This window comes from Dama dama, chromosome 20, assembly GCF_033118175.1.
Source record: "Dama dama isolate Ldn47 chromosome 20, ASM3311817v1, whole genome shotgun sequence".
NCBI lineage: Eukaryota > Metazoa > Chordata > Mammalia > Artiodactyla > Cervidae > Dama > Dama dama.
Window position 1 is genome coordinate 14,642,672 of NC_083700.1, and position 67,776 is coordinate 14,710,447.

The 67,776-nt window shown below is 41.6% G+C and overlaps 1 protein-coding gene across 1 annotated transcript; it reads right to left on the reverse strand.

Annotated features, from left to right (window-relative positions):
• Positions 1–13,279: 13,279 nt before the first annotated feature.
• Positions 13,280–43,012, reverse strand: LOC133040590 (hepatic and glial cell adhesion molecule-like). Its single transcript, XM_061120477.1, has 5 exons — positions 42,961–43,012; positions 42,435–42,533; positions 35,288–35,665; positions 21,073–21,369; positions 13,280–19,606 (listed from the first exon to the last, which is right to left on the reverse strand). The coding sequence occupies exons 2-5, from the start codon at positions 42,505–42,507 to the stop codon at positions 19,524–19,526; spliced, it is 831 nt and encodes a 276-aa protein (XP_060976460.1). The 5' UTR covers positions 42,508–42,533; positions 42,961–43,012; the 3' UTR covers positions 13,280–19,523.
• Between the last annotated feature and the right edge of the window lie 24,764 nt (positions 43,013–67,776).

The window sequence follows — 67,776 nt, forward strand, 5'->3', positions numbered from 1 at the left end:
TCTTCCAGGCAAGAATACTGGAGTGGGTTGCCATTCCCTCCTCCAGGGGATCTGTCCAACCCACGGACAGAACCTGCGGCCTGTGTCTCGCATCTCCTGCTTTGGCAGGGGGGTTCTTCACCACTAGTGCCACCTGGGTCCCAGGGGTGCCTCTCACTGGCTCAGCTTGGGTCGCATGACCATTCTTAAACCAATCATTGAGATTCTAATTGTGTGAGACCTGCCCTGGAGCAAGGGAAATGAGATCAGCTCTACTTGAACCACAGAGAATATAAGCAGGCAAAGTGTAGGAGGAAGGGTAGGGTCCCAAAAGAAAATTAGGTGCCATTAACAGAAAGGGTAAATGATTGCTGAGAAGACCAGACTGGCAGCTGTCATCATCTCCATTTGTCCAGAAAGAGGTTGAAGAGGGCCATCAGATGGGCTGGCAAAGAGAAAGTGATTAAGCCTTTTGCCACTATTGATGCTATGCATGTGCTTAATGATAACAGATGAGATTCAGCGCCAGTGAGCAGCTGCAGAAAAGAGCCAGCAGGGTTGGGAGTGGAAGCCAAGCGGCAATCCATCTCACAGCCTATGAGTTCCCCCAAGTCTGTTTTACTACATGAAATGCCCAAACTGACTCAGGCATTTTTCAAGTTGCAAAACTTGCACTCATGCTCAGCAGATATATTTAAAACTGTTTTACAACCAACAGTTAAACAGAAGGAAATTAAGGGAGAAAAATCAAGGATACAGCTTCATGCATAAAACTCAACCATACAATTAACAGAGTCCATATTAATCACATGTCAGTTAGGCCTCAGTGGTTTGGTAGTTTTTCGTCGGCAGAAATAAGCCAATCCTGATAGGCAAAGATGGTTGATGTCAGTATAACTGAAAGACTTTAAACATAGGGCCCCTATCATTAATTAATCAAGTAATTACTCTCTTAATGCCATATTTGGTAATTAGGTTTTTAGCATTTTTCCCCCTTTAGCTCTAGCTCTTTATCATACCAACATTCCTTTATCTAGAGGTTCCAGTGGAAGATGAGATGTGTTTTTAATAATAATAAAAATGCTTGTATTTGTAGATCACTTTGTACTCTATAAAATCACTCACTAGAGTCTTCCAGCAACCTTTGCAGATAAGCAGGACAAATATTATTCTCCCAAATAACTGCCAGAGTGTCTGGCTTGGACTCAGACTTGCAAAATGCCAGCAGAATCCCATTCTCTTGCAGGTGGAGTAAGGCATTGTCTCATTCTGATGGCAGAGTCTTGGTTCCGGGGTGATGCACAGAACAGCATCACCCTTAGTACTTACAGTCCCCGAGGACATGAGTCAGCACCACACAACTCCAAAGGCATTGCATGTGCCTGGGCTTGAGAGGAACCACAATTCTCTTGAGGTGGAGAAAAGCAATCAAAGAGAAAACATGAATTCACAAGATAATATTTCACAAGATAATAAAAATGTGCTTTAATGTTGCTCCCACTCATATTGTGGTTAGGAATCCTTCATGAAATGCATTATCCCATTAGTCCTCAATCTCTGTAGATCAGAAGTACTGTCATCTCTACGATGGTGAGAAATCTTATAGGAAACAGACAAGGTCCTGCATTGCTGAGAGACCTCATAGCTTTTAGATTAATCTTTCTCAGGGCTGATAATACAATAAATGTATTCAGGAAGTGACTCTTTATTTTAATAAGAAAAATATTGGCTCCTTGAATTAATAATACTCATTAGCTTTTTGCATGACTTTGAGGTCCATTCTTGGAACTACTATCCTGAAAAATGATAATTATAAAAAGGTACCTGAATTTACTCTCTAAAGCATTCATTTATCCATTCATTTAGTCAATAAACTTTCAAGGACACGATGCCAAGTTCTATGGTGGTGCAGAGTATGTAAAGATGAAAAGTTATAGTCCCTCAATTCAGCGGCTAGCCATGCAAGTCAATCATTACAACAGTAACAACAAATAATGCCAGATGTTTCTGAGCACTTACCATAGTCCAGGCACTGTGCCAAGTGCCTTCTTTGTAGTTTTTAATCTTTCCCACAGCCAATGAGGTAGATATTATTAATAATACCATTTTACAGATGAGTAAACTGAGCCCTGAGAAGGGAAAAAGTAGAAGCAGTGACAGACTTTATTTTCTTGGGCTCCAAAATCACTGTGGATGGTGACTGCAGCCATGAAATTAAAAGATTCTTGCCACTTGGAAGAAAAGCTATGACAAACCTAGACAGGTATTAAAAAGAGACATCACTTTGCTGGCAAAGGTCTATCTAGTCAAAGCTATAGTTTTTCCAGTAGTCAGGTATGGATGTGAGAGTTGGTCCATTAAAAACATTGAGCATCAAAGAACTGATGTTTTTGAACTCTGGTGTTGGAGAAGACTCTTGAGAGTCCCTTGGACTGCAAGGAGATCCAACCAATCAATCCTAAAGGAAACCAACCCTGCATATTCATTGGAAGGACTGATGCTGAAGCTGAAGCTCCAATTCTTTGGCCACCTTTTGCAAAGAGCCACCTCACTGGAAAAGACTCCAATGCTGGGGAAAATTGAAGGCAAAAGGAGAAGGAGGCAGCAGAGGATGAGATGGTAAGGTATCACGATATGACTTTGAGCAAACTCCAGTACATAGTGTAGGACAGAAGAGCCTCACATGCTCCAGTCCATGGGGTCACAAAGAGTCAGATATGACTTAGAAACTTAACAACAACAACAAACTGAGGCTCCCATTATTTTAGTGACTTTTCCAGTTAGATATGGAGCTGAGAGCCAAGCTCAGGCAGTCTGACCCCATAACGCATTCTTTTAGCTCTGTAACTCATACTTCATATGCACTAGTCATAGCATATGTAGAAAGTTTGGTGGTTGCCCAAGGGAAGAGGCTGTACGATATCCATGAAGGAATTAGGTAAGCATCACAGGGGAGAGAGGACCTAGGCTGAGACCTAATGGACTTGTAATACTTGTTCAGGCTGAATAGCTTGTAAAGAGCATCCCAAGTAAGGGAAAGCATGCAGCAAGCACAAAGCAGGGAGAGAAGCCTGGTACATTCTATGATGGAGAGCTAGATCCCAGGAGCTTGGGCACTGAGCAAAGACTGGGGAGAATGGAAGGCAAGGCCAGTGAAGAAGGCAGGATCTGAATACCATGCCTTATTATGTAAGGTATCTATGAGCAGCAAGTGGCAATGGTGCTGGAGTGGCGAGCGGCCGAGAGGAGACACCCCATGTCCAAGGTAAGAGAAACCCCAGGAAGATGGTAGGCACTAAAAGAGGGGATCAGAGGGCAGACAGACTGAAACCACAATCACAGAAAACTAACCAATCTAATCACATGGACCACAGCCTTGTCTAACTCAATGAAACTAAGCCATGCCGTGTTGGGCCACCCAAGACAGACGGGTCATGGTGGAGAGTTCTGACAAAATGTGGTTCACTGGAGAAGGGAATGACAAACCACTTCAGTATTCTTGCCTTGAGAACCCCATGAACAGTATGAAAAGGCAAAAAGATAGGACACTGAAAGATGAGCTGCCCAGGTCGGTAGGTGCCCAGTATTCTACTGCAGATCAGTGGAGAAATAACTCCAGAAAGAATGAAGGGATGGAGCCAAAGCAAAAGTAACACCCAGCTGTGGATGCAACTGGTGATAGAAGCAAGGTCCAATGCTGTAAAGAGCAGTATTGCATAGGAACCTGGAATATTAGGTCCATGAATTGGAAGTGGTCAAACAGGAGATGGCAAAAGCGAACATTGACATTTTAGGAATCAGTGAACTAAAATGGACTGGAATGGGTGAATTTAACTCAAGTGACCATTATATCTACTACTGTGGGCAAGAATCCCTTAGAAGAAATGGAATAGCCATCAGAGTCAGCAAGAGAGTCTGACATGCAGTACTTGGAAAATATATGAAATATATATATAATATAATATAAAATATTTATATTTATATATAATATAATATAATATATTCTTCATATTTTTCATATACTTTCATATTCTTCATATTTTTCATATACTTTCATATTCTTCATATTTTCCATATTCTTCATATTTTTCATCTACTTTCATATTTTTCATATACTTTCATATTCTTCATATTTTTCATATACTTTCATATTCTTCATATACTTTAATATTCTTCATATTCTTCATATTTTTCATCTACTATCATATTCTTCATATTTTCCATATTCTTCATATATTTCATCCACTTTCATATTCTTCATATTTTTCATCTATGTTCATATTCTTCATATTCTTCATATTTTTCATATGTCATATTCTTCATATATTTCATATACTTTCATATTTTTCATATACTTTCATATTCTTCATATTTTTCATATACTTTCATATTCTTCATATTTTTCATCTACTTTCATATTCTTCATATTTTCCATATTCTTCATATATTTCATCCACTTTCATATTCATATTCTTCATCTACATTCATATTCTTCATATTTTTCATCTACTTTCATATTTTTCATCTACTTTCATATTCTTCATTTTTTGCATATTCTTCATATATTTCATATACTTTCATATTCTTCATATTTTTCATATACATTCATATTCTTCATAATTTTCATCTACTTTCATATTCTTCATAGTTTCCATATTCTTCATATATTTCATCCACTTTCATATTCTTCATATTTTTCATATATGTTCATTTTCTTCATATTTTCCATATTCTTCATATTTTTCATCTACGTTCATATTCTTCATATTTTTCATCTACGTTCATATTCTTCATATTTTTCGTCTCCTTTCATATTCTTCATATTTTCCATATTCTTCATATATTTCATCCACTTTCCAATTCGTCATATTTTTCATCTATGTTCATATTCTTCATATTTTTCATCTATGTTCATATTCTTCATATTTTTCATATTCTTCATATTTTTCATATATGTTCATTTTCTTCATATTTTCCATATTCTTCATATTTTTCATCTACGTTCATATTCTTCATATTTTTCATCTACGTTCATATTCTTCATATTTTTCGTCTACTTTCATATTCTTCATATTTTCCATATTCTTCATATATTTCATCCACTTTCATATTCATCATATTTTTCATCTATGTTCATATTCTTCATATTTTTCATCTACGTTCATATTCTTCATATTTTTCATAATCTTCATATTTTTCATATATGTCATATTCTTCATATATTTCATATAGTTTCATATTCTTCATATATTTCATATACTTTCATATTCTTCATATTTTTCATATACTTTCATATTCTTCATATACTTTCATATTCTTCATATTTTTCATATACTTTCATATTTTTCATATACTTTCATATTCTTCATATTTTTCATAGTCTTCATATTTTTTGTATACTTTCATATTCTTCATATTTTTCATCTACTTTCATATTCTTCATATTTTCCATATTCTTCATATATTTCTTCCACTTTCATATTTTTCATATACTTTCATATTCTTCATATACTTTCATATTCTTCATATTTTTCATATACTTTCATATTCTCCATATTTTTCCTATTCTTTATATTTTTCATAAACTTTCATATTCTTTATATATTTCATATACTTTCATATCTTCATATTTTTCATCTACTTTCATATTTTTCATATACTTTCATATACTTCATATTTTTCATATTTTTCATATACGTTCATATTCTCCATATTTTTCATATTCTTTATATTTTTATATACTTTCATATTCTTCATATTTTTCATATTCTTCATATATTTTCATATTCTTCATATTTTTCATATTTTTCATATACTTTCATATTCTTCATATTCTTCATATTTCTCATATACTTTCATATTCTTCATATACTTTCATATTCTTCATATATTTCATATACTTTCATATTCTTTCTATTTTTCATATTCTTTCATACTCTTCACATTCTTCATATTCTTCATATTTTTCATATACTTTCATATTCTTCATATTTTTCTTATTCTTCATATTTTTCATATACTTTCATATTCTTCATATACTTTCATATTCTTCATATTTTTCATATACTTTCATATTTTTCATATACTTTCATATTCTTCATATTTTTCATAGTCTTCATATTTTTTGTATACTTTCATATTCTTCATATTTTTCATCTACTTTCATATTCTTCATATTTTCCATATTCTTCATATATTTCTTCCACTTTCATATTTTTCATATACTTTCATATTCTTCATATACTTTCATATTCTTCATATTTTTCATATACTTTCATATTCTCCATATTTTTCCTATTCTTTATATTTTTCATAAACTTTCATATTCTTTATATATTTCATATACTTTCATATCTTCATATTTTTCATCTACTTTCATATTTTTCATATACTTTCATATACTTCATATTTTTCATCTACTTTCATATTTTTCATATACTTTCATATACTTCATATTTTTCATATTTTTCATATACTTTCATATTCTCCATATTTTTCATATTCTTTATATTTTTATATACTTTCATATTCTTCATATTTTTCATATTCTTCATATATTTTCATATTCTTCATATTTTTCATATTTTTCATATACTTTCATATTCTTCATATTCTTCATATTCTTCATATTTCTCATATACTTTCATATTCTTCATATACTTTCATATTCTTCATATATTTCATATACTTTCATATTCTTTCTATTTTTCATATTCTTTCATACTCTTCACATTCTTCATATTCTTCATATTTTTCATATACTTTCATATTCTTCATATTTTTCTTATTCTTCATATTTTTCATATACTTTCATATTCTTCATATATTTCATATTTTTATATTCTTCATGTTTTTTGTATATTTTCATATTCTTCACATATTTCATATTTTTCATATATTTTCATATTCTTCATATATTTCATATTTTTCATATATTTTCATATTCCTCATATATTTCATGTTTTTTCATATTTTCATATATTTTCATATATTTCACATTCTTCATATATTTCATATATTTTCATATTTTTCATATATTTTCATATTCTTCATATATTTCATAGTTTTGTATATTTTCATACTCTGCATATATTTCATGTATTTTCATATTCTTCATATATTTCATATATTTTCATATTTTTCTTATATTTTCATATATTTCATTTTTTTTTGTATTTTATGTACTCTTCTTTGGTTTACTTGCCAGCTTTATTGGAATGCATACTGGATAACTTTCTGAGAAATAATTTTTTCTAGGCCCTTGAATGTCTTAAAAAGTTTTCATTTATCCCTTCATTGTATCTTGGGTAGGTTGGGACTATAGGTTGAAAATTTTAATGTCTCTGAATTTTGACAACATCAGTCAAATTGCCTATTACCATCCACGGCTAATTAATGGGATGTTTGGGTGATCTGGTTTTACTCTGAAAAACAGCATTGCCACATCTAGCACGTAAAAATATAGGATATACAACTAAGTTTGCATTTCAGATAAACAAGGAAATTCTAGAAACATATTCTAAAAAATTACTTATTGTCTATTTGAACTTCAATGTTAAGAGTCTGTCCAAGGTCATCCAGCCAACTGACCAAAGCATCAGAATTAAAATCCTGGTCCTTCAACAGCTTGTTTTCTTGGGCACATGAGGTCTCTCCATTTTGCAACTGTTTTTGATTTCAGTGGGTCATGGGAGGATGAAGGTGGTCATTTCTGTATAACTGCATTTGTAAAGAGCTATAAGGTCCTCTTGGGCAGGGAAGGGATAAGGAGAATAAATACTTGATTAAGTTAACATTTTCCATTTGCCAGACACCAGGCTAAGTGCTTTACCTAAATAAGTTATTCAACCCTCATAGCAACATATGAAGCAGATTAAGTTATTATCTTTTCACAGACAAAGAAATTGTGGCTGGAAGAGATTTAATAATTCACCTGAAATCACACCAGCAAAAGCCAAATAAAAAAAGTGGGGGTTTTAACCAGTAGATTATCCCATCTCTCATATGCTATTTCACATCTTGAAAGATGATGCTGTGAAAGTGCTGCACTCAATATGCCAGCAAATTTGGAAAATTCAACAGTGTCCACAGGACTGGAAAAGGTCAATTTTCATTCCAATCCCAAAGAAAGGCAATGCCAAAGAATGCTCAAACTACTGCACAATTAGTGATATTTTTAAATATCACAATTAATTTTTTCTAGGTACAGTCACATTTTTGTCCTGTTTTATTTCCAGAAAATGCTGTGAGACAACTGAGAACATCAACTCCATTTGAGAATAGGGACAATGAAACATATTCTCTCTCTCTCCCCTGCTCCCACTTCTCTCTCATACACACACATACACACACCATTAGGGAGGAAAGCCCATTAGAATGGAAGTAACAGAGCCTAGATAGCTCGGTGGCCGAATTTGCCAGAGCTGCCAGGACCCTTAAGAGAAGAGATTCAGTCCTCTGCTGTTTTTAGCCAGCAGCACCTGGTGTCCAGGGTAAAGGAAATAAACCCATTCCATCAAAATGCCAGAATGTATGCCCACAAGCAGCTTTATCAGAAGACCAGATGAGACGACTCATAAATAATAACTAGGAAAACTATTTCCAAGTGGAACAAACTCTTAAAATAATAAACGCAGCTGATCTTGACCACTACTAGAATTCTTTCCTCTCCCCAGTGAACTACAATGAGTCTCTTGGCATCACAGGGCTCTGTGCTGAGATGAGAATTTGCAATTAGCTTTAAAAATAAAAGAGTAAGTACAAATTGGCCCCATATAGCCTTGATTCATAACATACCACTTAAAAGACAGTATCCATCAGTTACAAAAAAGAGTCTCTGTGTGAAGGTCAGCCTAGGTATGGTTTGTTTGTAATTTTTGTGCAAGAGCTGTGTCTTACTCATCGTTGCATCCCCAGCACCCAGCATAATGTCTGGCACATTGTTAGTATCCAATAAGTTTTGTTTAGTGATTAGTGAATATTAGCCAGGATATAATGATTCCATGTCTGCCACTTTGCTCCAGTTCTCTAAAACCAAGGAATATATTTAGGATTATGTTAGTCAAATATACTTAGTTGGATGAAGGTAACACTGGATTGACATCAAACAGCTCTAGCCTGAATTTCCAAGGGAATTGCCTCAACTTTTAACTTACATGGTTTGTAGCATTCTGATTTAACGGAAGCAATTCCATTATTAATGGGTGAGTTTCTAGATCAGCTTGTAAAATTCAGTCAGTAAGTTCAGTCGTTCAGTCATGTCCAGCTCTTTGCAGCACCATGGACTGCAGCACGCCAGGCCTCCCAGTCCATCACCGACTCCCAGAGCTTGCTCAAACTCATGCCCATAGAGTCGGTGATGCCATCCAACCATCTCATTCTCTGTCATCCCCTTCTCCTCTTGCCTTCAATTTTTCCCAGCAGCAGGGTCTTTTCAAATAAGTCAGTTCTTTGCATCAGGTGACCAAAGAATTGGAGTTTCAGCTTCAACATCACTCCTTCCAATGAATATTCAGGACTGATTTCCTTCAGGATGGACTGGTTGGATCTCCTTGCAGTCCAAGGGACTCTCAAGACTCTTCTCCAACACCACAGTTCAAAAGCATCAATTCTTTGGCACTCAGCTTTCATTATGGTCCAACTCTCACATCCATACATGACCACTGGAAAAACCATAGCTTTGACTACACGGACCTTTGTTGGCAAAGTAAGTCTCTGCTTTTTAATATACTGTCTAGGTTGGTCATAACTTCCCTCCCATGGAGTAAGCGTCTTTTAATTTCATGGCTGCAGTCACCATCTGCAGTGATTTTGGAGCCCCCAAAAATAAAGTCTCTCACTGTTTCCATTGTTCCCCCATCTACTTACTATGAAGTAATGGGACTGGATGCCATGATCTTAGTTTTTTTGATGTTGAGTTTTAAGCCTGCTTTTTTACTCTTCTCTTTCACTTTCATCAGGAGGCTCTTTAGTTTCTCTTCGCTTTCTGCCATAAGGGTGGTGCCATCTGCATATTTTGGGTTATTGATATTTCTTCTGGCAATCCTGATTCCAGCTTGTGCTTCATCCAGCCCAGCATTTCGCATGATGTACTCTGCATATAAGCTAAATAAGCAGGTGACAATATACAGCTTTGATGTACTCCTTGTAAAATTATTTTATCAGAATATAGAAAAATAATGGCATTCAATTATATTACAGACCTGTTTTTCCATTGTAATCATTCTTATTTGGCAATATTTATTTGAAGTTCCAGTCTAAGATGGCAGAAAGAGACTGTCTGCTGTTCAGATTCGGGAATCCCTTCTTAACTCTCCACTCTTTCTTACCTTCCGTTACCTGTATTCACCTACCCACTTTCATCCAAATAAAGCCTACTTCTCCTCCTGTTTTCTGAATCTCAGTGAGTAGCACTTGTCGTCTACCATTGACTAAAGTCTGACACTTTAGAGTCATCCTCCCTTAGTGTGTCCCCTCACTCGCATTACATAGATGCACATCCACACAGACATGTCTAGTGGGCTATCAGGTAGTGATGATTCTATCTCAGCCACTGCTTTAGTTCAGGACATTATCTTTCTCGACTACTTCATATGGTTTCTGGGTTCCAGAGAGAAGAAATCTGTAAATATGGTAAGTCTTCTTGCCATTTCCATGCATAGAAAATTTACCTGAATTAATAAGTTAGTACATATACTCAGATGAAGACAACACTGAGGTAATAAATAAGATTTTAGTAGTGGATAAACTCTCCAAAGAAGGACACAATCTTTCATCAGGACCTTGGAGAGAACCAGCAAAGGTCGCTGATAAATAGAACTAGGCAAGTTCTGTCAAAACCAGGATTATGAACGGGCAAATACTGGAAAGAAGTCAGCTTAGACTTTCCAGCCACAGGTTGACTTTCTGATCCTTAAATGCTTCATGTCCAGTCCTGTGACAGGCTTTTGCACCAGATGTTTCCCTTGATTGCAACCCTCTTCCCCCACATCTTTGCATTGCTGTCACCTTCTCACCATTCAGGTCTCAATCCAAATGACTGTGCAGCACAGCCTTTCCTCAATCACTCCTATCCCATTTCCCCATTTTACTTTCTTCATAACAATTATCACTGCTTGAAACTGTGTTATTTATTCATTTGTTTACATGACTATTGTCTCCCTAGGCTTCACAGAGAGTAAGCTTTGTGGGTGAATAGACCATGTCTATGTGATTAACTGTCATATATCTTTAGTGTTTAAAACATATCTGACACCTAGGAGGCAGTCTATAAATATTTGACAAATGAGAAAATGAAATAAGACAGGCAATTAGATTTGAAGTTTAGGAGACTAGTGAGGACCTTGAACTGAGAAGTTGGAGCTAATATCAGACACTAATTATTGAGTTTGAGAAATAGGATTCAAGATGCCATGTATAGATTTGTGTTCACATGACCCATGTAGGGCCAAACATCAAACACACTCATTGGGTGGCATGCATACCAATACTACATTTTAATTTCTAGAATAATTACTATAGTTTGAATAAAAGCAAGATAGCCCTTATTTTGATCTCATCATTCAATCATTCCGCTACTCAACTGATACACTACACTTTGTGCTGAGCACATGTTAAGCATCATCTTGGAAGGCAAACTCTCAACCTCTTTGTCTTTCCATTTGAACTTTCTGAAGACACCATCTAGACCAAAGATTTTCAGTTCTTAATGCCCACTATGCTTCAAAATCTATTCAGATTATTATTTTTTTTAAGTACAGATGGCTTGTATTTTGGGTAGGGGTCTCAGGCAATTGTGTTTTTGAAAGCTCTGTAGGTGATCTGAGGAATAGCCAGAGTTGTAAGCAATGAAAGGATTTGCATTGGCATCACTTAGAACAAAATGTTCATCTATATTAGTTTTCTATTACTACCTTTAGTGTCTAGACAGATCTAAGTATGGTTTATGGGTAATTTCAATAAAAACCCTGAAGCAGTCATTTGAACACAATAGAAAGTAAAAGATAAAGACATGAGAATAAATGTTTGAACTTATATATTAGTATTCTCTGGATGCTATAGTAGAAGATCACAGACTGAATGACTTACATAATATAAATATATTTTCTCATATTTCTGAAAGCTCACAGTCCAAGATCGAGGTGCAGTAAAAGCTGGTTTCTGGTGATGCCTCTCTCCTAGGCTTAAGGACAACACCTTCTCAGAGTGACTTCATATGACCTTTTCTCTGTCAAGGCAGAGAGAGAACTCTTTCTCTTCTCATAAGTTCTATCAAATTAGTCTCCTCCCTACAACCTCATTGAACCTTAACTAACTCCGTAAAGGCTATATCTCAAAGTCCAGTCATAGTAGGGTTTAGGAAATGGTAACCCACTCCAGTATTCTTGCCTGGATAATCCCATGGACGAAGGAGCCTGATAGGCTACAGTCCATGGGGTTGCAAAGAGTCGGACACAACTGAGCGACTTCACTTTCACTTTCAGGGCCTCAACATATGAATTTTGAGGGGACATAATTCAGTCTATAACAACTAGTTCACAGGATGATAAACTTCCTCTTGGGGTTATGTGGTTTTACTATTTCTAAGATCAGCTCTGGTAATGTCAATCCCATGCTCAAAAATTTAAATGAATGATGTTTTTCTATCAGGTATTTTGGAAAATACTATAATACAGAAAAAGAAACAGACCCAGAAGTTGACCACTATCAACATCTTCATATCAAGTTTTGTATTCCCTGGTGTCCCACATAAACGTATGTGAATATCTTTCTTTTTTTTTTATTTATTTTTATTATTTGGAGGCTAATTACTTTACAATATTGTAGTGGTTTTTGCCATACATTGACATGAATCAGCCATGGATTTACATGTGTTCCCCATCCCGATCCCCCCTCCCACTTCCTTCCCCACCCGATCCCTCTGGGTCTTCCCAGTGCACCAGCCCCAAGCACTTGTCTCATGCAGCCAAATTGGGCTGGTGCCAATAGGTGCTGTTAAACCCAGTCACCTATATGATGTAAATTATTAGAAAGACTATCTGAATGCTGTTTAAAAATAAACTTAAAGGGGTACAGAAACATGGAGACTGTTAGGCTACTAAACTACTCCAGGTAAATATTGGTGGCCATTTTGGATCAGACATGTGGTGAAACATAGTCATATTACCAATATAGATAGATGACAGATAAATAGATGATAGATTAGATATATTGAAAGATAGAAAAGATAACAGTATTTGCTGATAGAATGTGGGTTATGAGAAAATCAGTAAGATAACAGAAAAGTTATGTGGCAAAAAAATGGAAGTTTCAAGATGGCATTTATTGGGATTGGAAAACTGCATAAACATAGACATGCAAAGTTGGAGATGTCTATTATACATCTAAGTGGAGATGTCAGGTAAACAGTTGCATATTTATTGCACTCTCCAAAGTGGAGTGCCTTGGAGAAATCCAGACCAGAATTTTTGGAGCAGTCAATATGTTTAAAATCATGAGATGGTATGATATCTATATTGGTTTTCTATTACTGCCATAAAAAATAAATCACTACAAATATAGTTGCTTAACAGAAAACTATTATCTCACAGCTCTGAAAATCAGAAATCTGGAGTCTCATTCACATTAAATTGAGGTATTCACAAGCTAGAATACTTTCTAGAGTCTCAGCAGGAGAACCCATTTTCTGCTTGTTCGTTTTCTTAACTGACTCAAACTTTTCTATTGTGAGGTAATTTTTTTAACTAATTAATTTATTTTATTGGAGGAGAATTACTTTACAATATTGTGATGGGTTTTTCTATACGTCAACATAAATTGGCCCCATGTATACATATTCTTGTTATTGCCTGAATTCAGTTCTTGGCAGTTGTAAGACTGACATTTTCATTTTCATTTGGTTGTAGGCTTTCTTAGCTTCTAGAGACCACCACACGTTCTGAATTTCTGTCCCTCTTACTCCATCTTCAAAGACAGAAATAGCATGTCAAATTCTCATCTCATATCTCTCTGACTCACTTTCCTACCTCTTATGCTTCCACTTTTGTGAACTGCCATGATTAAAATATAACCATCTGGATAATTTAGAATCATATCCCAATCTCAAGGACTTTAACCTTGATCACATCTGTAAGGCATTTTTGCCTCGTAAGTTTACATAGTCACAGGTTCTGGGATTAGTACATGGCCATAACATAAGAAAACAATGAGTATGGATAGTGAAGAAAAATTACATGGATGGTCTGTGTCTGACCCCTGGGATATTCCAGAATTTAGAGATTGAAGAAATAAGAAACTAGTCAAGGCAACTAGGAAGCTACCACTGAGTGTGAGAGAAATGATTGTGATTGTTGATTGCAAGGTGATGCAGGGATTCAAGCAAAGACAGCTCCATTGCTGCTGAGATTGACGGGAGATGAAACAGGTTGTCTATGAGATTTAATGATAGTTTAATGAAGTTTCCTAGTGACTTGAACAAAAGCAGTTCTATTGGTGTGGGGGGAATAAAGCATGATAAGAGGGACTCAGAGAGAGAAATGAATTAATTCAAATAAGGTATACAAGTGGTTAACACACAATAAATGATGTTCAACCTTGTTATCATTATTGTTGTTGTTGTTGTTGTTCAGTCACCAAGTCATGCCCAGTTCATCGCAACCCCATGGATTGTAGCACTCTAGGTTTCCCTGTTCATCACCATCTACCAGACTTTGCCAATGTTCATGGCCAGTGAATTGGTGATGTCATTCAACCACATCATCCTCTGTCACCCTCTTCTCCTTCTACGTTCAATCTTTCTCAGCATCAGGGTCTTTTCCAAAGAGTCAGCTGCTCTCATCAGGTGTCCAAAGTATTGGAGCTTCAGCTACAGCATCAGTTCTTCCAGAGTGTATTCAGTGTTGATTTTCATTAAGATTGACTGGTTTGATCTCCTCGAGATCAAAGGATTCTCAAGAGCCTTATCCAGTACCACTGTTCAAAAACATCAATTCTTTGGTGCTCAGCCTTCTCTATGGTCAAAGTCTCACATCCATATATGAGAAACCATAGCTTTGGCTATATGGACCTATGTCACAAAGTGATGTCTCTGCTTTTTAAAACACTGTCTAGGCTTGTCACAGCTTTCCTGCCAAGAAGCAATTATCTACTAATTTCAATTATATTTAGGGAAATGATTCAAAAATGATGATTAGATATTACATCACACACACTAGAAAGGCTATAATCAAAAAATGTATAATAGTTATACACAGAAATTCTCCTATAATGCTTGTGGCAATGTGAAAATGGTGAAACTGCAGGTAGAATATAGTAATAAAGGAATGAGAGGAGGATGGACTACAAGAAGCATTTTGAAGAATAACCCAATGGAAGATGATTATTGGTTGGATGTCCTGAGAAATCTGTATGCAGGTCAAGAAGCAACAGTTAGAACTGGACACAGAACAACAGACTTGTTCCAAATCAGGAAAGGAGTATGCCAAGACTGTATACTGTCACCCTGCTTATTTAACTTATATGCAGAGTACATCATGCGAAATGCCAGGCTGGATGAAGCACAAGCTGGAATCACGATTACCGGGGGAAATATCAACAACCTCAATTATGCAGATGACACCACCCTTATGGCAGTAAGCAAAGAAGAGCTAAAGAGCCTCTTAATGAAAGTGAAAGAGGAGAGTGAAAACGTAGCTTAAAACTCAACATTCAGAAAACTAAGATCATGGCATCTGGTCCCATCACTTCATGCCAGATAGACAGGGAAACAATGGAAACAGTGAGAGACTTTATTTTATTGGGCTCCAAAATCACTGCAGATGGTGACTGCAGCCATGAAATCAAAAAACACTCACTCCTTGGAAGAAAAGCTATGTCCAACCTAGGCAGCATATTAAAAAGCAGAGACATGACTTTGCCAACAAAGGTCCGTCTAGTCAAAGCTATCGATTTTCCAGTAGTCATGCGTGGATGTCAGAGTTGGACTATAAAGAAAACTGAGCACCAAAGAATTGATGCTTTTGAACTGTGGTGTTGAATAAGACTCTTGAGAGTCCTCAGACTGCAAGGAGATCCAACAAGTCAATCCTAAAGGAAATCGGTACTGAATATCCATTGGAAGGACTGATGCTGAAGCTGAAACTCCAATACTTGGGCTATCTGATGTGGAGATCTGACTCATTCGAAAAGACCCTGATGCTGGGAAAGATTGAAGGAGGGAGGAGAAGGGGAGGACGGAGGATGAAATGGCTGGATGGCATCACCGACTAGATGGACATGAGTTTCAGCAAGCTCCAGGTGTTGGTGATAAGCAGGGAAGCCTGGTGTGCTGTTGTCCATGGGGTCACAAATAGTCAGACATGAATGAGTGACTGACCTGAACTGACTTGAACTGGATGCCTGGAATAATGGAGGAAAAAAGAGTCAAAATTAGTGAAAGTATAATTCTCTATAAATCCAAATCAGGCATGTTACTTTACTTGGGAAACATAAATGTATTGTTTAACATCTGTAAGTTTTATTTTTCCATCTGTTCGGTGGAAATTTCTGCCTCACAGTATCATTGAATGTTTAAATGAAAAACTTATGTAAAACCTATTGAGCAGACTGCTGAATAACAATGGAAGGGGAGCTACTTTGAAGACTGGGCTGCAGAAATCCAAAACACACCTTGTAAAGAGAGGAAGAACTCTTACAAGACCCAAGATTGAGAAGCATGTCCTCTCAGAATGTTTCCTCTAAACTGAGGTCATGGTCCCCCTCTCCAGGTCTCCCATGCACCAAGCCCCCTTTGTTCATTTAAGGGGTAATTCTTCTATTAGCAACAAGCTGATGCATAAACAGTGAACTCAGTCCATATTGCAGCAGCGGCATCAGAGGCTAGGTCCTTGCGAGAGGAACAAATGAAGAATATTCCCATCCAATATTCCAGGATTCAGTGACCATGTAGAGAAAGGATAAGATGTGAAAATTGGAATCACTCAGTGTTGGATTTAAGGCTTTCCTCTGTCACCAACCAGCTGGAAATAACAATTACTGTCTTGTAAAATATAGAACATGATAGCTACCCTAGAGCGTTCTTGTGAGAACTAGAAGAGGTAATATTTGCAGAGTGCCCAGGATAAAACTTAACCCATTATCAGCTCTGAAACTCCAGCTCAATCTCTTGCTGAGCTGTCATCACATGGGTCAAAGTAAAAGACCAGGGGCAGCTGGAGCTGAACCTGAATTGGAGAGGCAGGTGTCTGAAGGATGTCAGCATCAGGTGGAGGTGTCCCAGGATTCCCCTCTTTTTCAATGATCTTCGTGCTCGCAGGGTAGACACCGCTGAGAGGCAACTCTTCTTTCAGACACTGCTCACTGATACTCTGGGAATGAAAGGCAATGGATTCTAAAAGCAGATGAAGCATAAACCAGTTCCAAATTTGGAAAACTCAGCAGCGGCCATAGGAAAGATAAATTTTCACTCCAATCCCAAAGAAAGGCAATACCAAAGAATGTTCAAATTACTATACAGCCGTTCTCATTCCACATGCTAGCAAGGTAATACTCAAAGTCCTTCAAGTTAGGTATCAGCAGTATGTGAACCAAGAATGTCCAGATGTATAAGCTAGATTTAGAAAAGACAGGGAACCAGAGATCAAATTGCCAACATGTGTTGTACCATAGAATAAGCAAGGGGATTCCAGGAAAACATCTACTTTACTTCACTGACTACACTAAAGCCTTTGACTGTGTGGATCACAACAAATTGTGGTAAATTCTTAAAGAGATGGGAATACCAGATCACCCTACCTGACTCCTGAGAAACCTATATGCACATCAAGAAGAAACAGTTATAACCAGACATGGAACGACAGACTGGTTCCAAATTGGGAAAGGAGTACATCAAGGTTATATATCATCACCCTCTTATTTAAATTATATTCAGAGAACATCATGGGAAAACATGGGCTGGATGAATCACAAGCTGGAATCAACATTGCTGGGAGAAATATAAACAACTTCAAATATGTAGATGATAGCATTCTAATGGCAGAAAGTGAAGAGGAACTAGAGTCTCCTAATGAGAGTGAAAAAGCTGGATTAAAATTCAACATACAAAAAGTATGATCATGCAATCCAGTCCCATTACTTCATGGCAAATAGATTTGGAAAAGTGGAAACAGTGACAGATTTTATTTTCTTGGGCTCCAAAATCAGTGCAGATGGTGACTGCAGCCATGAAATTAAAAGATGCTTGCTTCTTGGAAGAAAAGCTATGACCAAACTAGACAGCATATTAAAAAGAAGAGACATCACTTTGACAGAAAGAACTGTATAGTCAAGATATGATTTTTCCAGTAGTTATGGATGGATGTGAGAGTTGGACCATAAAGAAGGCTGTGAAGTGAAGTGAAGTGACTCAGTAGTGTCCGACTCTTTGCGACCCCATGGACTGCAACCTCCCAGGCTCCTCTGTTCATGGGATTTTCCAGGCAAGAGTACTGGAGTGGGTTGCCATTTCCTATTCCAGGGGATCTTCCCAACCCAGGGATTGAACCCGGGTCTCCTGCATTGCAGGCAGACACTTTACCCTCTGACCCAAGAGAAGGCTGAGAGAGAACCAAAGAATTAATGCTTTCAAACTGTGGTGCTGGAGAAGACACTTGAGAGTCCCTTGGACTGCAAGATCAAACAAGTCAATCCTAAAAGAAATCAGTCCAGAGTATTCGTTGGAAGGACTGATGCAGAAGTTGAAGCTCCAATAATATGGCCACCTAATGGAAAAGCTGACTCTTTGAAAAGACCCTGATGCTAGGAAAGATTGAGGGCAAGAGGAGAAGGGGACAAAAGAGGGTGAGATGGTTGTATGACATCGCAACTCAATGGACATGACTTTGAACAATCTGCATGAGATAGTGAAGCATCGGGAAGCCTGGCATGCTACAGTCCATTGGGTTGCAAAGAGTAGGACACGACTTACAGACAAACAACAAACAACAAAGATCCCACATGGAGCCAATGCTGCTGACACGCACTGATTATGGGTGCCCCACAAGTTCCCAGTACTACAAAGGCCTCAGATGTAAATTTTCCTAGTTAATACTGTTGCTTGTTCAGAAACAGGCAGTGGGACAGAAGTAGCAGTGATTAGGTTTAATAAGCACAAGTGTAGGTGCAGAGGAAACTGGTAAAGCCCAGGATGATCACAGCTCCGGCCTCTCAACTGGTCCATGCCTTCTTGATACTCTTCTTAACTCTGCTCTGTCCCATTGCCATCATCATGGTTCCTCTGGTCCTCCTGCAATGCTTCTTCTGAGTCACACACATACACAGAGTGGAGCTTGAATCTCAGTCTCAAAAACCTGTGCCCAGTTCCATGATTATGACACAAATGTCATTATCACATCCACCAGCCCTTTTGCAGGGGGAAATCTCTGAGCAGCAAAGTGAAGAAAAAGGGTTTCAGTGGAAGAGAGGAGTTATCTGAGGACGAAAAAGAAGTGCAACTTGCCTCTTCCAGTATCCATGTTCCTTTCCCTCTTATACATTTTCCAAAAGCACAGTCAAGTTCCCAGGAAGAATAGCAGAACCACGATGGTCCATAGGATGCCTCCAAGGGAGTCAGCCATCATCTGTCTGTGTGAACCTGTTTCCTCACACAGAGAGAATGGAGAATGGTTAAGGGAAGACAGAATTTTAAATATCTATTGCCACAGGGAGATAGAGAGAAAACATATGGAGAAGTCTAAAGTCCTGGTTCAGAAGTTGAAGAGGTAAGAGTGCAGTAGGTTCATTCATAACTGAACTGAGAAAATACCACCTGGTACACATGTCTTCAGGATGGGCTGTCCAGAGGAGGTGATGCATAAACTGAGTCTTGAGGGAGGAGTAGGAGTTCCACAGATATTCAAGGTGGGTGGAGAATCAGAAAGGAGGAGCAACATGTTCAGGGAACGTTACTGTCAGATCATAAGCCCTGGGGGTTGCCATCATCCCACGCTGCAAGCTGGAGAAGGTCAGATCAGGAAGGAGCCAGATGAAGAGGAGAAGAGGGAGAAAGAACCTCCTTGCCAAGGGTCTGACTGAATGTTTATTTTATCTGACAGTCCAAGATGAGGCTGAGGGGAGGATTATAGGGGTTTAAGTGATGCTGACATATCAGATGCCTCCAGCAGGTCAGGTGTCCCTTGTGGAGGATGGGTTAGAAGGGCAAACTACACATATTCATTCATGATTCAATGAAACAGTGAATGTGAGCAAACATTGCCAGAATCTTTGCTTGGGACATGAATTCAAAGAAAACAAGACATGGTCTCTGCCCTCCAGGTATTCTAAGTTACACAGGAGACAAGTCCATAAACAGAATTGTTAACTCAGTGTGGGGTGGCCTTGGACCACTCCTTTATAAAGGTAAAGTCTATGCTGGAAGGTCACAGCACCTGCAAGGCCCCATACCAAATGAGATAGAGGTTCCTTTTCTTCAAACTTTGTTAAGAGCAGAACCATAACCAAGTACAGGACCCTGGGTAACCATATTGATCATCCCCCATGAAGCTGGCCTTAACTGAGAGACATCCCTCAACAGGAGGAAATAAGAAAGTGAAGGGCTCTTGACTTTGGAGGACTCATGGTAGATGAAAGAGCATTTCCAGAGGGTCGGAAGCTTGTGATAGCAAGACTCATTTCAGGGTCCTAGTTAAACAATCCAGTGTGAAATACGTAAGGAGAGTGATATGGGCAGAGAAGCATTTAAGCCCTGAATCATTCAGGGAGACACTGGAGGTCAAACCCTCAGATGGCACAGCTGACACAATCCAGTTCCCTTTTTCTAAGACTACACTGAACACACAGTGAATGATGAGTGATGTGGGGAGAGTTCCTGAAAGGCTGCTGTCTGGACCAACAATGGCAAGGGCTGGAGAGGGGAGCATGGATGTGCGAGAAATTTAAAAGCAGAAGCAAATTGGTTGTGCTTCCCAGGTTCCGGTATAGGTATCAGGTGACCCCGGTGGAAAGTGGTGCTAATAATAGACAGGGGAGAAAAGCCCAGAGCTCTCACCCAGAGTGCTTGAACTCCTGGAGTGCCCCTCCCCTCTGGCAGGATGCACTCACCATGGGAACAGACTTGTGCAAAGTCTACAGAGGCAGTTTTCTTCTCCACATGGTTGCTGACCACACAGATGAAGTTGGCACTGGACTGAATCAGGGACCTTTTCACAGTCAGTTCCCAGGTGTTGGGGGCTAGTTCCGGTGTCCCACTCCACTCCAGCTCCCTGGGAAGGCCCTTGCTTTCCCATGTCACACTCAGGTCTTCTCTGTTTCCTGGGGACTTACACTCCAGGGTGATATTGCACCAGCCTGGTGTGATGGATGATGACTTGACCAGGATCTCAGGAATGATCACGGGCTCTGGGCCAGGTGAGACAGAAGAATTGAGCATCACATGAGTGGAAAACATTACAGTTCACATTTTCTCATCCATTATCTCACTGAAGCTCTGGCAACCTCCCTCTCAGGATGCTGAATGCATTTTCCAGAAGAAACACTATTTTCCCAAAACCCAAATATACAGCAGTGACAATAAGAAAAGAAACAATTGAGGTAAGCCCTATGTGATCTTACTAGATTACCAAGCCTTAAAATGCTTCTATTAAAAAGAAAAGCTGTATGCTGGACCTCAGCTTCCAGGATTCATTGTGTATAAGAAATGGGATGTTTCCTTCCTTCCAGGGGAAGAAGGTGGTGAAGGAAGGACTTGACCTGGTCCAGGACCATTGCCCTGCTTCTCCTGTTCAGATGATGCCTAGGACTGCACAGCCCTTATGGAGCATTGACATATGGCCTGTGCTGGGAAGCCAAACTAGAGACATTTCTGAGAGATGCAGTGGTAGTGACCAGCAACTACAAGCCAAGTGTGGTTAGAACATGCTGCTAAACTTGAGGCGCACACCGGCAGAGAAGTCACTGACAGGTTTGTCATAGATATCATATGGGAAACACAAGCTATCAAAGTCACTCACGTAGCAAATATTTCCCTAAGCAGCAGAAACTCTAGGGGAAAAAAGAGTTGACTAATGAGGCTCTTAAGATGTATCACTGTGTAAATTTTCTCCTATATCTATTGAGGATTTGAGAGCTAGATTGGAGGGGTCTTTGTGAGCAATTATATCTCTGGCCTTTTCATACCAGAGTCTGAGCAAGCTCCGGGAGTTGGTGACGGACAGGGAAGCCTGGCATGCTGCAGTCCAGGGAGTGGAGAGGGTCAGACACGACTGAGTGGCTGAACTGAATTGATACCTCTGGCTGGTAAGAAGAGAGAGGACAGGGAGGACTAGCTACATATGGATTTCTGAATTGTGGTAGACGAATATTGCCCCAACCTCCAGAACCTCTGAATGTGTTAGGTTATTTGGCAAAGGGAAATGAAAGTAACAGATGAATTAAGGATATGTATTAACTGACCTTCAAATAGGGAGATTATTCCAGAATAACTGGTTGGAACCAAGGTAATTACAAGGGTCCTTACAAGAAGAAGAAGGAAGAAGAGGAGGGGGTCAGAGAGATCAATGTGAGAAGGAATTATCCCTCCATTGCTGGCTCTAAAGATGGACAAGTGTGACCGTGAGCAAAGAATGCAGGTAGACACTAAAAGGCACAAGGTGAAAGAAAATGTTTGTGCCTCTGGAACCTCCAGGAAGGCACTCAACCCTGACAGCACTGAGAAATGGAGCATTTCCTGCCATATCAGTAAACAAGGATGTCACAGCCATCAGTGACTCCAGCCCCCAAATATGAACTTCTGAGCTCAGAAGGGGCCCAGGAAGAACAGTGCCTGTTATCCTGCAGCCATCAGTCACTCCTCATGGTGATTGCTGAGGAGATGGGGTAAGGGGACAACCGGGGTATGAAAAAGCCCCAGAGAGCTGAGATGAATAAGAAAGAAGTGATTTTAGTAAGTCCAGACTTTTGCACCTTCCCACTCATAGAAAAGGGCTAAATTCCTTGAGATATCTGTTTTTCTTTAATTAAAAATTATCTTTGATGTTCAGACTACCTGCCCTTCTTGCAAACTTCTATATGACCTGACTCCACCCCCTGACTCCTCAGAGCAGTTCTCTCAGGGTTACTTGAGATGCTGTCTCTCAGGCTTGAAGTCCTAAAAATATCCACTGAATAAAACTTAATTCTCAATTTCTAGCTTGCAACCTTTTTTTTTTTAAATCAACTTGATTTAGCCCAGTGAGACCCCTCTTTGACTTCTGACCTCCAGAAAGATAAAATAATACTTTTGTGTTTTAAACCACTGACTTTATACCAATTTGTGATAGAAGCAATAGAAAATTAATACACAAATCAAATAAACTGAGTCCTAAAGAGAATAATAAATATTTTGACAAATAGTAATGAAGAACTATGGATGGAGGTTCATAACATTGTACAGGAGGTGGTGCTCATAATCATCCCCAAGAGGAAGAAATGCAAAAAGGCAAAGTGGTTATCTGAGGAGGCCTTACAAATGGCTGAGAAAACAAGACAAGTGAAAAACAAAGGAGGAAAAGCAAGATATATCCATCTGACTGAAGAGTTCCAAAGAATAGCAAGGAGAGATAAGAAAGCTTTCCTCAGTGATCAATGCAAAGAAATAGAGGAAAACAATAGAATGGGGAAGACTAGAGATCTCTTCAAGAAAATTAGAGATACCAAGAGAACTTATCATGTAAAGATGGGCACAGTAAAGGGCAGAAACTGTATGGACCTAACAGAAGGAGAAGATATTAAGTGCAGTGGCAAGAACACACAGAAGAGTTATGCAAAAAAGATCTTAATGACCCAGATAACCATGATGGTGTGATCACTCACCTAGAGTCAGACATCCTGGAGTATGAAGTCAAGTGGGACATAGGCAGCATCACTACAAACAAAGCTAGTGGAGGTGATGGCATTCTAGCTGAGCTATTTCAAATCCTAAAAGATGATGCTGTGGAAGTGCTGCACTCAATATACCAGCAAATTTGGAAAACTCAGCAGTGGCCATGTTGCAAAACTCCGACTGTTGAAACCAAGCACCACACTTGGAGGGTTGGAGAGCTCAACTTTTTTAAGCCAGCTGTCCCAGATGATCTAACGCTCTGAAGTTCTGGGAGCCCAAACTTAAGGTGAGCTTTACTCTTATAGGTTCAGTACACACAATTACACTTGGCACTGGTTGATTGGTTACCTGGTTGCTATGGGATATGGGCAGATACAGAGCCCGGAAGTTGCTATGGGTTATGTGCAGGGAATCACCAAACAGAAACTCACAGAAGCAGGAACAGAACATTTCCATACTTATCATAACATCTTATGGTAATAGTCGATTGCTAGGTCATCTTGTTCCTATCTTGGCACAGCAAGCACATTTTAGAGAAGCAGAACTAACATGAATTTATTTCTGAGTGTCAGTTTTAAAATTTCCTCTTCAGTCTCCCTTCTTGAAGCCCCTTAAATCTTATAAGGCATCAACTTCTTGATCTTCTTGGCCCAGGGGCTGATAACCTCTCAGGGCTAGGAGGTGTGCGGGGCCCTCCATCTGTGGCAGCTTCTGCTAGGCTGGAATCTGTCCTCCTGATTAATGGCAAAAGACATGATAAGAGGAGGCAGGTCCAAAGGAAGAATAGGACTATTCACACTAGAGTTTTGAATCCTCCTAGATAAGAAAAGCATCCCTCAAGTAGCTCTCCAGGATTCCATCTCTTCCAAGTCTGGACTGGGACATGAGCTATTTTAGTCATTTTCCTGGTTATTTCTTCTATGGCCTTGCCTTTATCATCTATCTGTAGACAACAGTTGCTAAGATTGAGTTTCCCACAGATGCCCCCTCTCTGTAGCCAGTAAGTAAACTAGAGCCAGGTGATTCTGATAGATAACATTATGCATCTTGGTTTGTTGTTCTGACAATAAGTTATGAAATTTGACCATTTCATTAGTAAAGATCTCAACCACTGCCTGGAGCCAGATAATTCTGTTATGCATGTAAATTGGGGTTTGGTAGCCTCAGGACCCATCTTCTGCCCAATTGGCTGGCCCCTTGTATAGGATTATGCATTCAGGAGGCCATTTGTCATCTTTCCAATTTCCAGTCTGTAGAGATCTGCACTTTTTGATGAGGCCTCTGTCTTTATAAACTGGGACTCCCAATGTGTCACCTTGGGCTAGAGGAAGTAGGAAAAAGGAAAGGTGGATAGTCCCCAATAAGCATGCCCCCTGGCCAGTTGGCTGGCAAAATTGAATATGCATTAGCTCCACAAATCCAATATAATAATCCTTCAGGAGTAGGCCAATGGCCTTCAGTGGACAAGTCATCCCGTCTGGTCTTTAAACTGGAGAAGCTTGCTAGAGGGTGAAGATTAGGCTCTGTATAGTTTGTGTTTCCCCACCAATCAGAGGTGTGAGTAGTTGCATTATAATATCTTTGGCCAAGACAAGTGAGGCTTTCTACTGGAACGTTGAATATTGAGCTCCACAGAGTCAGACAGTTCTTGCCAATTATGGAAGTCTTTAAATGCCAAATTCTGACCCTGGTTTTCTTGAATTCCCCTGAGCTATTGAAGGGTCTCTAGGGATCTGATTCTTTAGCTTTTCAGGGCCATCATTCTCCCATCTTAGTTACTCCCCACACATAGCAAGAAATAACAATTAAAGTCTGGGCTATGGTCTCTGCTGGAGCTAAGAACAGGTTTTTAGTTTTGACTGAAGTAGGACGGGGACCACTTTCTATCTCTTCATAAAAAGAATGGAAGAGCTTTTGTGTAGATGGCAGGAATGGAACAGAAACACTCTGGAAATCCAACACAGTTCCTGGGTCAGCACCTCTCCCATTGATATAAATACCATCTTGAGACCATTTTGTTCATTCTGAGTCCCTGGGGTTGAAGATAGTGAAACTTACAAGATTATACATCCCGAGTTCACAACCGGGGCCAACAGTTTCCTTTTGAAGGAGAGTTATCTTCTTTTATCTTTCCAGATTATCCATGTGACACACCTCCAGTAAGATCAGTAAGCCCAGCAATCACCATAGCAAGAGGAGTGGGTGGGTGCTAATTCACGCTTATATTTATCATTGAACGCATACTCTTTTTCCCGTGATAAGCCCCACATTTTATAGTATCCCAGGGGTTTCTGTTAATATCAGCACACACATCAGAGTGTACCAACACCAGAAGTTCTAAATTTGTAATTTGTGTCTGGTTAACCAGAAGCCTTCCTTCTTGGTGCCAAATCTCTACCAATCTTCCTTAAGGGGGAATCTGGGGGTCAAAACAGATATATTGACCTTCTTGTAAACAAATAGAATAGGTTGCCTTGTTGTGAACACAGGTTTCTTGGGCCTCTCCTTGGCAGGGGAAGTGCGTATGGTGAAGCACGGTCCAAGTGACCCCCTGACCTGATCTAGCCATATGAACACATGGAGTACGTGTGGGGCTGTTTTACTTTCTAATGCACTATAGCTCAGCAGGATATAAACTGCTATTATACAAAACATGTGATTCCACTTAATAATCCCATTACTTTTGGGGTAGATTGTAGCTAAAGCAATATCTCATGTTTGACCCACAGAAAGCATCAAGGCCAGTGGTGCAACCAGTCCCTACTTGGCAGGGTGTCATCATAACCCTGACTCTCAGATGTCCCTCATCAAATTCCTCAAGTTTCCACCATGTGTGGACCAGCCAGCCCTGGAGTGACTGGAGCAGGGTTGAAGATCTTGGGCAGGATTTGGGTGTCTAGGAAGGAAGACCCAAAGTGGCTTGTTGAGATGAGCCTCAGCAGTCCAGTTCTCTCACCCTTCTAGAGGTGCTGCTATCTTCACCCAGGGATGGTGAATCCACGGAGTGACACTTTTAACTAACAGCAGTAGGGGTGATCAGGACGACAGTTTGAGGGCCTGTCCAGACTGGCTGAAGTGTTTCCTCTTTCCAGTCTTTAACCCATACCTTGTCTCCTGGCTTATAGGAATGAACCCAACTGCCCAAAGGAACAGGAGTCCTTTCTAAGGTTTCTCAAGTGATATGGTGGAAGACTCTTCCCAGGGCCTGGAGGTGTCTGGACATCTTCAGGTCAGCTAGTTGTTGAGAGTCTCCCTTGAGCTTCCCTATCACTGGGGGTGGTCTCCCGTATTAGATCTCAAAGGGAGAATAGCCTGAGGACGTCAGGGTGCACTGGGCTCAGAGCAAGGCTGGGGTAGCATGACGACCCAAGGTAACTGGGTCTCCTGACAGAGCTTAACTAACGTAGTCTTGAGGGTCTGATTCATGTGCTCAACTTTCCCTGAGCTTTGTGGCCTGTAAGCAGTGGGGAGCTTCCATTTGACTCTCAGTGTCTTGAACAAAGTCTGGATTATCTCAGACACAAAGGCTGGCCCATTTTCATACCCTATGGAGAGAGGTAGCCCATACTTCAGGATTATCTCTCTTAGTAGGGCCTTGGCCACCTCGCATGCCATTTAGCATGCCTGGGATAGGCCTCAGCACATCCCGAGTAGGTGCAGACTACCACAAGTAAATATTTAGAGCATTGCAGGGCTTGACTTCAGGGAAGTCATTTTCTAAATCTTCAAAGGGCAGTGTCCCAAGTGTCTGAACCTCTGGGCTGGGTGTTGGTCCTTGGCTGGCATTGTCTCATGCCCAAGTCCCATACATAGCACTGATCTGGGGACACAGGGTCTGGAGCTTAGGAACAGAATAGTAGCAGCTCAGTAAACTTTCCAGTGCCCTTTTCCTTAAGTGAGTTGTCTCATGGTGCTGTTTCACCAGCTGGACTGGTATATTGCTGGGGACAAAGACCCTCCGGTCTTGAAGCTTCCACCAGCCCTCTTTTTCTTTTGTTCCTCCCTCATCTAAAGCCCATTGATCTTCTTCCTCAGTATATCTCAGGGATGGAGGCAATTTTGGTGCCAGGAGTACCTTAGAAACTGGCTCAGGGCCTACAGTGGGACTTTGTTGGGTTGCTGCCTTCTTGGTTTTCTGGTCGGCCAACCGATTCCCTTTGCTAACTGGATCAGTTCCCCTTTGATGGCCTTTGCAGCAGATAACTGCCACTTGGGAAGGGTTTCAAACTGCCTCTAACAGCTGAAAGATTTCTTCTTTGTTTGTGATCTCCTTTCCCCTGTTATCAGTAGTCCCCTTTCTTCATAAATGACTCCATGAACATGTAAAGCAGCAAAGGCGTACCTTGAGTCATTGTAGATATTGACTCACTTTCCTTCAGTGTGCCTTAGTGCCTAGATAAGTGCCCACAGCTCAGCCCGTTGGGCTGCCCACCCATGCGGGAAGCCTTTACTACGCTGTCTACTGTTGTTATTGCATAGCCTATCTGGTTTTGTCTGCCCTGACAAAACTGCTTCCATCAATGAACAGTTCCAGTTTTGGGTTTTAGAGGGGAACATCCATCAGGTTTGGCCTGCTCAAGTAAATTTCATCTATGACCTCTTCGCAGTTATGATCAGGGGTTCCCGCCTCCTTAGGTCAGAAGATAGTGGGATTCAGCATCTGCACAGTCTCGAGGTGGACCCGTGGGTTTTCACGGAGTAGTCCCTGATAGTGAGTCATCCTGGTGCTGGTGAGCCGCTCGTGCCCTTGGCTGTTCATCAGCGCAGTAACAGCATGGGGAAACTTTACATTTATATTTCGTACTAGTGTAAGCTTATCTCTTCTCTGACCAGAACTACAGTGGTAGCTAATGCCTGTAGACATGAAGGCCATCTCGTGGTCACAAGATCCAGTCGTTTGGACTGGTATGCGACCAGGCACTGCCATGGCCCAACTGTGTGAGGGCCCCCAGTGCAGTGTGATTTTTCTATGCATGAAGAGGTTAAAGTCCCATGAAATATCTAGCAGCTCTAATGATGGAGCACTGGTCAAAAGTCTCTTTATCTCCCTGAAGGCTTTTTCTTGTTTAGGCCCCCACTCTAGGGGGTCCTTACCAGACCTTGCTATGGTTTCGTAAAATGATTTGGCAATTTCAGAAAAACGCAGTATCCAGATCCATTAAAATCAGCAACCCCAAGGAACTCACAAACATTTCTTGGTGCTTTGCCGAGGTACTGAGAAGATAGTTTATTTCCTCTCATGCCCAAGTGCCTGGTGGCCTCTAGAGATGACAAACCCAAGGTACTGACCTCCTGTCTGCAGATAGGAGCCTTTTTCCGTGACATCTTGTACCCCGTGGTGGACAGTAGAGCCAGCAGGGCTTTGGTGACTTTCCAGCAGTCCCTTTTCATTTGACTGGCTAGCAACAGGTCATCCATGTACTAGAGTAGGGTGCAGTTCAAAGTTTCTCTGGGGAAGGCGGCAAGAGTCACAGCCAGGACTTCACCAAACAGGGTAGGTGAGTTCTTGATGCCTTGCAGCAGTTGCGTCCAAGTCAGCTGTGTCTGTCTCCTGGTGTGTGGGTCTTCCCAGTCAAAAGCAAAGAAGGGCTGGCTGGCCCGTGACAGCAGAAACAGAAGGCATCCTTGAGATTGAGACAGTTGACCCAGATTGTATAGATGGGTAAGAGGCTCAGGAGCATGTAAGGGTTTGGGAACCACTGAATGGATAGTCATCGTTGTGCTGTTGATCATGCGGAGATCCTGCTTATGGAGACAGTCGTTCCCTCCAGGTTTCTTAACTGGTAGGAGTGGAGTGTTGAAGGGAGATTGACAATCAAAATTTGGGTGTCACAAAGGCATTGGATGTGGTCTCAAATTCCCAGGCATGCCTCCTGTGGTACTGGATATTGCCTCTGTCTGACAGCAGTGACCCTTGGCTTCATGTCCACCATCACGAGTGTGTGGTTTTTGGCCAAACCTGAGTGCCCCTTTTCTGCCCAGACAGCGGAGAACTCTTTTAGCAGGCTGGTTGGATTTGTCTGTTCTCTCTCTGAAGAATAGAGGCACACTTCTTCTTCCCTGGGCACAGTCATAGCTGTCATCAGAGCTGATTGCCTCCACAGGATGAGGCTTGCATGCCTCCGGGGGGCAAAGGTAATCTTCACGCCAAGCTTTGTCAGTAAGTCTCTGCCCAGTAGGGGAATGGGGCACTCCAGTAAGTATAGGAATTCCTGAGTCACTAGGGGGGCTATCTGGCATGAGTGGGACTTGCAGAATGAGTGGGCAGTCCTGTCTCCTGTGGCCCTGATGATAGTTGCTCTTTGACCTGTGAGGGGAATCACAGGTGTGATTATCACAGAGCCTTCAGCTCTGGTGTCCACCATAAATGTCACTGATTGCCCCCCTAATTTCATTGCCACCATAGGCTGCCAGGAGGCCAGGGTCAGGGAGCCTGGTCCTTCCTAATCTGATTCTGCTCCTGCCAGGCCGATAAGGTTTTGGACGACTGGCTCCAGCTGGTACTTTCCTTTGTTGAGTTGATTGAACTTCTTTGACCATTCACACACCTTCTGTGATGGGAGCATTCATTCTTCCAGTGTCTGGTCTCTTCGCAATAGGTGCTCTGGTTGAGATACAGTAGTGGCCCCTTCTTGACTTCCCCTTTACATGGAGGAACGGTCTGTTACACTGGATCTAGGATCCCCAGTGCAGCAGCCAGCAGCAACACCTACTTCATTCTCTTGTCAGCCATCCTTTGGGCTTCTTGGTAGTGGTTCACAAACACCTTGTCTGCAACCTCCAGCACCTGAGTGGCATTCATTCCAGTGAACCCCTCGGGTTTCTGGAGCTTAAGTCAGATGTCAGCATGAGACTGAGCCACAAATGCTGCATTGACCATGTATTGGTTTTCTCGTCCTTCGGGGTCAAAAGTGGTGTACACCCAGAATGCTTCACACAGTCTCTCATAGAACTCCAGGGGTGATTCACCTCTGGTGATTCACCAGGTGCTTCTGGTGCCCCTCTATTGTCTTAGACATATTGGTTGGTTTTCTGGCTCCTGCCCTCAGTCCCTGTAACAGGGCTTGCCAGTACCTGTCCAGGGAGTCCTTCCCATCCAGGGCATTGAAGTCTCAGTTGGGGCGAAGGTCCACTGTAGTCCCCAGGGCCCAGGCTGCAGGATCTATTGTACCAGCTGGTGCCTGCCCTTGGATCCATCCCGGAGCCTCTGAAGGATTCAACAGCATTTCTCAGTGTCAAAGAGAGTCAGGAGAAGATGGCGACAGTTGTCCCAGATAGGCTGGTGGCTGTGAGAAATAGACTGAAAAAGACCAATCATTGCCTGCCATTTCTCTGAGTAAGATGGAGTGTGGTGTTTCCAGTTGAGGAGGTTGGTAGTACTAAAGGGTTGGTAATAAAGGACTGGGCATCCTAGCTGGACAGAGTTATCCTTATTAATCTGGGGAGGGCTTCAGGTCTCTCATAAAGGCATCAGCAGGGCTGTGGGCTGTTGAGCTGACTGGTTGTCTGAGCGAAGTTGCTGTGGGCTTGGAGGGTGCTCTGGATTTGGAGGTGATGGAGACACAGATGGTGGAGGGCTGTCTGGTAAAGGATGAGGAAGCTGAACGAGAACTGGAGGAGCAGTTGGAATGTAGGGCAGAGGCACAGGGTCTTCTTCAGGGTCCCCTTGGTGGATAACCCTGTTTGGCCGTTCTTTGCCTTTTCTTGGAGCCAGCCGGGCAACTGGCTCAAAGATCCGACACTGTCCCTGCCGGTTTGCACAGAACTGAACCCAAGGAGTTAGCTGATTGGTGATTTGCAACCAGGACTCTATGTATGGAAACTGGTCTGGGTGCTGGGGGTCGCTGTCACTGCTCAGGATACACCTCTAACAGTAGGAAGATCTAGACTACCCTCTGCAAGCCAAGCCACCCCAAAAGTGGGCCATTCTGACTCACACAGGGTGCAGAGCTTTTCTGAGGTCATCTTAACCCCATAGTCTCCAGAGAAATTTTTCTTAAAGTTTTTATCATACAATCTAAACAGTTGGCTTAGAGTAGCCTCCCCCATATTGACAAATGTAATCTGCCTCACTGACCAGGAAAGAGGGGGTGCACATGGGAAGGGCCTTGTCCTAGGGCCTTATAGCTCAGGTAGCACTGACATCACCACTCCTGGAAAGCCCAGTATTCCCACACAGCACAATTGCGGGTCTCCTTAAAGATGGCCCTGATCGCTAAGGACCTCAGGGAGACAAGACTGAAAGGAGGAAATCCCTTGTAAAGAGATTCATGAAGGAGTAATATCAGCTGGGACTCCGGAGGGCATGTGGGGTGATTGACCCTCTCAAAGGCACTGAGCAAGTGGAGAGAGCAGTATGCATACTCCTTGCCTAGGTAAAGGGCCCAAAACACTTGGGGAATCGGGGAATTATATGGAAAAAGTGAAAGAGGAAGACAGCCTCGCAATGAGAATCCAAAAGTAGGCAGGAGCACATCAGAGTGTGCCTCTTCACATGGGCTGGCCCAAGGGACCAAGAGAAAGTGAGGTACAGAATTGCCTGGCAAAAGAGGCAAGTTTTTTTGAGGAAAACTCAATTTATCAATAAGTTGGCTCAAAGAGTCAGCTGATGGAAGGGGAAAATGAGCATTCAAAATTTTAAGAAAATAATTTTGGCAGAGGGTCCTAGGGCAAAAGAGCCATTTGGACATACACAACTTCTAAATCAAATCAGTAACCAGTTGTCCCCCTCCCTCTGTATCCTGCCCTGTGTTGGTGGCATGAAGAGAAACAAGTGTGGGTACCCCCTCCAAGAAGACACCATTCAGGTGCCCATCTGGCCATGTCGCCATAGGGAACTTAGGTACCTCTTAGCTTTGGCAGGTAGTGTAAGCCTCTGACCAGGATCTGACTCACAGGGAGGGACTGGGTCCCCCAGAGACAGACACTGCCCTGAGCCATATGAGGTCACCCCAGAACCGCAGGTTAGGGCCCACTCAGAACCCAAAGCCATGAGGCCCGAAGAGCCACACAATCACCCTGGAACAAGGACAAACTTGGGAGTTCACTCATATACACATTCAGACCAGAGGTCATCACAACACCTGCCTTCTGCAGAGTTCCCAGATTTCCCTAACTGTTGCTCAAGGAGATGATCAATCTCCTCTTCTACCCACTGAGTTAGGACATGACTGGGGGGCTGGCCCTGGGGCCTTACCTTGTTGAGAAGTCTTGCCTGGTGAGTTGGTCCATCCCTCCAATGAGTCCGGCCAGGGCTCAGCCACATGGAGATTCAGAATGCCAGTCCAAAACAGAATACAGAAAACCACCAAGTGGCAGCCCTCCTCATTTGGCTCGGAGTTCCTCCACTCTGAACCAGCCAAGACACTGGTACAGTGTCTCAAGGGGTCAGTGTGGTTGGAATCTCCCTGGGGCTTCCAGAAATGTTGCAGAAGTCAGACCATCAAGAAACCAAGCACCACACTTGGAGGGTGGGAGAACTAAGGTTTTTTAAGCCAGTGGTCCCAGATGAGCTAGCCATCTGATGTTCTGGGGGCCCAAGCTCAGGTTGAGTTTTACTCTTAGAGGGTCAGTACACATAATTACAGTTGGCACCAGTTGATTGGTTACCTGGTTGTTATGGGTTTTGGGCAATTACAGAGCACAGGAGTTGCTATGGGTTACATGCAGGAAATTTCCAAACTGAAACTCATAGATGCAAGAACAGAATATCCCATACTTGTCAGAATATCTTATGGTAATAGTTGATTCCTAGGTCACCGTGTACCATCTTCACTCAGCAAGAATATCTAAGAGAAGCAGAATGAGCATGAAGTTATTTCTAACTGAGTGTTAAGTTTTAAATGTTCCTCTTCAGCCACAGGATTGGAAAAGATCAGTTTGCATTCCAATCCCAAAGAAAGGCAATGCAAAAACACTCAAACTACTGCACAATTGCACTCATCTCACACGCTGGCAAACTAATACTCAAAATTCTCCAAAATAGGCTTCAACAGTACCTGAACTGAGAAATTCCAGGTATTCAAGCTGGATTTAGAAAAGCAAAAGGGGCCAGAGATCAAATCACCGACACCTGTTGATTATAGAAAAAGCAAGAGAGTTCCAGAAAAACAATTACATCTGCTTCACTGACTATGCTAAAGTCTTTGACTGTGTGGATCACAACAAACTGTGGTAAATTCTTAAAGAGATGGGAATACCAGACCACCTTACCTGCCTCCTGAGAAATCTGTATGCAGGTCAGGAAGCAAAGTAAGTAGTAGACATGGAACAACAGACTGGTTCCAAATAGGGAAAGGAGAACATCAAGGCTATATGTTGTCACCCTGCTTATTTAACTTCTACACAGAGTACATCATGTGAAATGCCATGCTGGATGAAGCACAAGCTGAAAACAAGATTGCCAGGAGAAATATCAATAACCTCAGATATGCAGATGACACCACACTGATGGGAGAAAGAAAAGAGGAATTAAAGAGTCTCTTGATGAAAATGAAAGAGGAGAGTGAAAAAGCTGGCTTAAAACTCGACAACAAAAAACTAAGATCATGGCATCCAGTACCATCACTTCATGGCAAATAAATGGGGAAACAATGGAAACAGTAACAGACTTAATTTTTTAGGGCTCCAAAATCACTGCAGATGGTGATCACAGCCAAGAAATGAAAAGACACTTGCTTCTTGGAAGAAAAGCTATGACCAACATAGACAGCATATTAAAAACCAGAGACATTACTTTACCGACAAAGTTTATTCTAGTCAAAGCTATGGTTTTACAAGTAGTCATGTACGGATGTGAGAGTTGGACCATAAAGAAAGCTGAGAACCAAAGAATTGATGTTTTTGAACTGTGGTGTTGGAGAAAACTCTTGGGAGTCCATTGGACTGCAAGGAGATCAAACCAGTCAATAGTAAAGGAAATCAGTCCTGAATATTCATTGCAAGGACTGATGCTGAAGCTGAAGCTCCAATACTTTGACCACCTGATGTGAAGTACTGACTCTTCACAGCATCAGAAAAGTCTCTGATGCTGGGAAAGACTGAAAGCAGGAGGAGAAGGGGAAGACAGAGGATGAGATGGCTGGATGGCATCATCCACTCATTGCACATGAGTCTGAGCAAGCTCTGGGAGTTGGTGATGGACAATGAAGCCTGGCATGCTGAAGTCCATAGGGTCACAAAGAGTCAGACATGACTGAGTGATTGAACTGAACTGATGATAAATACACTTACCCCAAATTTTCTTTCTCCTTTTCCAAAACGCTGAAATGATTTTATCCCTGCTTTGAATCTCAGCTCTGTTCATTTGTGGTAAACCTACTTATCCTAGCTCTGAATGAGAAAATGGGATATGAAGTCTGGTGTCTTGAAGGGATCCTGAAAAATGGGGCCTGTGTGAAACTCCTACCACAAAAGCAGGAGGGCAGCCTTAGTGTGGGGTGAGGAGGTCTCACTTACCATCAACAGTGAGGTGGAAAACCTCAGTACGTTCTATTCCTCCAGTGAAGCTGGCTCGAGCCCGGTACTGCCCACTGTCCTCAGAGGTCAGGCTCTCAATCTTCAGAGACCTCACGTTGGGTACGTGGACCCTCTGCTGGTACTTGTCCTGGAGGCTGACCCAGGTTGGGGTTTCTGCCCCACGGCGGACTCGCAGCAGGACTCTGTAGTTTGACTCAGGACCAAAACCCCATGAGACTTCCTCTGGGTCAGCTTCTTGCTCCTTGATCACATGAAACAGCACAGAACCTCCTCGTATCCCATATATGGGAACAAATCCAGAATCCTGAGCTTCAGAATCACGTGGTCCAGAATTCTGTGCCACTGTGCTGCAGATGCCTAGGACATTGGAGATAGAAAATGTGAGTAGTTTCTCACTTAAGAAGAAAAGAGAAAGCAACAGAACTTATCGTTTTCATGAAATCCATCCAATATACTCTCCTGATTCTTGGAATGCAAGTACAGTGAATTTGAAGTAATTCTGGAATCTAATCCTGGTTCTGGTGGTGCCTAAGCTTGAACAAGTTACTTAAACTTGCTAACCCAGATTTTCCTTGCTTGGCTGATAATGATGTGTGTGAAATATGTGAGATCATCCTCTGAATCACATTTTCAGGTATATATACCTGTGAATTTGTAGGAGGAGCTCCCAATGTGTCTCTCAAAGACCCCCCTTCCTCCTGTTCACACACTTTTGACAACTCTTCCCCTGGAATATTGGCTGCACCTAGTGATTTGCTTCCAAGGAATAGAATACAGACACAGATGGATGTCACTCCATGATACTGGGTTACACAAGACTGTGATGTCCCTCTTCCTTACACACACACTCTCTTTCTCTCCTTCACTCTTTTTCTCACTCTGAGGAATACACCTGCCATGTTTTCAGCTCCCCTAAGGAGGGGCCCACATGGCAAGGAACTGAGGGAGCCTCTGGCCAACAGCCAGGGAGGAACTGAGGCCCTCAACCCAACAGGCACAGAAACTGCCTCCCATCAGCAATCGCACAAGTGAGCTTATAAACAGATCCTTCTGAGATGACCCCAGGGTGGATGCAGCCCCAGCCAAGACTTTGATGTTAGTTGGGGACACCTTGAGCCAGAGAGGACTCAGCTGAAATACCCCTAAGCCCTGACCCATGGAAACTGTGAAACCATATTGGGTGGTGATTGAGGCACTACGTTTTGGGGTGACAGGTTATACAGCAATAGACACCTAATACAAATATGAAGGCTGCTCTCCTTCCTGTTCTTTATAGGCAGCATAGAGGTCAGGACAGATAGACTGTGCTGTGTAAAAACAGCTATAATACCTCAGAGTCTTAGACAAGGGGTGTTTATATCACACACCCAGGTCCCAAAAGACAGTGAGAAAGAAGCCCTATCACACATGGAGGAGGTGCCACCTCCTTGTAGCTGCACCCATGGAGCTCACAGCATCCTCACAGGCTCCCAGTCCCACAGTAGGGAGGGGAGACAGGAGAATCACCCAAGGGTTTCTCTGCTTCTGTCCAGATATAGTGTGATTTCTGTTTTTGCTTTTTTGCCAGAACTGGTCACAAGGCCCTGGCTAACTGCCATGGCCTAGAATATGAGAGGGAACAAGTGAGCATTTAATGAACTCTGCCATCCCTGCCACCAAGTCAGCACTTCCCAACGAGTCCCTGAGAGATCACAGTGAGCCTTCCTCAAGACACTTTTCTGCAGAGCTATGACCACTTGGCACATACTCCTCAGGGCCAGTTGCTCCAGAGTTTATCTTCCACTTGAGGCTTAAGTTGCAGGGACCTGATACCCTCTGTCCTTTAGGGGACCAGTGTAGGACAGTACAGGACCAGGGAAAGTGCCACAGAATAACTTTATCCTGAAAGGAAAAATAATCTCCTTCTTCCAGCAGGTCAAGATTTGCCTGGGTGGGGCTCTGACTGCAGGGGACACAGTCTTCTCTCCAAATCAGTACATTCTCATCTCAAACCTGCCTTCCTCCTGCTGTCCTAACACACATTCCTCGTCTCACTGGAAGCAGAGAAGAGCTCATGCCAGCATTCATATGCACAGGTGTTTCAGATACTTTTGTATTCATTTAATCATCAACTCATGTGATAAGGCATCACCTCAGGATCAGGCCTTCACCACAGTCCTTCCAACTCCTCTTACAGAACCCACAGACCCTCTTACAGACCCTCACCCTGAGCTTAATGACCTTTTAGTCCCAGGTCAAAAGGCTTCACAACATGTATCATTAGAGAAAGTGGTCCACAAGGTATTCACTCGTCCATATATTGTGTCTGGATCCTCAGAGTTCCTCTTTTGTCCCTTCTTTCCACACCTCACTCCTCTATCAGACCCTAGTGCAAGACTAGGTCTGGTGCAAAGGACTGCTGCCCTGTAGAGCAGCAGTCGCCAAACTATTGACGCGAGGGACTGGTGTCATGGAAGACCATTTTTCCACAGACGGGGGATGGTTTCAGAATGATTCTATTGCATTACACTTGCTGTGCACTTTATTATTATAATAATATACTGTGACATATAATGAGATAATTATACAGCTCACCATAGTACAGACTCAGCAGTAGCCCTGAGCTTGTTCTCCTGAGCTTGGTAGTAATTTGAGTGATGGAGAGTGGCTGTAAATACAGATGAAGCTTCACTCACTCACCTGCCATTTACCTCCTGCTTTGTGGCCAGGTTCCAGTGCTTTTCCATGGCCACGGAATTGGGGGCCCCACTGTAAAGCACACACCCTGGTGTGGCAATAGACCCCCACACACACTGTTCACAGAAGATCAATAGAGAAGACCTGGGCAAGACTGTGTTACCAGTCTCTCTAAACAAATCAGGACACAAACGCCATGGCCAGAAGGCCCCCATGACACAGTGCCCTATCCCTCTCTCACCAGAAACAGGGTTGGCACAACATTTGAGCTTAGGCTATAGCTTCCAGAACTAAGGGAAAACAAATTTCTGTTGTTAATTCACCCATCTGTGGCATCTTGTTTGGCAGTCTTTGCAGTGTAACACACCCTACAGGTTTTAGAAAAAATATATCCTGCTGACACCTTGATTTTGGGCTTGTGAACACTGGAACTGTAACCATACATTTTTGCATTTTTATATCATGCAGATTTGGGGTTCTCATTAAGGGATTAGTGCCTATATAGGAAGAAGAAGAAGAAAGAGAGAGAAGTGTCTCTCTCTCTCCTCCCCCCCTTCCTCTCTCCCTTTCTCCCTCTGCTCTCTCTGCATGTCTGTCTGTCTTTCTTATGTAATCTTTGAGCCCCAGGAACTATAGGAAAAAACAACAACAACAACAACTCTAACATATCTCTCTAGTGAAATAAAATTGACAGAAGAGAAAGCTTACATTTTACTCTTGACACAAAGTTACTTAGTTAAATGGGATGTAATGTCATGCAAAGTTGATTGTTATTTCAGGACATCTGTTTACCATGCTTTCCAGGTGGCACTGGTGGTAAAGTACTGGCCTGCCAATGCAGGAGACTTAAGAGACATGAGTTTGATCCCTGGGATGGGATGATCCCCTGGAGGAGGGCATGGGCATACACTCCAGTATTCTTGCCTAGAGAATCTCATGGACAGAGAAGCCTGGAGGGCTACAGTCTGTAGGGTCAGAAAGAGTCAGATACAACTGAAGCTACTTAGAACGAAAGTTTTCAAATGCTCTCTAATCCACTGTATTTTATATAACTCTGACAAGTTCATATAATGACTGGGATACTAAACCCAAAAATTAAAACAATAAAAGCTTTCCAAACTTTCTCCAGAATTGATACCTCACTGGGTCTTATTATTTATCATCAGTTTTTATTTAATTTCATTATAAACTCATAGTCTGCGATGAAGTCCTAAATGAGATATACAGAGAACAAGATGGTTGAGGAGTAGGCAGATGCAGAGTACACCTCCCTCCACGGATGCATCAGGAATACACCTTCAGACAGAGAAGTGCTTGTAGAATATCACCTGAGAGCAGACAGGAGTACCTGATCACTGCAAAAGAATATACAGAAGCATGAAAAACTCAGTAGGATAAAGGAACTAGGGAGGAAAAGAGTTAGTAGGACTAGACCTGCCCTCGGCTGTTGGGGGAAATGAAGCAGGGGTCTGACCCCACATTGGGGCAATTGTCTGGGTCAGAGGAGAAACATTTAAGGCTGAGAGTGAAACAGCTGATCTGTGGCAACCGAAACGGAAGGAGAATCAGACAGTCCTTGCCGCAGTCATACTGCAGACAGGGACACAGGTCCCCTAGAAGGCACAGTGTCTGGGAGCTTGAGTGCATGGATTGTGGAGCAATCCCAGGGCGAGGGCTGCTTGTTGACTGCAGAGAGGCAGACCTAGAGGACACGAGGCAGCAGATTGTGGTGGGAAATGCCTGTGGAAGAAAGTCAAGCAGCCATGGAAGCAAGGCAATACTGCTGAGTCATGCATCAGACAGACAAAATCACAGGATACAATATCAATACACAGAAATCACTTGCATGCCTGTATACTAAAAATGAAAAATCAGAATGAGAAATTAAGGAATCAATCCCATTCACTATTGCAACAAAAAGCTTAAAATGTCTAGGAATAAACTTACCTAAGGAGGCAAAAGAATTCTATACAGAAAATTATAAGACACTGATGGAAGAAATAAAAAATGACACAAACAGATGGAGAGATATTCCATGTTCCTGGGTAGGAAGAATCAATATTGTGAAAATGACTATACTACTGAATGTAATCTACAGATTCTATGTGATCCCTATCAAATTACCAATGGCATTTTTCACAGAGCTAGAACAAAAAATTTTGCAATTCATGTGGAAGCACAAAAGACCCCCCAAAAGCCAAAACAGTCTTGAGAAAGAAGAATGGAGCTGGAGGAATCAAACTTCTGGACTTCAGATTATAGTACAAAGCTACAGTCATCAAGACAGTATGGTATTGGCAAAAAAAAAAAAAAAAAAAACAGAAATATAGACTAATGGAACAAGTTAGAAATCCCAGAAATAAATCCAGGCACCTATGGGTACCTTATTTTTAACAAAGGAGGCAAGAATACATAATGTGGCAAAGGCAGCCTCTTTAAGTGGTGCTGGGAAAACTAGACAGTTGCATGTAAAAGAATGAAATTAGAACACTTCCTAACACCATACACAAACATAAAATCACAATGGATTGCAGACCTAAATTTAAGATCAGAAACTATAAAACTTTTAAAGGAAAACATAGACAGAACACTCAATGACATAAATCAAAGCAAGATCCTCTATGACACATCTCCTGGAGTAATGGAAATAAAACAAAAGTAAACAAGGGGGACCTGATTAAACTTAAAAGATTTGCACAGAAAAGGAAACTGTAAGCAAGGTGAAAAGACAGCACTCAGAATGGGAGAAAATAATAGCAAACGAAACAACTGACAAAGGATTAATTTCCAAAATATACAAGCAGCTCATACAACTCAATACCAGGAAAACAAACAATCCAATCAAAAAATGGGGAAAAGACCTAAATAGACATTTCTCCAAAGAAGACATATAAATGGCTAACAAACACCTGAAAAGATGTTCAACATTGCTCATTATTAGAGAAATGCAAATCAAAACTACAATGAGATATCACCTCACGCTGGTCAGAATGGCCATCATCAAACAGTCTACAAACAATAAATGCTGGAGAGGGTGTAGAGAAAAGGAGACACGTACACTGTTGGTGGAAATGTAAATTGATACAGCCACTAAGGAAGACAGTATGGAGATTTCTTTAAAAAGTGGGAATAAAACCACTATATGATGCAGCAATCCTACTCCTAGGCACATACCATGAGGAAACCAAAATTGAAAAAGACACATGTATCCCCTTGTTCATTGCAGCACTATTTACAACAGCTAGAACACGGAAGCAACCTAGATGTCAATCAACAGATGAATGGATAAAGAAATTTTCGTACATATACAATAGAGTATTACTCCACCATAAAAGGGAATACATTTGAGTCAGTTCTAATGAGGTGGATGAACACAGAGCCTATTATACAGAATGAAGTAGGTCAGAAAGAGAAAGATAAATATCATATGCTAACGCAAACATACAGAATCTAGAAAGATGGTACCAAAGAATTTATTTGCAGGGCAGCAATGGAGAAACAGGCACAGAGAACAGACTTACAGGCATGGAAGTGGGGAGGGGAGGGTGAGATGTATGGATAGAGTGACATGGAAACTTACATTGCCACATGTAATATAGATGCACAAGGGGAATCAGCTATATGTCTCAGGTAACTCAAACAGGGGCTCTGTATCAACCTAGAAGGGTGCCATGGGGAGGGAGATGGGAGGGAGTTTGAAGCGGGAGGATATATACATATATCTATGGCAGCTTCATCTTGATGTTTGACAGGAAACAATAAAATACTGTAAAACCCTTATCCTTCAATGTAAAAAATAAATAGAAAGCTAAAAGTAAATAAATAAATGAGATTTGCAGCTTTCTCATGACAGTCATCCTTTAAATTCCCTTTTTGCTTAATTCCCAGTCCTCTCTGCTTCACCCTCCTTTCTTTCTTCTCCAAGTTCACCCCCTCCTGGAACCCACTTAGCAGTTTGCTGTTCCTTCCATGGTTTCTTCTTTCTTTTACAGCATGTAGCTATACAGACACCCTTAAATTTTGGAGGCTACTCCTACTTTTACAAAATTAGAATTTTACTGTATTTAACATCCTGTATCAGTCCAAGAAAACTAGACTCCAATTGCTTCCTCCAGTTCAGATACAGGGTTCTAGGTCTGCCCTTTCTCCATGGGACAGTGGCAGAGGCTGTTACATTCCCCTGTCAGGTCAGGGGGGCTTTGTTCCCACTCCTTTGGTCCCCAGAAGCTGCTTCTGTATCTCTCTCTATTCCTCTCTCCAAGTAGCTCCAGGCTGTCTTGTATTCCCTCTTATTGATACAGTAGTGACCTCACCTCCCTAGTAATGGATCCCTTACTGTAGCAAAGGCTGCCTCCACTCAGGGGTCCCAGCCTCAACAAAACTTAAGACGTCAGAGAGAGAAGGGGTCCCTGTATCTCGACCCCTGCCACAAAGAGCCCAGGCTACTCACTGAGGAGGAGGCTGGTGAGTCCCAGGAGCCGTGTGGCCCAGCAGAGGTGGGGATGTTCTGAGGAGGGCTCCATCTCAGGCTGCCTGCCAGGCTATGCGGCTGCAGAGGAAACAGTTAGGAGGAGCACAAGTGAGCGGGAAAAGCTTCACTCCTATGAGTTCTTGGGCTCTTCCCCACCCCAAGGGTGGGGCTACCAAGTTAGTTCTGGATGCCAGCTCACAGGGCTAGAACAAGCCATTCAGATGTTCATATTATTCCCAGAACCTACAATAGGACCCCAATAAACTATTGCAGAATAAATATATAAACAACTCCACTTTATGATATACCTGTACTGTATTGGCAAGGCACCCCATTCCTGGAACTAGACATAAAAACTACACATAAAACCTTACCTACAATATAAGCTTAATTAAATCCTAATAACATGATAATACCGAAGCATTACATGCATCTAATGAAAGATCATCCTGAAATTACAAAGAGATTAAGTAACTTGCTCAAGGTTGTGTTTTAAGTAACTTACAAGTTGCTCACAAGGATCAACATCAGCCCAGCCATGGACTTGCTCAGGAGAGTGTCATTTCTGAGGATCTTACATCATGACTATGAAAGCCTGAGGAGCTAGAGGTCGGCTGTTTCCTTATATGGGAGGAAACTGCAGCTCTGGGAGAAGGATTAGGTAGCCTAGGTAAAGGAAAATTTGGGATAGAGGATCCCATTAGTCTTTTCTATAATCGCCCTTCCTGGTGAAAGACAAGAGGCACCAAACCAGCCGTGCGTGGTTTACCACAGAGCAGCAGAGAAGCCCCAGAGCTGGGCTGGAGGGAGAAGCAGACAGCAGCAGGTAGAGGCTAACCATCAGTAATCCTCTCCTCTTCTCCTCCTTTATAATAGAACTAATAATTTGCCAGTTTAAAATTATGTTTCATAATTTTAATGAAAAATATACAGCACTAAAAGTTTTTATATTATTAAGAGGATGATGGGTGGTTTCAATGAGTCATTCAGGGAAAAGAAGATAAATACTGAGCAATGATAGCCATAATTAGAAAACAATGCATAATTCAACATGCGTGTTAAAATGTGAAAGGTATAAAATCTCAGAGTAAGAAAATTATCTCCTTTATAAAAGAAATGAGAAAAATGGCTTCCCTTCTAGATCACTTTTTCAGAACTCTGGAAAATAACTATGACACACAGTAATCCGATGGGGCATTTATTCAAGAAAAACAACAGAATCCCAATAGGAACAGGAAGTGTTGTGGTGTATTAACTTGCTCTATGTTCTCAAGTAGCATAAATCACCTGAAAAAGAATAGCCTGTATTCTTGGTGAACACCAGAGATCTTGCAACCACCAGAGAGAGCCATTTCAGAGTTTCATTCCAAATAAATTTGTCATGATTTGACATACCTGTTGGTACTCTTCAAGATCCCACTTCAAAAAAAAAAATCTGTGTTTGCCCTAACAAGGGGTATTCCTTTGAGCTGCCCTAATTATTGAATAACAGTTAATGCAAACTATAGACTAATTAAAGTCTTATAAGGGAAAACTGGGGAGTGCGGGTGTATTGAAAGGAGCCAAAGATCAAATTGCCAACATTCTTCAGATCATGGAGAAAGCAAAGGAATTCAGAAAATCACCTATCTTTGTCGTTGACTACACGAAAGAGTTTGACTATGTGGATCACAACAAACTGTGGGAAAATCTTAAATTAATGGGGGTACCAGACCACCTTCCTTGTCTCCTGAGAAACTTGTATGTGGATCAAGAAGCAACACTTAGAACCAGACATGGAACAACTGAATGGTTCAAAATTATAAAAGGAATATGAAAAGGCTGTATATTGTCACCCTGCTCCTTTAACTTCTATTCAGAGTATATCATGTAAAATCCAGGCTGGATGAATCATAAACTGAAATCAAGATTGCCAGGAGAAGTATCAACAACCTCAGATATGCACATGATACCACTCTAATGGCAGAAGTTGAAGAAGAACTAAACAGCCTCTTGATGGAGATGAAAGAGTGAGAGAGTCAATTCCTAGGCAGGTTGATAAGAAGTCTGGGGTCCCCAAGGAGGAGAAACCAGTACGGGATTCTCAAGGAGAAGATAGGGGTCTGGAGTTCTCAAGGAAGAGAAAAGGACAAACTTTTTTTTCTATAAGCCCAGAGCTTATGATTGCACAACTAAACAACCCAATTGCTCAAGAGTATGTTTTCCCTTAACCTCTGTACCAATGATTATATAACAACAATGTATGCTACTTGAGGACATGTTTCTCCTTCTTGAGAAATTTCTAAATAATCCGGTCATCTTAAAATGTATAACATGGGAGTGGGTCTGGTAAGATCTTTCTATTGTTAGCTCTGATCCTGTTGTCTTAAAATATATATGTGGGAATGGGTCTGGTAAGACTTTTACAAACTTGAGACTCTCTTTTCATTTATTGTAATAACCTTTTGAAAAACTATATAGCTCCCTTGCTAGGACTAACAAGGCTCCCAACTATAATCATGAACATGGACTTCTCCTTTGTAGGAACATCAACCCTGACCTCTAATGTGGGGTAATATTGTTCAGGGACTTGGGCCCTAATCACAAAGTCCTGAGACATGTTTTTACATCTGAACTGATGCTCCACCACTATACTGGACACCCTCTCGAGGTCTCTCATTCTAACCACACCTATAAGTCTCTGAGGTCAATGTTAAGGACTGAATATTTGTATACCCACTAAATTCATATTTGGAAGCCCTAACCCCCAGTGCTGGGATTTTAGGAACTGGCCCTTTAGGAAGTGGTTATTTTATAATCAAATCATGAGGGCAGAGCCCTCAGGACAGGATTAGTTCCCTTATTAGAAGAGGAAGAGAGACCAGAACTTTCATTCCTAAGGAGACCGCAAGCCAGGAAGAGGACCTTCGCCAAGAGGAGCATCAACCTGATTAACCTTGATCTTCAACCTTGATCTTGGACTTCACATCCTTCAGGACTATGAGAAAATTAATTTCTGTTGTTTAAGTCATCTAATATGTTTGATTTAGGAATAGTTCCCTGAAAAGAACAAGCAGTACTTCAGGAAAAGAAAAGGATTGACTCCAGGACCCTCCAACCAGCATCCAAGCCTCCCTCACAGCATCTTTCTACCCTGTCTACTGAGCGCTAATGTCCCCTGGTGGCTGAACACCAAAGTGACGTTAGTGCTTTCCTGATGGTGACTTCCGACACTCACTCACCATTCAGCAATCAGTCACGCAGTGAGAGTCTACTGTGAGCAGCACCACTGGGATACAAACACAAAAGGCAAAGTTACTGTCCTAAAGGAGTTCAAACTCTAGTGGGGAGACTTCTAGAAGCAGAAACTGCTGCAGTGTGGGTGTATGCACTAGAGTAAGGAGGAGTTAAGAGGCATTATCTTTCATAGAGGAGTAAAGGGCAGCAAGTGTGAAACTGAAATAAAGCAGGAAGGCCTCCTGGAGGAGGACTTCAGGATGACCTGCAGGAGGCAGGTCGACCTGGCCACCAGCAGGGGAAGGGGCTGCTTCAATAGTAAGCTGTAGCTGGGAGGTCTGTGGCCAGGGTCTCCGCCCCTTACAGAGGCCAAGGCAGGTGCAAACTGGGAGGAGACTGGTCCAGCACTAGGGATGTGAGGCATGGCCAATGCAATGGCCTTAAGGTTAATTTTAAAAGAAACAATTGAGCTTCTCATGCATAAAAATTTACCAGGAACTGACAGTTTGAGAGCAGGATACAAGGGAAGAAGTGAGTTCATTGTCTGCCTAGGTTTTCCCCAGATCCCTCTTTACACATCTCCAGGGGTTCAAGTAAGGCTGGGATCTCAGCATAGAGGAGGGGAGCCAACAGGACTGAGGAGGGCAGAACTGACCCCCAACAGTTCCCGTCTAACAGACCAACTCAGTTTCCAGAAGGTAGATGTGAATGGGAGGGATGGTGGGTCCCATGGACAGGCCCTAAGAGGATGGACTTTGACCACAGGAGCCTGAAGGCAAAAGGGATGAGCAGAGTCAGCAGCAGTGAGTTCCAGGTAAGCCATCCACTTAGATCAAGAATCCACCAACCATCAGGAGGGGTATAGAGAAGCCCCACATGCAGGGAGGCAGAGCCAGGCCAAGCAGAGAGGGGGTGAGGCCGGGAGACCAGGCCCAGCAGGATCAGGGAATGTGGACAGAGCCCAGTGTCACAGCCAGATCATGTGATGAAAATACAGGATAGCAGTAAGACTGATAGCCCCCGCCCTGAAGACTTCAGTCTTCAGGGCTGCAGACGGGGCCTGTGGCTTCCACAAGGAAATGGGGCCCAGAGACCCGGACAGTCTTTTTCTCTTGTGTCCTCAGGCTTCCCACAGCCCTTCAGAGAGTGGGTGCTGAATAAAGATTTGCTGGATGTGAGGATAACTCAACTTCCACCTGAAACAAACAGGCAATTCCTACAATACATATCACTGAAGATAAAGGGCCTTGGTCTCTGAGCTAATCTTTCCCCAGAAGGTGTTCCAGACTCCAGTCAGTGCTCGGAGGTCCAAGCCTGATTGAACTCTGCTCCTCAGCCTGCCAACCACCCAGTTCCCAGGGGCCCTTACATGCAAGGCTGCCTCCTCCCACTACCCCTGACCTAACCCATTGAGTACCAACTTCCCCCTGAACCAGTACAGCCAAGACACAGGACCTAGCAGGTTCAGGATGGGGGACAGATGGTGGGTGACATGCCAGGAGTTTCTCTCAAACCATCCATGGACTTAGTGAGTATGGGTTGACTGTTGCTCACACCTTCTAGACAGCCAGGGACAGAACTGAAGAAAAATGGCCCTGGATCTCAGACTAGATATTCTGGACACCATCCCATATAATATTAGGTGTTTCTCCTTCTCCCAGAAAAGTCTGCAGCCAAACTCAACTTCCCATGAGATCCTTAGCTCTATCTCTGGACCAGAGGACTTACAAATGACCCACTTCCTCAGGTCCCTGGCGCTGGGATGCCTGCAACCAGAAAGCCCTTAAAAATTGCTGACACCTAACCTGGACTCCTACTGCCTGTCCCCTCACTGTCAAGGCTGCTCTCACCCCTTGTCCTGTAAGGAGAGAGAATACCCCAGGAGCAGGATCCTTCTTCTGAGCACAGCCCCACTCTGTGCATCCAGCAAATGGTTGAGGTCTAACCACTGCTTTCTATGGGCGTTGAGAGAACCAGGATCACTTTCCCCTTCTCTTCTTGCCAGCCTCTCTTGGTAAATTTTCTTCATAAAGCCTGTTCCTTAACCATATGAATTTTCAGGAATTCTACCTTTGACTGGTATACAATCATGGTAATAACAAAAGACCCATCTTGCAAACCAGCACAAGACCCTGAAAGTCAGCAGTGGGACATTAAAATGATTTTTTAAATGAATCAAAGGCAGTGGGGCTATTTCTCCAGGCCCCACACTGCCTGCAGCATCCCTTCCCAGCCCAGGAGCATCCCAGCCTCACAACAACGCCTGCTGCCCATGACTGTACAGTCCACTTTCCAGCTTTCTTTCTCTTGGCTCAATATCTCTGGGGGAAAAAAATGCCCAAAAAGCCTAAGTACTCTCTTCCTCTGAAATATAGATTAAATCATTCCCATATGTAGTCTAAAGATCAGCCCACTGAAAAGTGAAGCAGCACCCTCTTGTCAATGAAGGATGTTATTGAAGAGTGAGGAGAGGCAGACAGAGGGGTGGGTTCTTCTGGGTCAGCTTTGTCCTGTTCCTGGAGGAAAATCCTAGGGGACTATCAGTCTGGGAGCTGTGTGAATAGCAGAGAATAAAATGCCAAGACTGCTCTGGTGGCCAGGAAGACAAAACTCAATTTCAGGATGCTGGTAAGAAGTGCTGGTGGCAGGAGGTGAAGCAGATCAGTACTGAGAATGGGAGCAAAGAGAATCCTGCTTCCACATGCAGTTGGGCCCATGTCAAAGAGGGAAGGTAAGAATGACTGTAGTAAGTCCCCACCGTGTTCAGGGCACTGTGCCAGGACCTTATATACATTCTCCCATGTTCTCCCTGTGACTCTAATTCTGCTCCTAACTACCTGGTCTACACAAATGCATATACCTGGCTCCAAGGGACATGAGAAAAAAACTTCTGTAATGTTGGGCGAAGCCGGAGGAGAAAACACAAACTCTGTACATTCAATTGTGTGAACCCCTAAACAGGTAATGGAAGTCTCCATGTCCGTGGATAACAACCAAGGGGGTCAAACTCTGGAGAAAGGCAAGTGCTTATCTCTGGGGATGGGGACCTTGTCATTGGTAAGGGACACACAGAGATTCCTAGGATGTAAGGGTGTTCCCTCTAGTGACCTGTGGTGCTCCTGTTGACGTTTCTTTATCATTCATTAGGCTATTCATTAAATGTTATGTTCTACTTCTGCTGTTTTTCAAAATTAAGAAGGTCTTTAGCAAAGAATACAATGAACAACTTGGAAGCATAAAATGTTTACAATATTTTTGAGTTTTTTCCTTAGAGTGTATTCCCAGATATGAGTAATGAAGCAGATGGCATGAACAATTTATAGTTTTTGATATCCATTACATTTGAATTTCTACCACTGCAAGTAAGTTCAAATGTGTGCAAAATGTTTTTTAACTGCTTATATTTTTATTTTCTGGACTCTCTATACATACCTTTGAATATTATTCATTTGGGAAGTCAAGTCATGTTTGGGAAGCTGACTTAGAGTGATTTGAAGGCAATGAGGTGTCCATGAAGAGGAAGATACTAAAGATACCAATGGGCAGGGGTAACTGAGGGGTCCAGCTGGTATCACTTCCCCAGGGATGCAGACGCAGAGCCCTGAGAATCCTTTCTGTTTGGCCCCACCCATCCTGTGGCCACTGAAACCACTCATAGGCCAATCCCTGGAGATGCAGAGTGAGCCGACTGCATACCTGCCTGGGAGAAGCAGGGCCAGAGGGATAGCAGACAAATCAAACCAAGACATCAGAGACACGGGACTGGTAGGAACACACACAGTGATGGAAGGCAGATGACATGAACAGGCAGGGTAGGGAAATGAGCACTTGAAATGTCCAAGGAAAGAGCTTGGACATGGGGCAGTAGGGGCTGGGGGAAAAGAAACACAAGCAGATACAGAACTGCAAGGAACATTCAGTATGTTTGAAACTGGTCTGGGGAGACTGGGAGAGACCATGAAGGCCCCGGATGCCATGCTCAGAGTCAAGCTTTATCTTGTAAGCTGAGATTTCCAAAGTACTAATTTAGTGAAAGCTCAGACCTTAATTTAGAAAACTCAGGAGGGTTTTTGCTTGAAAAAATTAGAAGGAACATGGAATCCCATGGTCACATATGTTGTGAAATACCAGATTAAATAATTAAAACAGATGTTCCCACTGGAATAGGGGGCTGTTCAATCTCTCAGAAAGGATCAGTCTGTATATTTTGCAAAGTTATCTGACCTATGGGCCCCACCGTCCTTTTGAGGAGTATTCTTAGAACTGATGGTCCATGGAGCACCCTGAGAATTTCTGATGTAGGTAAGCTGAGTGCCAGCTTGTGGTACAGTGTGTGCAGGAGCCAAGCTATGTTTGTTCTCTTCATGAGCCCTCACCTTCCTCTCCATCTCCCCCACCTATGGTAGATCATCAACAATGTGATCCTTTTAATGGGCCCCCATTTTATTGTCAGTAGCACAGCCACATCTCTGCATTAAGCATGAGCTGTCTGAGGTAGATCTGTCTTCCCCAAGCCCAATCCTCTTCAATGGGATCCTCTCCCTTCCACAAATATTCATGAGAAACTACTATGTGCTGCTATGTTTGCTTAGGATACATCCCCTAATGAATCCAACAAACCGTCTATCTCACAGAGGTTCAGCTCTCAACATTTAGATAATTAAGATGCTGTCATAAATGTAGCAAATTTCTATACATTTTTTTTCTTTTAAAAATTTTATAAGCATTCTCTTCTGGTAAGATATTAATATTTCTCAGTGCTCATTTTGAATTGAATGAGCACTTCTTATATTGAATAAGAAGATATGATCTCTGGCTTTGGAGACTTGTTTTAAAATATATTTTCTACTTCTATCATTAGAAAAGCATTAAACCACCTTCTTGTAGCATTTGTATTCTTTCATATAAGTACATTCTTTTATGCTTTATACATCTGTGTTTGGCTCCTGATTTTAGAGAAAAAGCTTTAAATTTTTTAGTAAAGCATTGAGACTGACACCAGTTATGGATTTGTATATATTGCCTTTGTTATGTTGAGATATGTATCCTCTACATCAACTTTGTTGTGAGTTTTTAATCATGAATGTGTCTTGAACCTTGTCAAATCCTTCTTTTGCATCTATTAAGATGATCACGTGACTTATATTTTTCATTTTGTTAAAGCGCTGAGTCATATTAATTGATTTATGGGTGTTGAACCATCCTTGAATTCCTCAGATAAATCCCTCTTAATCATTGTGTTTGATCCCTTTTTTGTATGATAGAATTAAGCTTTCTAATATTTTGATGAGAATTTTTGTATCTACATTCATCAAGGGTATAATTTTCTTCTTTATAGTGTCTTTATCTGGTTTTGGCATCTTAATATGTCCAGGTGTGTGTCTATTTGGGTTCCTCTTGTTTGAATCTTTCTGTGATTCCCATTCCTGGATTTCTGTTTCCTTCTTCAGATTCTGGACATTTTCAGCCATAATTTCATCAAATACATTTTCACCTCCTTCCTCTCTCTCTTCTCCTTATGAGACCCTATGATGGGAATATGAGTGTGTTGAATGCTGTCCCAGAAGTCCCCTAAACTATTCTCATTTTTAAGTTTGTTTGCCTTTTGCTGTTCTGATTGAGTGATTTCAATTATTCAATTTTCCAGATTACTTGTGCATTCTCCTGTGTCACCTAATCTTCTATTAATACACTCCAGTGTAGTTTTATTTTATTATTTTATTTTCCAGTCTGACTAGTTCTTTGTTATATTTTCTTGTTGTTGTTGTTCAGTTGATCTGTCAAGTCGGACTCTTTGTGACACCATGGACTCCAGCAGGCCAGGCTTCCCTGTCCTTCACCATCTCCTGGAAATTCTCACTGTGTTCTCCTATTATTTTCTCCAGTTCCATTAGAAATCTCTCAGATAAATTGCTTCTGTCTCATTAAGGTTTTATTCAGGGGTTTTTTTTGTTGTTGTTCTTTCATTTGAAGCATTTTCATCTGTGTGCTAATTTGGTTTCATTTCCTCTGTCTCTATGAAATTAAGTAAAACAATTGCCTATCCAGTCTTGAAGGCATATCCTTGTGTGGGAGTGTGCCCATGCAATCTGCATCTAGCCAGTGGCTTTGGTGGAGAGCTGGATCTTAAATGAGAGCAGGCTTCATCTTCCTCTGGGGTATGCTGGCAGCCACCACGTTAGTGGAAGCTAGGCTGGAGGTGTAGGAGCTAGATTCAGAGCAAGGTAAAGCTAGAGTTTCTCCTATGCTCTAATGTCTGAGGGCACAGCGGGGCTCAAGGGGCTAGAGCAGGAGCCCAGAGAGAGTTGAGTTTCTCTCAGTGTGATGGTACCCTCTTCTTTGGTTTGGGACATGGTCAGGAAGCCTTGGGCTCCTGAGGGCTTGGGGATGTACTTCTGTGTTGGTTGCCATTTTTCCCTGATGTGCCTTGGATGGAGGCTTGGTTGGGTTCAGAGTAGTTGATGCCACCTGAATGAGCTGGCCCTGCCTCCTTCTAAACATGCACAGACACATACTCTGGTGATGGGGATCTCTGCCCTGGGGCTAACTGTCCTCACTCTGGAGTGAATGCAGGGGTACACGAGCTGGCAATGAGCTGCCTTTACCCTGATAAAAGACAAGTTCAGGGTCCAAGCTGGCTCCATTCTTTTCAGGTGTGCACACTCTCATTGGCAATAGCAGCCTCTGAATTAGTGGGGAGCTGCACTGGAACGAGAAGGGCTGAAGGAGGAGCCTACTGTGTGTCCGGCAGGAAGGCTGGGTAGCTAGCAAGAACCACAGGCAGTTTTCCACCTGTTTCGTCCAAATGGTGACTGAGAGCAAGCATATATGTGTGTATGCTCTTCAATAATGCACTTTTTCCTTACAGTGCTCTAATCAGGACATGGGTATTCAAACCAGCTAACGGGCTTCGTCTTCCCGTATCAGGCCAGGACAGCATATTTAATGTATGTCTCATACTCCCCATCCCCAAGGGGTATTCTTGAGCCTGTGCTACCCCTACTCTTCTCTGTGCCCCCTAATAGTGGTGTGGGATCTGAACAGAACACTTCTCTTTCTTTCCTACCAGATTCCATGTATCCTTTCTCTACAACCTTTGTTGTAGAAGAGCTATAAGGAAGCTGGAGCCATGTATGTTTCAGGATCTCTGGGGGTACAGATGGGAGTTTCCTTGACCTGGTCCCTGTCTAGCAAGTGGTCCATGGATGGCAGCTGAGAGAGGGGTAATGGCTAAAATGGAGCCCTTTAAGTAGCTCCAGAGATGGAGATGAGAGTGTCTCCTGAGGGCACCTGTATCATCAAGACAGTCTTGGTCTGTGATGGGGACAAAAGGCGCACGTTTAAATCTTTCAGAATCTAGTCAGACAAACTTTGGTGGACTTACCTCCAAGAGTTTCCCTACCACAGAGGGCCTGCACTGCATTCACAGGCAATGTCAGGGTCCACAGCTAGGACCAAGGTCTGTATATTTATTACTTGATTCACAGGTGGACATGATTTTTCCTGGGTCTACTCCCTATGTTGATGACAGGCCCACAGCCAAAAGAGGTTCTAACTGACTTCTCAGAGGTAGAGAGCTGATTCCATTTCTGTGGCCAGGACCACAGTTAATAAGTCAGCTTCCTTCTTGGAAGTTATATGCTTCATTTTTATTCATTTGGAGATTTGACTGAACATTTTGAAATGCATACCTAATCCAAACCCCACATCAATACCTCTGCCCACCTCCTGAAACTGAAAAGGAAAATGAGCACTTTCATTCTTCTCTCTCTAGTCCTTAATGTTATTTTTACCCAATGCTTGTGTTCTGTAATTTCACTACAGCACTTGTAAATTCTTCACTCCCAAGCTGATTATGGGGCTTCTGTCACCTGATACCAAAACCAGACAAAGATATCACAAAAAAAGAAAGAAAGGTCAACATCACAGATGAATACAGATGTAAAATTCTTCAATATAATACTAACAAACTGAATCCAAAGACACATTAAAAGGATAATGCACCATGATCAAGAAGGACTGAACCCAGGGATGCAAGGATTCTTCAATTTATGCAAATCAATCATTGTGATAGGCCATATTGTCAAATCAAAGGATAAAAACCATACAATCATCTCAACTGGTGCAGAAAAAGATTTGACAACACCCATGTATGATGAAAGCTCTCCAGAAAGTGGGCATAGAGGGAAACTATCTCAACATAATAAAGGCCATATACAACACAGTTATTGACTGCGAAGAACTGAGTCATTGGAAAAGACCCTGGTGATGGGAAAGATTAAAGGCGGGAGGAGAAGGGAATGACAGAGGATGAGATGATTGGATGGCATCACTGACTCAGTGGACATGAGTTTGAGCAAGCTCTGGGAGTTGGTGATGGGCAGGGAAGCATGGAATGCTGCAGTCCTTGGGGTTGCAAGGAGTCGGACACAACTGAGTGACAGATCAGAACTGAACACAACATTGTAAATCAACTACACTCTAATAAATAATATTTTTTAATTGTAAATTTTTGTTATTTTTATACAATGTACTCCCTGTTAAGTTCTACTCCCTGTTTCAGTTCTACTCACTTTTTCCACTCACCATTCCTTTATGTTTTCAAACTTCCCTTCTAGGTCATTTTTTAATGAAGTTATCTTTAGTGATTAACTATTGGTGGTAACATTCTCAGTTTTAATTTGACTGGAAATATCTTTGTTTTAACTTTTCTTGAATGACAGAGGCAGACCTTGTCTAGAGTAATACATCTGGCATAATCAACACCCTGCTTCCACTACTTGTAGAAGAAGCACCACTGGACCACTGGCGGAGACTGGCATACCTGCTATCCCAGTGAATGGGGGCCACAGGCTTCTGCAGTGATCCTTAGTGTAATACTCAGCCAAGGAGCTCACTCCAAACAGGCACAAGTTCCCAAGGTTATGACTTGGCTTGGTTTTGTCTTGGGCTCCAAGAGTCATGAACTTGGGTTGACTCACACAGACCCTTCCCTGGAGAGCAGTCTGCAGATAAGTGCAGTCTTATTTTAATTCCATTTGATTTTGTCTATGTGATATCAATGCTATCAATACAAACTTAGATTCGCCAATCTGTTTTACTCATTGGTGGTGGTTTAGTCACTAAGTCATGTTCCACGCTTGCAACCCCATGGAATGGGAACCTACCAGGCTCCTGCATCCATGAGATTCTCCAGGGAAGAAGACTGGAGTGGGTTACCATTTCCTTCTCCAGGGGATCTTCCCAACCCAGGGATCGAAGCCAGGTCTGCTGCATTGCAGCCAGAGTCTTTACCTACTGAGCTACAAAGGAAGCCCCCATTACTTATTATTTTGCTCTAATTTTTCCTTCCTAATCCCTTCCTCTTTGTTCTTTCTTCAAACATTTTTCATTTTGTATTATAGGTTTCATTCCTTTCTGTATCTTTTGAAAGGTATAAACATAATTCTCTGAAGTTCTCAGTTGCAGCTTTCTCAGTTAACTGTGGTTTTCAGACTGTGGTTTCCTGTTGGTGGGCTCTGCTGACTCTGTCTCAGAGGGATATGCATTTCCTAACAAACTAGTAATGTTCTAGTGTTATCATACATACAGTAGCAATTGTTCCCTATAAAAGTCCAAACACGTGACTTGATATGGAAGTTGCCTTACTGGTCTGTTTACTCTTTGCTCCTGCCAAAGCCCTGTAAGCTCTATTTTATGGTGTTGTTTTTTAGTTTTAGAGTATAGTGAGAAATCACACTCACAATTACATATATTTGTCGGCTTTGGTCCCAGTTTCTCACAAATTTCTCACAGATTCCTCCCATACAGTGCAAGTGGCAGCCCTCAAGCCAATTTCCTATGAGGCAGATATTTTCTCACCCTGTATTTACTCCAGCTCCTTATCTGGCATTGTGCAATGCCCCTAAAGGTCAAAGTCACACTTAAGAACATAAAACACTGGCCTCTAAAGGACAGATACATTTCTGACAACTCCATGTGATATGAGAAGTTTAAATCTCATGCACCCATTTAACACTTAATTCTCTCCTGTTTCTGTAATTGGAGTTTCCTGAACCTCACTGACACAATTAAAACACTTGGCTTAAACAAGCACTGTTCTTTCCTAACTAAAACACTTTACTCTATAGTTATCAAGAATTTTTGTATAGTCAGAGTTTGAGGAGGTGCTCCTGAGTCAGTTTGTGTGTCTTCTTCTCTGGAAAATTCTAAAGTATTTTTCCACTCTTGGAATCCTTCCTCCCCACAGCCTTCAACACTTGGGGCTGAAGCAGCCATGCTTAAGGCAGAAGCTAGAACTCCACCAAAGGTGCAACTCCATGTTCTACTTGTAACTTCAAAATATGAAAGACTGTATTTTACTGATTAAAAAAAAAAGACTTGTCTTCCAAAACCAAGAATTGTAGATTCAGAGAAAAAAAATATTTTTCAAAAAGTACTAATAACAATCTGAAAAGATGCCAGGAAATCTCTAGGAATGAAATGTGTAACAACCCAGGTGATAAAAACTCCAAACAGGTTAAGAAGGAGCACCTCAGAAGAAGGAGCTGTGGTGCGTCTCATAATTACTCTGAGATATAATTCCATCTTCCAGGAAGTCCTCAGTTTATTTATAACAAACTAAAAAGATGCCAGGCAACCTGTGGGGCTGACATGTGGAACAAGCCAGATGATAGAAACTCCAAACAGGTTAAGAAGGAGCATTGCAGCAGAGGCTTCCCAGCTTGTGCTACTGGTAAAGAACCTGCCTGCCAGCGTGGGAGGCATAAGAGACGTGGGTTGGATCACTGGGTCAGGAATGTGCCCGGAGGAGGGCATGGCAACCCGCTCCAGTATTCTTGCCTGGAGAATCCCATGGACAGAGGAGCCTGGTGGGCTCCAGGCCATAGGGTTGCAAAGAGTAGGACACGACTGAAGCAGCTCAGCAAGCACACATGCTCACCGCAGCAGAAGGAGCCGAGGTGCCTCTCAATTCACCTGGGACGGTAGTGCCATCTCCAAGGAAGTCCTCATGGATAGGAATCAAGGCATCTAGACAGAAGAAAAAACCTCGAAAGGGCTCCAAGTTCCCATCACTGTTTACATGACGATAGGGAGATTCAGACGTTCTCATGGATCCGCACAGGAGGAAGAAAGTGCTGGGAGGATCATGTGGCAGAACATGCCTGAGAGGAGAAAAGGAAAGCTCAGAGGACGCAGATCTCACTCCAGGAGACAGTGTGGGCTGTCCCAGAGGCACCTCTCCCTTTGGCTTTCTCAGGTGTGAGTCAGCCACCTGTCCAGTGCATCCTCAAAGGACAAGAGACACATCAAGCTCTCTGAGTAGTCTCATTAAAGCTCAGTCTCACCAGCTCATAGCTTTTGGGAACCCACAGAAGGGAGCAAGGGAATCACAATATAGCTTTCTCCACATAAATTCTCTTTGTCCTTGTGTCCAGTCCTACTTTTTTATGCCTTCAGTTTGTCTGAGATCTTAAGAGTCGCAAACCACTTTTCAGACACTAACTTGCATATTCTGCCTGTGAAGCTATTTTCCCAAGAGATTTTACTTTACTTCCCAAAGGCTATGGGTCTTGTTAAGGTGACATGTGTGGAGGTCAACTGGTGAATTCACCTGTTTGTGTGGTACAGGCAGGGGATATGCATGGTGGGGGAAACCAAGAGACTTTAGCCACCTGCCCTTCTCCAAAACTGATATTCTGAATGCCTTTCTAATTATATAACTTTGGGTAAAATGTTTTTACTCTCCAAACTTCCATTGCTTCATCTGTGAAATGCCCTGCCTTCCTAGCAGGGCTTTCTAAAACTAAATAAGATAATAGAAGGGCAATATGCTCTACAGTGCAAAAATAAGTGAGATGTTGCTGATCCAAAGAGGAAATTTAGTTGCTATAGACATTTATAGAATTGCTCAGAAAATAGAATCAGAAAACTCTGTAAAAAAGACAATATAGAATACAGTAGTGGTACCCATCTTGTTTTCCTACTCCTTGAAAAAGATACTGAGAAGAGATGTAGACTTATTCCCTATTATCAACAGGCTTAAAGGTTCAGAATATAACAGCAACAAAATTAAACTTTTTTAAAACTCAGCACAAAAGAAGCCTTTTCTTATGTTCTCAAACTGTTTTATGATTGTTTCTGTTTTTAATGGTAGCAAATAACCTTCATCATATATTCAAAAAATATTCTTGAAGTACTCACTCTGTTCTGTTTTAGGTACTGTATGAGACTGTTGGAATAAATTGTCTAAATCCTCAAAATCATCCTGTGAAATAGTTGTTATACTCACTTTTTCTAGTTTTCTCAAAAATATATACATATGTTTTCATATATATATATATATATATATATATATATATATATATATCTTCTTATAGTTTCTTGTTTACATGGACCTTGTATATATTTATTGTAAACTCTGGTTTTGAGTACTTTTAGGTTTTTAAGGTCACAGAAAAACTCAACAGAAGGTAGGAAGAGTTCCCTCATATCTCTTGCCTCCACACATCCATAGCCTCTCCCATTACCAAAGTCCCCAATCTGAGCTGCATAGTTGTTACAGTTGACTAAGCTACGTTCATTATCACCTAAGTCCATAGCTGACCCAGCTCTTCATCCTTGGTGTTATACATCTGTGGGTTAGGACTAACATAGTATGACACGTGCTCACCATCAGTATTTGTTGCTGCTGTTGTTCCATTGCTAAGGCAGGCCCAGCTCTTGGCAACTCCATGGACTGCAGCCAGGCTCCCCTGTTCTTCCCTATCTCCTGGACCCATGTCCACTGAGTCAGTAATACTATCTAACCATCTCGTCCTCTACCACCCCCTTTTCCTCCTGCCCTCTATCTTTACCAGAATCAGGGTCTTTTCTGATGAGTTGGCTCTTTACATCAGGTAGCCAAAGTATTGGAGATTCAGCATCAGTCCTTCCAACATATAGTATCATATTTTCACTATATGCACTCCGAAAAGAAAGGTGCCCTGCCCATTCATCCACTAATATCCATTTGTTACCCGCTACCACAGAACCCAATCCACTCCACAGATTCTATTTTCACAATCCATCACAAAAGGCTGATACAAACAGAGCCACAGAGCACCTGAACCTCACCTGGAAAAGCAAAATTCAGCCCAAGGAGCTGGAGAAGAGAAAGACCTGCGACCAGACCCAACTTTTGGGTCCTGACTATGAGCCAACCTCAGGGACAGTCCAACACCAGCCCCAGCTGTGTGGTGAGAACCTAAGGGACAAGAAAACCACCCCCAATGAATCCTAGAAATCTGTTAGGATCAAGAAATGTCCAGGCAGGTGATGTCAGCCACTTCAGAGCACACTTCTTTTCCAGGGGATTGGGGGAGCGGTGGTGCTCACTATCTCCAGGAAATGTGAACTCCAATCCTTTCAGGCCTTTGCCTGATGCCAAATGGGATTGCAAAGACTGTAAAGGTCATGTGTACCCCCAAGAAACCATTGAGTTGGGAGTAAGTAGGGATTTTCAAGAAGAAGAAATAGCTCTACTGGGCGCTGATGTTTATCTCTGCTCAAAAACCCATTTGAAGGGCCATTGAGTTGACAAGGAATCCTATTTGTAATGAGAAAACTCAAGACAGAAACTATTGTCAGAGGGTGAAGATAGAGGGAGATAGGTTTTGACTTAAATATTAGAGGACATCTTAAATATTATAGGAGATCTTTCTATAGTCTTTCTATAGTCAGAGTCATGCAAGAATGAAATAGATGCTTTGGGACACAGTGAGCTCCCATAACTGGTAGAATATAACCATAGGTTCAGTCAGTTTATGGGTAGTTATAAGGCACAGGATGGGGTAGATGGATGGGGATGGGGTAGAACTCCATGGTGAGATTACTTCCAATGAAAGGCTCAGACATGTCCAACTCTTTGCAGCCCCGTGAATTGTAGCCCATCAGGCTGCTCTATCCATGGAATTCTCCAGGCAAGAATCTTTGAATGGTTGCCATTCCCTTCTCCAGGGGATCTTCCCTACCCAGGGAACGAACCTGGGTCTCTTACATTGCAGGCAGATTCTCTACCATCTGACCCACCAGTGAAGCCCAGCTTCCAATGAGACTTCCTTAGAATAAGAAACTCTCTTTACCAAAGTAACAGGATAATTCTGATCCCAAAATCTCATTTTCCCCATAACCATCAAGTGAAGCAGAGTCCCTGCCATTGAGCCAGTCTACTGCAGGGAGAGTGGCCAATCCAGTATCCATCATCCAGAAGCCTGTTTCTTCCTCCTCTTGTTTCTACCCAATAGAGATCAGAACTCTATTCTTACTCCCATTAGTATAGATGAGACTGGTGAAAAGCTTTCTGCTCCTCAGGCTCCCTGGGAAATTGAAAGTTTAGTTTACAAGAAGAGGTTTTCATCAGAAGCAGGAAAGTCAGAGGTGCCCAAACAACCTTGAGAAATGGGTTGGGGGTTTCTTTTCAGGCTTTGCCAAGCTTTAAGCCTCATAAATGAATGATTTCTATCATCTGCCAACTTTTAAGGTGTGTTTGTTGGCATAAAAGTTAGCCCTTCTATAAAGATTTGAAGGAATTCACTGCTGATAGAATTTGGCCCTTATGCCCTCAAAGGAGAAATACATACTTAGAAGTTTTACAATAATTTCTGTGTTCGTTTCCTGTGATTGATGTACACACATAAGTAAATTTTAGTGATTTGTATTTTTCCAGAAATTGCCCATCATGAAACTTTTTCATTTAATAGATGACATTCTCTTAGCATTCTATTGTTGTTGTGTTGTACGTTGCAGTTTTAAATATGAGAAGAAATTAACTGAAAGGCTAAGGTATAAAGGAGGTGAACACACCAAACTTGAGAGTCACAGGGTTCATTAACCAGTTCACCACATATTGTGGAATCTCTGTGAAAATTCAGATTGTGGTTTAGCTGATGCTATGTGGTATAGTAAGATGTCCTTTCTCACTTCCTGTCCTCTCTACTAAGAACTTGGAAATAAGTAAATAGGACTGCTGAGAGTTTTCAGGGTCTTTTGTTTGTTTTTCATGTTCTTCTTGTTTAAAAGTTAAACAAAATACCAAATACCTGTATTACATGAGAGGTATAGAGATTCTCTTTCAGATCACAGAAAGCCTTCATCTCACATATGGACATGATTAAAGAATATATTAACCAAAGAGATGATTAATAAGAAAAGTAGCATAAACAGAGATAAGGGACAGAGACAAATAAAGTGCACAGTTGGGCTGACAGGAGAATCTCATGCCCTGGGCAGATAAGTCCTTCCACGGGGATGGAGAGCTCAGATGAGAAGGCCATTGGGATCCATGCCAACAGCATCTGCTCACCTGCCCTAATTCAGAGCTCCCCAGGCAGCTCACTGGGACCTTGGTTTCCCATGTGGTCTTTTTTGGGAAAAGGATGCCCTAAGAGAAATATCCAATTCAGTTGACAAGTATCATTTTTACTGTTAATTTATAAATAAGGAATGTGATTTTATGTGTCAGCATCTGATGTCATTTGTTATCTAGATTTTTCATCTCCAAGTAAATCTCTTTTCTGGGCAAATGATGAGATGGAGTTTCTGGACTCAGTCTGAGCCTCAGGGTCAGATTCTGAACCTTGGCGAACATATGCAAATAATGCCAGTTCAAGGAGCCTCATCATTCAATCATTCCACCACTCAACTTATACACTACACTTTGTGCTGAGCGCATGTTAAGCATCATCTTGGAAGGCAAACTCTCAACCTTTTTGTCTTCCCATTTGAACATTCTGAAGACACCATCTAGACCAAAGATTTTCAGTTCTTAACACCCATTATGCTTCAGAATCTATTCAGATTATTATTTTTTTAATACAGATGATTTGTAGTTTGGGTAGGGGTCTCAGGCAATTGTGTTTTTGAAAGCACTGTAGGTGATCTGAAGAATAGCCTGAGTTGTAAGCAGTGAAAGGATTTGTGTTGGCATCACTTAGAATAAAATGTTGATCTATACTGGTTTTCTATTACTATCCTTAGTGTCTATACAGATCGAAGTATGTTATATAGGTGATTTCAATAAAAACCCTGAAGGAGTCATTTGAACACAATAGAAAGTAAAAGATAAAGACATGAGAATAAATGCTTGAACTTATATATTAGTATTCTCTGGATGCTATAGTAGAAGATCACAGACTGAATGACTTACATAATATAAATTTATTTTCTCATATTTCTGAAATCTCACAGTCCAAGATCAAGGTGCAGTAAAAGCCGGTTTCTGGTGATGCCTCTCTCCTAGGCTTAAGGACAACACCTTCTCACTGTGACCTCAAATGACCTTTTCTCTGTCAAGGCAGAGAGAGAACTCTTTCTCTTCTGATAAGTTCTATCAAATTAGTCTCCCCTCTACAACCTCATTGAAACTTAACTAACTCCATGAAAGCTATATCTCAAATTCCACTCATATTAGGGCTTAGGAAATGGTAACCCACTCCAGTATTCTTGCCTGGATAATCCCATGGATGAAGGAGCCTGGTAGGCTACAGTCCATGGGGTTGCAAAGAGTCGGACACAACTGAGTGACTTCACTTTCACTTTCAGGGCCTCAACATATGAATTTTGAGGGGACATAATTCAGTCTATAACAACTAGTTCACAGGATGATAAACTTCCTCTTGGAGTGTATGTGGTTTTACTATTTCTAAGATCAGCTCTGGTCATGTCAATCCCATGCTCAAAAATTTAAATAAATAATGTTTTTCTATCAGGTATTTTGGTAAATATTATAATACAGAAAAAGAAACAGACCCAGAAGTTAACCACTATCAACATCTTCATATCATTTGTACTCACTTGTGTCCCACATAAATGTATGTGAATATCTTTCTTTTTTTTTCATTTATTTTTTTATTTGGAGGCTAATTCCTTTACAATATTGTAGTGGTTTTTGCCATACATTGACATGAATCAGCCATGGATTTACATGTGTTCCCCATCCCAATCCCCCCTCCCACCTCCTTCCCCACCCGATCCCTCTGGGTCTTCCCAGCGCACCAGCCCCAAGCACTTGTCTCATGAAGCCAAATTGGGCTGGTGCCAAGAGGCGCTGTTAAACCCAGTCACCTATGTGATGTAAATTATTAGAAAGACTGTCTGAATGCTGTTTGAAAATAAACTTAAAGGGGTACAGAAACATGGAGACTGTTAGGCTACTAAACTACTCCAGGTAAATGTTGGTGGCCATTTTGGATCAGACATGTGGTAAAACATAGTCATATTACCAATATAGATAGATGACAGATAAATAGATGATAGGTTAAATATATTGAAAGATAGAAAAGATAACAGTATTTGCTGATAGAATGTGGGTTATGAGAAAATCAGTAAGATAACAGAAAAGTTATGTGGCAAAAAAAATGGAAGTATGAAGGTGGCATTTATTGGGATCAGAAAACTGCATAAACATAGACATGTAAACTTGGAGATGTCTATTATACATTTAAGTGGAGATGTCAAGTAAACAGTTGTATATTTATTGCACTCTCCAAAGTGGAGTGCCTTGGAGAAATCCAGACCAGAATTTTTGGAGCAGTCATTATGTTTAAAATCATGAGATGGTATGATATCTATATTGGTTTTCTATTACTGCCATTAAAAAATCACTACAAATATAGTTGCTTAACACAAAACTATTACCTCACAGCTCTGAAAATTAGAAATCTAGAGTCTCATTCACATTAAATTAGGGTATTCACAAGCTAGAATCCTTTCTAGAGTCTCAGCAGGAGAATGCATTTTCTGCTTGTTCTTTTTCTTAACTGTCTCAAAACTTTTCTATTGCAAGGTAATTTTTAACTAATTAATTTATTTTATTGGAGGATAATTACTTTACAATACTGTGATGGGTTTTTCTATACATCAACATAAATTGGCCCCATGAATACATATTCTTGTTATTGCCTAAATTCAGTTCTTGGCAGTTGTTAAGATTGACGTTTTCATTTTCATTTGGTTGTAGGCTTTCTTAGCTTCTAGAGACCACCACGTGTTCTGAACTTCTGTCCCTCTTACTCCATCTTCAAAGACAGAAATAGCACATCAAATTCTCATCTCATATCTCTCTGACTCACTTTTCTACCTCTTATTCTTCCACTTTGATGAACTTCCATGACTAAAATAGAACCATCTGGATAATTTAGAATAATATCCCAATTTCAAGGACCTTAACCTTGATCACATCCGTAAGACATTTTTGCCTCATAAGTTTACATAGTCACAGGTTCAGGGATTAGTACATGGTCATAACATAAGAAAATAATGAGTATAGATAGGGAAGAAAAATTACATGGATGGTCTGTGTCTGACCCCTGGGATATTCCAGAATTTAGAGATTAAAGAGATAAGAAACTAGTCAAGGCAACTAGGGAGCTACCACTGAGTGTGAGAGAAATGATTGTGATTGTTGAATGCAAGGTGATGCAGGGATTCAAGCAAAGATGGCTCCATTGCCGCTGAGATTAAAGAGAGATGAAACAGGTTGTCTATTAGATTTAAAGATAGTTTAATGAAGTTTCCTAGTGACTTGAACAAGAGCAGTTCTATTGGTGTGGTGGGAATAAAGCATGATGAGAGGGACTCAGAGAGAGAAATGAATTAATTCAAATAAGGTATACAAATGGCTAACACACAGGAAATGATGTTCAACCTTGTTATCATCATTGTTGTTGTTGTTCAGTCACCAAGTCATGTCCAATTCATCGCAACCCCATGGGTTGCAGCACTCCAGGTTTCCCTGTTCATCACCATCCACCAGACTTTGCCAAAGTTCATGGCCAATGAATCAGTGATGCCATTCAACCACATCATCCTCTGTCACCCTCTTCTCCTTCTACCTTCAATCTTTCTCAGCATCAGGGTCTTTTCCAAAGAGTCAGCTGCTCTCATCAGGTGTCCAAAGTATTGGAGCTTCAGCTACAGCATCAGTTCTTCCAAAGCGTATTCAGTGTTGACTTTCATTAAGATTGACTGAATTGATCTCCTCGAGATCAGAGGATTCTCAAGAGTCTTATGCAGCACCACAGTTCAAAAGCATCAATTCTTTGGTGCTCAGCCTTCTTTATGTTCAAACTCTCACATTTATATGAGAAAAACCATAGCTTTGACTATATGGACCTATGTCACAAAGTGATGTCTCTGCTTTTCAAAACACTGTCTAGGCTTGTCACAGCTTTCCTGCCAAGAAGCAATTATCTTCTAATTTCAATAATTATTAGGCAAATGCAATTCAAAAATGATAATGAGCTATTACATCACACACACTAGAAAGGCTATAATCAAAAAATGTATAATAGTTATACACAGAAATTCTCCTATAATGCTTGTGGCAATGTGAAAATGGTGAAACTGCAGGTAGAATATAGTAATAAAGGAATGAGAGGAGGATGGACTACAAGAAGCATTTTGAAGAATAACCCAATGGAAGATGATTATTGGTTGGATGTCCTGAGAAATCTGTATGCAGGTCAAGAGGCAACAGTTAGAACTGGACACAGAACAACAGGCTTGTTCCAAATCTGGAAAGGAGTATGCCAAGACTGTACATTGTCACCCTGCTTATTTAACTTATATGCAGAGTACATCATGCAAAATGCCAGGCTGGATGAAGCACAAGCTGGAATCACGATTGCCAGGAGAAATATCAACAACCTCAGTCATGCAGATGGCACCACCCTTACGGCAGTAAGCAAAGAAGAGCTAAAGAGCCTCTTAATGAAAGTGAAAGAGAATAGTGAAAAGGTAGCTTAAAACTCAGCATTCAGAAAACTAAGATCATGGCATCTGGTGCCATCACTTCATGCCAGTTAGACGGGGAAACAATGGAAACAGTGAGAGACTTTATTTTATTAGGCTCCAAAATCACTGCAGATGGTGACTGCAGCCATGAAATCAAAAAACACTCACTCCTTGGAAGAAAAGCTATGACCAACCTAGACAGCATATTAAAAAGCAGAGACATGACTTGGCTGACAAAGGTCCGTCTAGTCAAAGCTATCGTTTTTCCAGTAGTCATGCATAGATGTGAGAGTTGGACTATGAAGAAAACTGAGCACCAAAGAATTGATGCTTTTGAACTGTGGTGTTGAATAAGACTCTTAAGGGTCCTCAGACTGCAAGGAGATCCAACAAGACAATCCTAAAGGAAATCAGTACTGAATATTCATTGGAAGGACTGATGCTGAAGCTGAAACTCCAATACTTGGGCTATCTGATGTGAAGAACTGACTCATTTGAAAAGACCCTGATGCTGGGAAAGATTGAAGGAGGGAAGAGAAGGGGAGAACAGAGGATGAAATGGCTGGATGGCATCACCAACTAGATGGACATGAGTTTCAGCAAGCTCCAGGTGTTGGTGATAAGCAGGGAAGCCTGGTGTGCTGTTGTCCATAGGGTCACAAACAGTCGGACACGAATGTGTGACTGAACTGAACTGAATTGAACTAGATTCCTGGAATAATGGAGGAAAAAAGAGTGAAAGTCAGTGAAATTATAGTTTTCTATAAACCCAAATCAGGCATGTTACTTTACTTGGGAAACTTAAATGTGGTGTTTAACATCTGTAAGTTTTATTTTTCCATCTGTTCAGTGGAAATTTCTGCCTCACAGTATCATTGAATGTTTAAATGAAAAACTTATGTAAAACCTATTGAGCAGACTGCTGAATAACAATGGAAGGGGAGCTACTCTGAAGAATGGGCTGCTGAAATCCAAAACACACCTTGTAAAGAGAGGAAGAACTCTTACAAGACCCAAGATTGAGAAGCATGTCCTCTCAGAATGTTTCCTCTAAACTGAGGTCAAAGTCCCCCTTTCCAGGTCTCCCATGCACCAAGTCCCCAATGCTCATTTGAGGGGTAATTCTTCTATTATCCACCAGCTGATTCATCAACAGTGAACTCAGTCCATATTGCAGCAGCAGCATCAGAGGCTACGTCCCTGGGAGAGGAACAAATGAAGAATATTCCCATCCAATACTCCAGGATTCAGTGACCGTGTAGAGAAAGCATAAGATGTGAAATCTGGGATCACTCAGTGTTGGATATAAGGCTTTCCTCTGTCACTAACCAGCTAGAAATAACAATTATTGTCCTGTCAGATATAGAACATGATACCTGCCCTAGAGGGTTCTTGTGAGAATTAGAAGAGATAATATTTGCAGAGTGCCCAGGATAAAACTTAACCCATTATCAGCTCTGAAACTGCAGCTCAATCTCTTGCTGAGCTGGCATCGCATGTGTCAAAGTAAACAACCAGGGGCAGCTGGAGCTGAACCTGAACTGGAGAAGCAGGTGTCTGAAGGATGTCAGCATCAGGTGGGGGTGTCCCAGGATTCCCCTCTTTTTCAATGATCTTCGTGCTCTGGCCTGTGTTCTGGATTGCAGAGTAGACACCGCTGAGAGGCAACTCTTCTTTCAGACACTGCTCACTGATACTCTGGGAATGAAAGACAATGGATTCTAAAAGCAGATGAAGCATAAACCAGATGCAAATTTGGAAAACTCAGCTTTGGTCACAGGAAAGATCAGTTTTCACTCCAATCCCAAAGAAAGGCAATACCAAAGAATGTTCAAATATCTATACAATTGATCTCATTCAACATGTTAGCAATGTAATACTCAAAATCCTTCAAGTTAGGCATCAGCAGTATGTTTTCCAAGAACTTCCAGATGTATATGCTAGATTTAGAACAGACAGGGAACCAGAGATCAAATCGCCAACATGTGTTGTACCATAGAAAAAGCAAGGAAAATCCAGAAAAACATCTACTTTGCTTCACTGACTACACTAAAGCCTTTGAATGTGCAGATCACAACAAATTGTGGTAAATTCTTAAAGAGATGGGAATACCAGACCACCCTACCTGTCTCCTGAGAAACCTGTATGCACATCAAGAAGCAACAGTTACATCCAGACATGGAACAACAGACTGATTCCAAACTGGGAAAGGAGTACATCAAGGTTGTATATCGTCACCCTCTTATTTAAATTATATGCAGAGTCCATCATGGGAAAAGCTGGGCTGGATGAATCACAAGCTGGAATCAACATTGCTGGGAGAAATACAAAC

Excerpts from the sequence above, each read along its gene's own strand:
- LOC133040590 (XM_061120477.1), bottom strand. The coding sequence starts at position 42,507 with ATGGAGCCCTCCTCAGAACATCCCCACCTCTGCTGGGCCACACGGCTC. Across the intron at positions 21,370-35,287 it reads TTTCCACCTCACTGTTGATG|AGCCCGTGATCATTCCTGAG; the intron begins GTAAGTGAGACC and ends CACCTGGCCCAG. Across the intron at positions 19,607-21,072 it reads TGCACAAGTCTGTTCCCATG|GTTCACACAGACAGATGATG; the intron begins GTGAGTGCATCC and ends GTGAGGAAACAG.